This window comes from Pelmatolapia mariae, linkage group LG3_W, assembly GCF_036321145.2.
Source record: "Pelmatolapia mariae isolate MD_Pm_ZW linkage group LG3_W, Pm_UMD_F_2, whole genome shotgun sequence".
NCBI lineage: Eukaryota > Metazoa > Chordata > Actinopteri > Cichliformes > Cichlidae > Pelmatolapia > Pelmatolapia mariae.
In genome coordinates, this window is record NC_086229.1 from 10,199,656 (window position 1) to 10,271,744 (window position 72,089).

Here is a 72,089-nt window from a genome sequence, read left to right on the forward strand (position 1 = left end):
AAACTTTAAAAACCTATGTACAATTTTTTGAAACAACAAATTTATATGGAACTATTTGACTAAAAATGCTGCCAATGCCTCAGGCGTTTTTTGTCCATCTATTTACAAGATGATTAGGTGTCACAAAAAGACTTCATACAAATCATTTGTGCCATTCAAGAAAACAGTTCCTGCCCACCACAAGACACAGGGGAACACCACAGGCTTGACACTTCCAAGGTGTGTCACTCCTCCTGTTGTCTTCCTGGAGACAGCGCTTACATTTGAGTCTGCCTTTAGTGGCTTTCTGGGCAGCATCTGTGTCTGTGAGAATGGGAATCTCTCGTAGCCCAGTGTCCATCTCTATCCTTCACCTTTCTCTTCACCGTCTCCCCTGAAAATGCAGGATGGATGGTGGAGCACACAGACACCTCCCGTGTGTCCATCCACTTCACAAAAACAAGTGGGCCCTCTCTGATCCATCTCACAGATCCCCTTGGGCATTTTCTGTTCAGAGGATTTGCCCTGTCTTTGGGACACCCTTTTCTGTTTTCCCTGTAGGTGCCACATGCACCAAATCTCATGCTTGTCAGGTCCAGGAACAGTCTGGGACTTGTATAAAAATTGTCCATGTAGATATGGTACCCAGTGCCAAGACAGGAAGGCTGAATAAGATTCATCACCACATCATAGGCCAGCCCATGCTCACTTGCAGTTTGATTCTTGCCAGTGTATATGGTAAAGCTGATGGTGTAGCCACTTCTTGATTCAGCCAATATAAACATTTTCATCCCCCATTTAGTCGGTTTGTCTTTCATATATTGTGTCATCCCAGTTTTTGCTTTGGTTGCCACCATCCTTTCATCTACTGACAACTCCCTCCTTGGGTGGTAATAAGCCTGGCAGGCACTGAGGATCTCATCATATAGAGGCCTGATTCTAAAAAGCTTGTCATGGCCTGGTGTTCCCTTCTTTGCATCATTTTTTAGATCCTCCTCAGGATCACTAAGGTGGATGTTCCAAAATATGCTGCGGAACCTGTCTCTCGTCATCACTTTGGATGGAAGGGGAACAGACAAGATATGATTTTGCCTCCAGTAATCTCTGAGACTTGGAAGTGACACAAGTGACATGTAAATCAGGAGGCCAAAAAACTGATAGAGATGTTCTGTCTCTACATCAGTCCATTTGTATTTTTTGCCTAAATGCTGATTTTTTGTAGCATTTTTGTTTGTGTTTGCACAAATTGTACTGACTGTGTCAGTAGCAAAAAACAATATGAAAAGATCTTTGGGGCTTTGGGGGCAAAGTGTCTCTATCTGGACTCCTGGTGTTTTCCGTGGCTGAAACCTGCTACATTCTGGGGTAATGTCAGCATCCCCCTCTGTCTTCCAGGGCTCAGAGCTGAGATGTGGCTCCGCTGCCTGAGGCAGTGGAGATCTGGACCTGGTGGGCGTGTCACGCCTTCCCTGTCTCTCTGCAGACCTCCTACTAACACTCTGTTTAGATGTCAGAGGCTGCTCCTCCTCTCCTTCTCTCTTTACCTCTTCTAGAACAAAAAGTGGATCGTCCACTTCATCGTCACACTCGTCACTCTCCGGCTCAGAGTCTGGCTCCGCATTTTCTTCCAACTCAAAAAAGAGTTTCAGTGCCTGATCCACATTTAGTAGCCGTCTCATTGTTTTGATACGTGACACGTCAAACAACAACAAATAAACAACTACAGAAGACACTAACTACACACTCCAAAACCACTAAATATCCTAAATTTCTCAAATTTTCACAACTCAAAATCAATATCGCTGTCAGTCACTTGCCGCCGTAACTCCCACAATCTTCCCCTCAGCCTCAGCAACCAAATGTCGCGGGGTTGCCATATCTTTTTTGATTGGTTGATGTGGTTAATTTTTCCACCAATAGGAAAGGGGATGCCGTGTTGTTGGGTGGGGTGTGGGTGGAGTGTGGGTGGGTGCGGATTCACTCACAATGCGAGCGTTGTCTTTAGAAAGTCCGGTGTTTATCGGTTCGTTTTGCAGTAAACGTGACAGCAGTGCTCGGGAAAAAGTATGCCGAATATAATTAATCATAACTCGGGTTAATCTTGGCCTATCGACAAAATTTAAAAACTGGTATGTAGTTTGAAGTTTGCACTTTCAACACAAATTGAAACGGAATCTCAGTGAGGCTCCGTCTCGCTGCTACGTCATCTTTAATCGCCGACATCATTTTGACGCACCGCCGCGTCCGTCGACCCCAGAGGGTTAAGGCAGGAGAAATTACCTCCACGAAAAGGAACAGATTCGGCCATCGCACAGTGGAACAAATTCTCTTCTTAAATAAAAATGAAAAAGGGTTACCTTAAATGCATCATGGTTTTAATTTGCAAGTTCATGAGCATTTCCCTTTCTATTTCACAATCAGTTCTACCCCCAGGTCAAAAATATGTATAGGAAGATTTCCCTAATATATTATTTATAAATACACCCGTCTAGCGATTAATTGCATAAGTACATGGAGGCAGGACCTCACAGCAGAAGCATACTCCATAATGTGCATTATTATATGTATGTTATTATATGTAACGTGGTATTTTTCAGTTATTGTATTTACCAACATCAAGAAGTCACAAGCAAAGAAAGACCAAACCATGGTGCATATTTAAACAAGGAAGGTTTACTGGTCAAAATTATTTATTAAACAAATAAACTACATTTTTTAACACCAAAAAATACGCGTTCAAAGCAACACAACAGCAGCCCATTATCAGACAGAAGTCCACTCTGTAGAGTGGGCAATCATTATGAAGCAGTTGGTTTTATTTTGTGGATTCAAGCTGCTCTTCATAATTTTGGCCACCAGATGTCACCAGAGAGGACTGTGTTGAAAAGCTTCGAGTAATGAACCGTTTTTCAATACAAGCTTCAATGCTTCAGAAAGCTTCATTTGGCCATCACTAATATTTACCATTGTTTACACAGGATTAACCTGAGTGACCTGTTCCTGGATCGTTTCTGAAACAACTGTAATAGCTACAGTTTGGCCGGAGGTCATAGGTTCTGTTCAATAATATGACGCGAGACTGGAGTAAAATACATCCATGGATTGGCACTTTATCAAAGAAGGAGCATGATAACAGCACAAAACACTAACCACAACTAAACAAAATGGCTTCCTTTTATACTCTACCTTTTCAGGTGAGCATCCGGAATAGCCCAAGTATGGGGGTTAACTAATCAAAATGAAAACATAACCCTCCACACAAACAGATATACAATAACATTAAAACACGTCACAAACATACATATTTCCAACACGTACTATAACCAAACCAATAACATAAGCTACACCCATTACTATATAAATTAAAACCCTCTTTAACCATACTCCCTAACCTGGCACACTGGTTTGCTCCAGGAGCTCTTAAACAGGTGATTGAGCCGCTTCCACTCTTTTGCTCCTCATCCTGCAAGAAGCAACCCGGACAGGTGAGTACCTTTATAACCTTTATAAGTTCACATTTCCCATAGATTTAGGTTATCGACAAATGATTAACTGTAGTGATGGGTAGATGAGGCCTCGTGAAGCGTTTCAGCACATTCCCCAAACTGTATCGATACTGTATCGACACAGTGTTGCTGTTTTGCTCCATACGGATACCTGCTGGACCTTAAATATCATTGCAGGGAACTTACTTGAGACTCACAACAGACACTGATTCAATGACATAGTCATATGTGTATACACTGTAAGGTATTGTACTTTCCATGGAATCATTTTATGTTTTACATTGCAAATATTGTAGACATCTTTGAAATATATTGTGAATGACATAAAGTAAAAATTAAAATGAAAGTATTGTGAATATAATATTACCCATTTAAATGTAATTGATTCAGAGTTTATTATAAATTTCTATTCAGAAAAATAAGTTTATCCAATGTTTTTGCATTCAGTCTATTGCGGGGGTTTTTTCACACCATTTTCCCAGCTTTGGAAAACTCAAAGGCACAGATGAAGCTGGGGTACACAAAAACTGTAAAGTCAGGTGGAAAAGGTTCTGATAAGATGTCTTCCTCATCCCCCAGTACCTTAAAGGATCCCGATTGTGGAATGTTTCTCTCCGACACTCTCCACAATACTAAGGGGTTGGCAGTCCTTTATAATAAACTTCAGGACTGCCTGGTCCAGAACAGTCTTCCTAGATGCTTGATTTCAAAATAATAAAACACATATTAATAAAAAAAAAGTGTTGATAAAGCTGTTCAGTGTCAATATAGGCCGACCTGTGTTCATTCTGTATAGGAATTTCTTTTACTGATGTACTAATCACATTATTTTATTGCATATTGCCTTGGTGCCACTGGATTTTAACATGTCTGACACCCATACTGTAAGAGGGAAGTTTGGGGGGGTGGGGAGGGAGCAGACCACTCCACAGGAAGAGTCTTTTGTCTCTTCAAGGACTCTGGGAGGTAGCAAGGGAGTGTAAACCTTAAGGTGTGAAACAACAGTGTACTGCCTTTTGTTCATGGAGAAAGTATTTAACTGAGAGCCATGCTACTCTCAGTGAGACTCTGCTGACCGTCCGTCCCGCGGACATGCAGGCTCTCCACAAGCTTGTTTGTATGTGTTCTGTGTGCTTTGGATTAAAGAATGTTAGCTATCACTCACCGCTCATCTGCAGGCTTTATTTAAGTGGAAAAAACTTCCACAACAATTCTCAGTGTGTCTCCTCATTTTCATGTTTGGCTCTGTAATGCCTCTGTAACACTGAGGAGGTGCTTTTGTTTGTAAGAAAGCTCCGCAGAACAGATGTGACATTTATCCTGCACAAAATGAAATAAATAATTTACACTGCAAGTCACATTGCTGTTTAGATTACACTGAAACAAAGACAGACAAACTATTTGCAGTTAAAAGATCAAAATGATCTCACACAGCAGAAACATTTCCATTTTGTTATGGAAAGATGTGTATTTTTATTTATCTTTGCGAGAGTCAATTTGTGGGGGTTTTTTGGTGGCGACTCGTTCCGTTGACAGATGCGGATGCGGTACCTTTTAAACACAGTTTGGTAATGAGCGATCGATCACGTGACTTTTTCTTAAAGCGACGCACTCACCGATACAGGCATTGCTAGGTGAGCTTGATACATGCGCCGGTGCGTCAGTGTTGCTGGACCCATCACTAATTAACTGTAAGCAGCTCTAACTTTGGTTCTTCTTTGACACAGGTAGGACTGCCAGTCCCACTGTCTCTTCACCTTCACAAGCTGTCAATTTAATCGTATGTCAAATAAACTCAATAAAATTATCAATAAGAACCAAAGTGGTTTTTTTTATTACACCATTTTAAATTCCCAATCCAACAATTAATCACTAACAATACCAACCAGGTAATGGAACCCCTGGTCTCCATTACAAATAGATTGCAGGAAGTCTCTGGCAGTGTTGTTGAATCTGCTGGAGCAAGATCAGACATGGATGGGGTGCTGCAACTGAGACCTGCGGTTTGTCTTTTCTGGTCGGTGATTGTAGAATCTCACAGGTTGGTCTGCAAAGAGCTTTAGCATGCTTCCTCCCACTGTCCACTGCATCGTCCATCCACAGGGTTTGCAGGGCTGGCTCACTCCATGGCTGCCACACCACTAAGATGTTTTCAGAAATATGCCAACAGGAGATGGTGGATGCTATATTACTACTAGTATAATACTTGTAACTCTGTAGCAGACAACAGTTTGATAAAGTGCTATGTACAAAAGATGAGATTCTATAAGTTTCAATGACATTTAGTTTATACATTTTATATAATAAATTACATGCGTAATAATGACCGGTGTTGTACTAAAAAATGATCATCTGCCAAAAACTGATTTCCGGTTTTTGCCCAAAACTGATTGCTCGTATTTAAACTGCTAAAAATACCTTGGTGGTATATAATACGTGAAACATATGTCAAATGTATTAATGTCATTAATGATGTCATTAGTGATGACATGTACAGACTTAACTATTTGTTTAACAGTCAGAGTGTTTCTCTAACAGGAGGACTCTTTACACTCAACTCAGCACAGACACACTGAGGAACCTGGAAACAAGAACCTAAATCCAGGATAAAGAGTTTGAGTGAATGTGGTGTTGAAGGTGTGGAGGTGGATCAGAGTGCCAGAGGAGACTATGTAGAAGGACAGAGTGCCAGCAGGACAGTCCACATACACTGCTACTCTGTTAGAGACAGAGGAGGAGGAGGAGGAGGAGGAGATGGATGTTCCTGTGTTATTGTGTCTGACAAATTGAGGACCATCATCAGTGCAATATAGACTCCAGGACTGATCATTAAATCCAAACAGACAGCCATCACCTCCTCCTTTTCTTCTGATGCTTCTGTAACTCACTGATATCTCAACGTTTCCGCTCCACTCGACCTCCCAGTAACAGTGACCAGTCACATCATTTCTACACAGTAGTTGAGTCCAGTAATCAAATCTGTCTGGATGATCAGGATATGACTGAACCTCCTCCACATGTGTCACCTTCCTGTTGTTGTCAGACAGTTGGAGCTTTGTGTTCACTGTGTTTGTGTCGATTGTGAGTTGACAGGAATCTGATGGAGAGAACAAACACAATCCAGCTGCAGTTATTGATCCATCATCTGTTCATTGATTGACACTTTGATCATGACTCCTGACATGATGAAGATGGTTGAATGTGTGCTGCTTTGTTTTCATGAATCCCATTAAAAACACACTTACACTTCCTCAGACCTGGTCTCAACCATCGGACTCCAGCAGGCTCCACCCTGAAAGGAGGAGGGGGGTCAGAGCAGCACAGTCAGCATGCACACATGGACATTACATGGCTCTCATACACATGAACATTCATAGTGTTCATCAAAGTGAAATTCTGTAGAGATGTGTTTGTCCCATTTCCTCATTCCAGACTGTTACAGGTCCTGGATGGAGGAAACACAGCACAGATGAGCCTCTCTAAAGACTTTATTGTCTGGCCCCATCCTGCTTTATGACTGAGGCGAATCAGACAGTGACTGATGTGCACAGGACAGACTGGATGATGGCCATTTCTCTAGAGAGGGTTATCTTTGTATTAGTCCTAAAAGATTAATCAACATGATGTCTTGAGTCAGTGCTGCAGCACAGTAGTTTTACAAAGACTGTGACGCTGGCACTGTTTCAGGTAATCTCCCTAGTTAGCATCCCTAAAGAGATACTGAATGACTGGCCATCTCGTTCATGTCTTGTACGCTGAAAGAACAGTACAAATTACTTGGCATTAGATTTATTTAGACCAGCATCTACCAGCCTCAGAGTGAAAGGTTGGTGGAGCATTTCAATAAGACTTTAAAGGTCATAATTCATAAATTAATTCACAAGAAATGCAATTGACTTTTTCTTTTTTGCAGTTTAGGAAGTGCACCACTCCTCTGCAAGAATTTCTCCTTTTGACCTGCTGTTTGGCAGCAAATCCTGAGGGTGTTGGACCTAATTAATGAAAAGTGAAGAAGGTCCAAACTAAGGAAAAAATGAAATATTTTCTTAGAGCAAAACTACACACATAGGGCTAGTTGTGACGTGAGAATATGCTCCAGGGCAAAATCAGCAGCATTTATAACAAAGAGTGGCTATGCTTAAACAGTTTTCACTAGAAGACAAACACCTTGTATTGCTCCCTTCATCTAGATAAAACTTAGTTGCCAAGATGCAAGGACCCTTGGTTACATGGTGAATAAGGGCCATTTACCACAAGGTGAGGCTTAAAGCTCAAATACAACCCTAAAAAGTCTGCAATTGACTGAGGTGAGTATAGTATCTGAGGTATTAATTGAGAGGCAGGGAGGTTCATCCTCCCTGCATCCAAAGACCAAAAGGGAGGTGAAGTGGTGGCTTGTTACTACTGTTGGTCAATACTGAACTTTGCAAAGCTGACCAGCCCCTTGAATTACCTCAACCAAAAAGGTACCCCAGATCTGGAAAAGTGGAAAGAGCAGTACCAGACAGCCTTTCTGCAGGTGAAGAAGGCTCTTTGTGGAGAACCACTGCTCTCCACTTCTAACTTTTCCCTCCCGTTTATCCTGCAGACTAATGCCAGGAACAGGGTTGATGTAGTAGGGGTCCGTTTGCCAGTCATTTACATTATACACAAACTGTCAGGCCAAGAGTCATGACAGAGTACCATGGAAAAAGAATGGTTGGTGATCTTGTGGCTGGGTACACTGTCTTCACTATTATCTAGTGGGATGCCACAGCTGGAACATGATTTTTTTTTATTTTTTACAATAAATTCACAACACAACATAATTTCCCTGTGGTTGTTAGGTTGTCACACAGTCCACTTAAATACAACTTTACCAATGATTTGTTTTTAACATTTTGGTCAATTTAGGCTTCAGTACCACGTTTCAAGTCCTTGCACTGTCCCTAAACAGAAATTAATCTAATTTGAATCCAGTCGAAAGTGAGGGAGAGGATTTTTCTTTAAAAAGACTATGCCATTAAACATACAGAGATCTATCCAAACAGGGTCATTAATGGTGAGCAAAATCCAGTTATGAATATTGGTCCTGGAAAAGTTCTTTTTGTACACCACCCTGATTAGTATTTCTTTATAATCCCATTTGATTAATATTTGTGTTTCTGAAAATATTCTGGCATGTGTGATTGTTCATGTCACATTTGCATCAATCAAATAGCAAGTGATTGAACGACACAGAAGATATTTCTTGTTCTTCCTCCTCTTCAGACATTCTCTTCATACCTTAGTGTGTCCAGTTTCCAGCGGGGATCCTTTAGTCCAGCCAACAGCAGCTTCATTCCTGAGTCTCCTGGATGATTGTAGCTCAGGTCCAGCTCTCTCAAATGGGAGGGATTAGAGCTCAGAACTGAAGCCAGAGACGTACAGCCTTCTTCTGTGATCAGACAGCATGACAGACTGCAGAGATACAAAACAATCAATCTTTAAATATTTATGTAGCAGTAAACCCTACAACATTACAGAGAATGCCTGAAAAAACAGACATTTTATAGGAGTTCTACTTGGGTATATCGGGCAGAAACAACTGCCTTTTAACAGGAAGAGATGTCCAACAGAACTAGGTTCAGGGACTGTTGATTCAACTGTAACTATATGATTCAATTAAAAAAAAAAATATTTGAGGTGTAATCTTAAAAGCAAAGATTGTCTCTGTCTCCTCAGTGCAAACGGGGCCCTGGTTCACAACGCTGCTGGGTTGACAGTTTTTACTGTGATTTTAATGATATTTCAATACAGAAACTCAGAGATTCATAGATTATAGTGGGGAGTGTTCGTTGTAACATTTTAAAAAAGTTCAACTTTGCAGACTGAGAGTAATGGGCTTTGCTTAGATATGGGTACTATGAGGTCTCAAACATATAATATTGCAAATGGCAAAACTGTATCTGAGAACAAGAATTTACACTTTAATTCTATACTCAACGGGGGACATAGGAAGAGAAGCCAATATGGAAATAACAGTTTTTAACTTTCTATTCATAGTCAGTACTCGCTGGAGCATTTTAGATCAACTAAAACCTTTTCAGTCAGTATGTACATAGTTTTTTCAGCATCAGTCAGAATCAGAAATTTTTAGATTTTATTGGTGTTGATCACAACATTGAGGCGACTGTTGTTGTGATTTGGCGCTATATAAATAAGATTGAATTGAATTTAATCTTCCTTATACACAATAAAAGACATGAGATGGTGAGAAACGAGTCCGAAATTTCTGCTGATGTTTTGGAAATATTTCAGACAATGATTCAGAGTCTACTAATCAAACCAAAGGCAAATAAAATGCACCTGACAATTTTATAAACATTTATTAGAAATTGTCAAATTGATTATACATTATGGAGAGTTGAATCCTGACCTGAGACTTTCCAGTGTACAGTGTGGACTCTCAACTCCAGCACACAGAAGCTTCACTCCTGAATCTTCTAGGTTGTTGTCACTCAGGTCCAACTCTTTCAGACTAGAGGACTGAGAGCTCAGAACTAAGGATAAAGCTTCACAATTTCTCTCTGAAAGGTTACAGACACTCATTCTGGAAAATAAAGAACACAAAAACAGTTTGGGGACTGGTTGGAATAAATTTTGCCTTGTTTTAAACACATCAGAAATGTGGAGATTTCCCATGATTTAGAAGAAATTAAAAAATACTGAGATACAACAAGAAATATGGTAAGTTCAAATTTATTAGCTACTTTAGACTGGTTAATCATGTCATTTAAAGAACAACATAATATTGCTGGATGGGACCTTAGTGTTTCCAGTGCACAATGTGGACTCTGCAGTGCAGCAGACAGAAGCTTCACTCCTGAATTTTGTAGGTCGTTGTTACTCAGGTCCAGCTCCCTCAGATTCGAGGTTTGGCAGGTGAGGACTGAGGACAGTGCTTCACAGCTTTTTTCTGAGAGGAAACAGCTACTCAAACTAGAAATAAAGAACACAAGAATAAAATCAAATATCATGGATTCAAAATACTTTCATGGTGCAATGAGGAGGTTCTAGATTTGGCTACACACACACACACACACACACACACCCATAGAGCGCAGTTCTAGGAACAGCTAAGAAAATCCACAGCACCCTCAAGCTCCCAGGACCCGAGCTTGTCTATACATATAGATATCTATCTATCTATCTATCTATATCTATATCTATATCTATATATATATATATATATATATATATATATATGTGTATGTGTGTGTGTGTGTGTGTGTGTGTACACACATATATATATATATATACACACATATATAACAGGCTGTAAGTACTGTCATTGAACTTTATGAAAATCAAAAAGATATAGCAATTGACTGAGATTTGGAAATAATAAAAAATAGTGAGGCAAAAGAACAAAAGGATGACGCTCACCTTTAGAGGTACGTATTTCTCAGGTGCATTAAATACAGGGAGTGCAGAATTATTAGGCAAATGAGTATTTTGTCCACATCATCCTCTTCATGCATGTTGTCTTACTCCAAGCTGTATAGGCTCGAAAGCCTACTACCAATTAAGCATATTAGGTGATGTGCATCTCTGTAATGAGAAGGGGTGTGGTCTAATGACATCAACACCCTAGATCAGGTGTGCATAATTATTAGGCAACTTCCTTTCCTTTGGCAAAATGGGTCAAAAGAAGGACTTGACAGGCTCAGAAAAGTCAAAAATAGTGAGATATCTTGCAGAGGGATGCAGCAGTCTTAAAACTGCAAAGCTTCTGAAGCGTGATCATCGAACAATGAAATGTTTCATTCAAAATAGTCAACAGGGTCGCAAGAAGTGTGTGGAAAAACCAAGGTGCAAAATAACTGCCCATGAACTGAGAAAAGTCAAGCGTGCAGCTGCCAAGATGCCACTTGCCACCAGTTTGGCCATATTTCAGAGCTGCAACATCACTGGAGTGCCCAAAAGCACAAGGTGTGCAATACTCAGAGACATGGCCAAGGTAAGAAAGGCTGAAAGACGACCACCACTGAACAAGACACACAAGCTGAAACGTCAAGACTGGGCCAAGAAATATCTCAAGACTGATTTTTTCTAAGGTTTTATGGACTGACGAAATGAGAGTGAGTCTTGATGGGCCAGATGGATGGGCCCGTGGCTGGATTGGTAAAGGGCAGAGAGCTCCAGTCCCACTCAGACGCCAGCAAGGTGGATGTGGAGTACTGGTTTGGGCTGGTATCATCAAGGATGAGCTTGTGGGGCCTTTTCGGGTTGAGGATGGAGTCAAGCTCAACTCCCAGTCCTACTGCCAGTTTCTGGAAGACACCTTCTTCAAGCAGTGGTACAGGAAGAAGTCTGCATCCTTCAAGAAAAACATGATTTTCATGCAGGACAATGCTCCATCACACGCGTCCAAGTACTCCACAGCGTGGCTGGCAAGAAAGGGTATAAAAGAAGAAAAACTAATGACATGGCCTCCTTGTTCACCTGATCTGAACCCCATTGAGAACCTGTGGTCCATCATCAAATGTGAGATTTACAAGGAGGGAAAACAGTACACCTCTCTGAACAGTATCTGGGAGGCTGTGGTTGCTGCTGCACGCAATGTTGATGGTGAACAGATCAAAACACTGACAGAATCCATGGATGGCAGGCTTTTGAGTGTCCTTGCAAAGAAAGGTGGCTATATTGGTCGCTGATTTGTTTTTGTTTTGTTTTTGAATGTCAGAAATGTATATTTGTGAATGTGGAGATGTTATATTGGTTTCACTGGTAAAAATAAATAATTGAAATGGGTATATATTTGTTTTTTGTTAAGTTGCCTAATAATTATGCACAGTAATAGTCACCTGCACACACAGATATCCCCCTAAAATAGCTAAAACTAAAAACTACTTCCAAAAACATTCAGCTTTGATATTAATAAGTTTTTGGGGTTCATTGAGAACATGGTTGTTGTTCAATAATAAAATTATTCCTCAAAAATAAAACTTGCCTAATAATTCTGCACTCCCTGTAGATAGAATAAACTGAAGAAAACTAAACAACAGATAGAAGAAGAGAAATAACAATTTTAACATCAACCAGTGGCACACTCCGGGGCCTGATCAACCCTGGCAGGGCCTCCTTGGATGAGCGTGTCTAGTGATAATGGCCGAAGCTCCGATGAATCCAAGGTCCACTACTGACGATGTGTCTCAAATTTTAATTTGATAATTTAGATCAGATATTTAATCCCTAAGCCTAACCAAGGAAAAATGGCAGATTAGACTGGGTAAAAGAACAAAAGTTATACATTTAGCCGACCTCAGACTTTCCAGTTTACAATGTGGACTTTGCAATGCAGCAAACAGAAGTTTCACACCGGAATCCTGAAGGTTGTTGTTACTCAGGTCAAGCTCTCTCAGCCTAGAGGACTGACATCTGAGAACTGAGGACAGAGCTTCATAACTTCTCTTTGAGACGAAACAGCCATTAAGTCTGAAAAAAGAAAATCACTTCTTAAAGCTACATCTATCACCATGTCCTAGACATTTGGGAGAATTGAATGGATTTTTATTATTTTATTATTATTTCAATTGGGCCGCACAATCACAATAAATAGATTAGCAGCAGTTCAGTGTTACTAATATGAAGCATTAAAAAAATCTTGTATTTGACTGTGAATACTATCTAAAATACGTTAAAATTTCAAAAGATAGTGCTTTTCGTTTCTTCTTTTTTACCCTTTAAAATGCACAGGACAGTTTTTTTTTAACTAGAATAGATATTTATAAACTAAAAGTATAGTCACATGTTTACTCACAGAGATTTGTTGGAGGCTTTGACCACTGGCAGCAGCCTCAGAAGAGCCTCCTCTGAAGCAGAGTATTTCTTCAGGTCAAACACATCCAGATCTTTTTCTGATGACAGTAAGATGAAGACCAGAGCTGACCACTGAGCAGGAGACAGTTTATCTGTAGAGAGACTTCTTGATCTCAGGGACTGTTGGATCTCCTCCACTAGAGAACAATCATTCAGTTCATTCAGACAGTGGAACAGATTGATGCTTTTCTCTGCAGACATATTCTCACTGAGCTTCTTTTTAATGTACTGGACTGTTTCCTGATTGGTCTGTGAGCTACTTCCTGTCTGTGTGAAGAAGCCTCGTAGGAGAGTCTGACTGGCCTGCAGTGAAAGACCCAGGAGGAAGCGGAGGAACAAGTCCAGGTGTCCATTTGGACTCTGTAAGGCCTTGTTCACAGCACTCTGGTGGAGAGATTGAAGTTTTGGTTTGTCAAATAATTTAGAGAATTTGAGGGTTGTTTGTTGTTCTTCCAGCAGATTGAGTCCAGAGTTGATGAAGGTCCGATGGACATGAAGAGCAGCCAGAAACTCTTGAACACTCAGATGGATGAAGCAGAACACCTTGTCCTGGTACAGTCCTCTCTCCTCTTTAAAGATCTGTGTGAACACTCCTGAGTACACTGAGGCTGCTCTGATATCGATGCCACACTCTGTCAGGTCTGATTCATAGAAGATCAGGTTTCCTTTCTGCAGCTGATCAAAAGCCAGTTTTCCTAGATATTTAATCATCTTCCTGTTCTCGGGACTCCAGTGTGGATCTGTGTTAGTTCCTCCATCATACTTGACCATTTTCATTTTGACCTGAACCACCAGGAAGTGGGTGTACATCTCAGTCAGGGTCTTGGGCAGCTGTCCTCCCTCTCTGGTTTTCAGCACATCCTCCAGAACTGTAGCAGTGATCCAGCAGAAGACTGGGATGTGGCACATGATGTGGAGGCTTCGTGATGTCTTGATGTGGGAGATGATCCTGCTGGCCTGCTCCTCATCTCTGAATCTCTTCCTTAAGTACTCCTCCTTCTGTGGGTCAGTGAACCCTCTGACCTCTGTCACCATGTCAGCACAATCAGGAGGGATCTGATTAGCTGCTGCTGGTCGTGTGGTTATCCAGAGGTGAGCAGAGGGAAGCAGTTTCCCCCTGATGAGGTTTATCAGCAGCACATCCACTGAGGTGGACTTTCTAGGGTCAGTTAGGATTGTAGTTCTGTGGAAGTCCAGAGGAAGTCGACACTCATCCAGACCATCAAAGATGAACACAACCTGGAAGTCTTCAAAGCTGCAGATTCCTGCTTCTTTGGTTTCAGTAAAGAAGTGATGAACAAGTTCCACCAAGCTGAACTTTTCCTCTTTCAGCACATTCAGCTCTCTGAAAGTGAATGGAAATATGAACTGGATGTCCTGGTTGGCTTTGTCTTCAGCCCAGTCCAGGCTGTATTTCTGTGTTAAGACTGTTTTCCCAATGCCAGCCACGCCCTTTGTCAGCACTGTTCTGATTGGTTCATCTCTTCCAGGTGAGGCTTTAAAGATGTCTTCTTGTCTGATTGTTGTTTCTGGTTTGTCTGATTTCCTGGATGCTGTTTCAATCTGTCTGACCTCATGTTCATCATTGACCTCTGCAGTCCCTCCCTCTGTGATGCAGAGCTGTGTGTAGATCTGATTCAGAAGGGTTGGGTTTCCTGCTTTAGCAATCCCCTCAAACACACACTGGAACTTCTTCTTCAGTGCAGATTTAAGTTTATGCTGACAAACTGCAGCAAAGTGTTCTTGATGGAAAGCAATATATAGAAAATAATTATGTTTTAATAATCACAAATTACATGTTTAATTTCCTAAAGAACCACTGTTTGAATACATTTAATCCTTTAACATCAGTCGGAGCGGGAACGCTCTATTTTGCGTAACTATTTTTAAATGCCTGTAGAACTGCAACCACATCAGCTAGCGTATTTTTTTTTTTTTTTTTTTTTTTTTGCATGTGTAAACGGAGGAGTTGTACATCTTATGCCATCAGCTTGTCCTAGGCCACTGTTTCTTTCCACATATAGCTTTGCAAAACATGCGTAAAAATCACTGGCAGCAACAAAAACACAATATTCCAGAAACACGCTTTGCCGATCCGATCATAGCACTTCCTACATTGGAATAGACATCAGCGTAAACAAAAGGGCTTTGGAGAGTTATGTCACAAGAGGGGGCGTGGCCAGGATTTTTGGTTGAGGTGCCATCTTCCTGGGCCAAACAAAGTTCAAGCGAAAGAGGAGCGAAAGCACACACATCAGCCATGGTTCGCACTTGCTGTGTGGTCAGCTGTAATGTTCGATCGCACGACCAGCAAGGGAATAAGCTTGAGAATGGTATATCTTTTTATTCTTTCCCAACCTGGAAGCAACATGAGGGAGCTCATGTATCGGATGTTACCAAAAGAAGACGTCTAGCCTGGATAGCTGCTGTGAGACAAGCTGATATCCAGTTCTCTTCCATCTCCAAATATCTGTTGGTGCTCCAGACATTTTCATTCCGGTAAGTTCTAAATATGTTCATATCACTCTTTATAGCTTAGTTAGTTTTATTTTCGATGCACTCTGAGGTCATAGCAAATTACAACAAACATCCTACTGAGTAATTTTGCAGAACTACTCTCTATTTATAGAGTTGCTAATTATTTGGCAATATTGCAGGCAAACCAGCCAATGAAATGGATGAAACACATCATGACTGGGTTCCAACGCTACACAAGAGACCTGCGTCAAACATACCACCATGCCAATAAGATTACTTCTTCCATGTGAAGGTGAAGAGGTGACCCTTCTCGATAAGATGGTGAACAGTGTGGTAGTAAAACCAGGTAAAAATGAAACTTGCTCCTGTTAAATATTCTTAAGTCTTGTGCTGTATAAATAGCAGTAATGTTTCAGAAGATACAGTAAATTAAGTAGTGTTAGTAGTGGGTGCTATCATGTAAACGCTGTCATGATTTTATGTGAACATTTTGTCATTTGTAAACTATAAATGACATGGATTCTACATTGTAACTGATTTGATGATCTATAAAGTGTTTTTTTGTTTTTTTTAAAAAAGGCAAAAATTAGTTTGTTTCTTTATTCAACGTTTGAACAGTGATACTCAGTCAGTACATATTCAGTAAATGCAAATTATTTACATGGCAGTGCACTTCAGGCACGTAGATAAAACATTATGGTTCATTTCCACAACCCACAGCTTTACTGTGTTCCAGCAAAGTATCCAATAGCGGTGACAAATCCTCCACAGTAGGAGGTGGGATTTTTCTTTTTTGAAGACGGCTCCTTTTACCTGTCACTACGGATGGTCTGTTTATGTTTTGATCAAGAGCCTTTTTTGGGGCAGCTGAAGAGGAGCAGTCCATCTTAGGGCCGGCCTCTGGCTGCATCTTGGTCATATTCCCCAGCAAAACCCAGTATACAGGTTCATCTGTAACAGTCCTTGTGCCACAGATCCGCACTGTTGGTTTTACATTAAACAGAAGAGCAGCGACAGGGGTGCAGGTCTCCGTGACTCCAGCCATACAGGTGTAGTGGGCGACCCACTACACCTACCCAATCTTTGGTGAATTGGATGTGTCCCTCCCAAGGTTATTATCGTTTACGAAAACTAACAAAATAACGAATAAAAAACATTTTCGTTAACGGAAATAAAAATAAAAACGAGACTTTGCAATAAAAGGAAAACTAACTAAAACTGAAATGACCGTTCACAAAACTAACTAAAATTAACTGAATTTATAGAGAAAATGTGTTTAGTTTTCGTTGATGTGTATGTGTCATACGTTAGTCTAGGGTGAGAATGAAGTGTATTTTCCAGGTTATGTTCTTGCTGTGCCTTATTATGCCTGCAGGTGGCAAGTACCTCAGTCGGGTCGTCTGTGTTGCCGCTCCGTCCACGAGTCCAATTTGGGATTACTTTGAATATGACTGTGTTTTGGATAAAGCAAGTGTCTTGTAGTGGAACGAGACAAATTATGAGGGACATTTCTAAAGGGAAAAAAATCCCACAAACCTTAAAGTGCACTTGAAAAGTTCACACAAGAAGGCTAACCTAGCTTACCTGGAGAAGGTAAGGGAGCACGCCCAACCCTCATCCCCAGAAACAGAAGCTAACACCAGGCAAGGCAGCGTGATGCATCCCGAGACAACAGGACTGGGATATCTACATAACTGTGTGAGTCAAACACCTTAACACCCGGTGCTGCAAGAGTTAATAGTCTCATTGGGGCCAAGATATACATTTTATAGTTGCCTGGTATCAATGGTTGTTCATCTGCCTTTATTTATTTATTTAAAGAACCCATAGGTGGGAATGTGAGTTGTCTTTCTCTGCGTGTTAGCCCTGCGACAGACAGGCGACCTGTCCAGGGTGCAGGGTATGGTAGCTGGAATAGCAACATACCCAAGGATAAGCAGAAGAGAATGACTGATATGATGAAACTGGGATTTTGTTACACTTAATTATTGCAAACACAACTAAAACTATAACTGAAACTAATCAAAACTAAACTGAAACTAAGGATTTTCAAAAAAATAAAAACTAAACTAAACTAGCAAACAATTGGTAAAAACTAATTAAAACTAATATAAAATTGAAAATCTGAAGTCAAAACGAAATTAAAATAAAAACTAATTAAAATTGCAAAACTATTAAAACCCTGGTCCCTCCAGAAATTTACGATAATATATCAGGCTACGGCAATAGCGGTAGGTCTTCAGGGTTTCTTCTCCACGGGTCCACATTTCCAGTGCACGATATTTTATGCAAGTACCGCCTCTTTGCATCCAGATGCAATCTGTCTCTGTACCGTCCTTTATGTTGTAAACTGCTTTAAGAATGTTTCTAGCAACCGTCCTTCCAAAATAGTGTGTTTGTTTTGATTAGTGGCCCAGGAAGATGGCGCCGCGCTACCACAATGCATTGCGGCGTGACGTCAACTCCAAAGCCCTATCGTATGTCTGACATTACGTGCCCGGAACCTGAAGTGACATAATTTTCATGGAAAATGTAGTTTTTACCTTTGCGGCCTTATAAGCCTACACTTGTGTTTTTAAAAGTCATGTTTGACTTTATGCCTTTTTGTATAGTACTGGGATGATTAGAAGTCGAGCTACACTGTTGGAAATTGTTTATTTTGATGCACATGCTGTTTTGTTTGTTTTGTTTGTTTGTTTTGTTTTTTTTGCAAATTTGCATTATAATATGTATTTTTGTTTATATAAAATTGGTGTATCTCAAAAATAAAACTATGAAGACACTCAAATTTCCTGTGGTTGGGAATTATTTAGTGCAACTTTTTGTATTAACAGTTTTGAGGAATAAATCTCTTAAATTTCTCTAACTACAAATATATGTAATACAAACAAAAACATTTTTCTTTTTTTGTAGTTTATTGCATTTTTTGCTATTTATGTAGTTACTATGGACTGAATACATACATATTATTAAAATTTGGGCTCTAACGATTGTATTGATGTATAGTAACTTGAAATGCTTCCAAGAATGGCACTACAGCATGTAAAAATATAAAGATAAGCTCTGGCGGACTTGGTTCTATGGTATGTCTTAAACGGTTAAATGAGTTAATCCCCTCATTTATTCATAATTTCATGTATTGCTTTGTGGTAAGCAGTGGTACGACTTAAATGCAGGACTCAAAATGAAAGTGATAACTAAACAAGGCACCTTTATTGTTGTAAGAAAAATGTGGCTTTACAATCCCAGAACTCCTAAAATTAGAATAGACAGCTAAAGCTAGAAAAGAAGAAGCAAGGGATGAATAGAATGTGGGAAAACAGCCAACTGGACAACAAGAAAAGGGAGACTGAAGACTTAAAGCCACACATAGGAAAACTAGGGGATGGGAAACATGAAGAGGCTATCAAAATAAAACAGGAATTATGCCAATTACGGAAAACGACTTACACACCAGGCTTTCCACAGGGACCGAGAGGGGAAAAAAAACAGACATGAGAAGAAAACTATCATGTAAGACAGAAAGGGAAAACCAAATGTGAAGAAAATGCTGACTAAACCCAAGAGAAGAATAGCTCCTTATGGAGGAAAATGCTAAGATAACCAAGAGCAGAACTAACTAACTAATGTAGAATTAAAGAAATTAGTTTACTGCTGAACTGTATATAGCCATCATCCTTATCGTTGCATTAATTATCATTTCATCAAAGCATTTATTGAAGTTGTTGGCATTATGTTATAATTTGTATTACAGGGGTTATCATAATCACATATTAACATGTTTATTACGGGTGCGGTTATAACCACTTTAAATCGTTGAGTTAAATCTATCATCTTAAAAGCTTATATGCTGAGTATATTGTTGCAGTAAAATAGTAGCTGAGCAAAGGCCTGAATGTATTCATGTTGCACTTGAGTTTGCCTAGTAACAGGTGACACGTGGAGAGGACCAGTCCATGGTGACCTCAAAGGCCTGAGATCATCACCATATTCGGAAGAGGATGCCAGAAAGGGGAACTTCTGTGTCTGCATTTATCTCTTAGAATTGATCATTATCTGTAGAGGAGGCAAATAATGTTCTTAAGATGCAAATTATGTGTCTGTAAACGCAAGAGGGGGCGTTACAATACCCTGATGTTATAAAAGCAATCTGAAGTGTATTTTGGGGGGGGGGGATGTACAACTGATGTCTTGCAGTTTACACCTCCCCACGCGGCGTGCATTCATTAAAATCAATTGTTTGACCGACCTCTTCTGGACCATCATTGTTTTACTCTCGTCCTCAATTTCGGACCCGTAACACTAACAACTAACCGAAGCACACTTTATACATAAGGTAAACACAACCATGAAACTAGTGGTATAGGATATTCCAATAACCCAGAATCCAGAAACATAGACCAAGTACCATGACACAGAAGGTTAAATCTTTAGATAAATCCTCTTACTGCTCTGCAAACGGTCAGCCAGCTCCTCCTGCTTCATTCTCCTCAGGAAGTCCACTGTGATCTTCACAAATGCCTCTCTGCTGCTGCTCCTGTGACTCTCTAAGCATTCTGGGTAATCTGGACTCAGAACCTTCTGGATCTTCTTCAGCTCGTTCTTCACAAAAGTGATGATGTTGTCCTCCAGCAGCTAGAACAGAATATTTATGAATGAGCCGATCAGACTGAAATCATGGAGCCAAACATCAGATCCATGTTGGACACACTGACCATCCACTGGTCTACAAAGAGCAGCATGGAGATGACTGTGAACAGACTAAATGTAAAAGTAGTTGTTGTACTTGTACACACCATAAATATGGAGTCCAGCTGTGTTTGATGCTGCTGGGCAGACTGACCACTGGGAACCTCTGAGCTCTCCTGGTCCACTCTGTGGCGGAATGAAGGAGAATTACCGAATTTCCCAGAGGAACACACCTGAGGGATTAATAAAGTTTTATCTAATCTAATCTAATTAGTTCAAGGACACGGCACAGATGAGTAGGTTTTCTTCTCTGTGTTAGCTCTCTCAGAGAGTGCAATCCCAATCAAGTTTGGAAAGCTTTAAATTGTATCTCAGATATATTTGTCATGTTTCGGCTGTGTGGCAGGCAGGGAGAGGACCCAAACGCAAACTCGTAGACACAAGGGATGAACTCAAAACCACAGCTTTATTTGCTGGCTGGGAAAAGCATACAAAAGCAACCTAAACTAAACTGGAAAATCACAAACTAAACTCACAGAGAGACACAGGGAGATCCACACAGCATGAGGGAGAACGCGACACAGAACGGAGGGAGACGCAGACATAAATACACGGAGGGTTAACGAGGGAAGTGGGCATACACGGGGAACACAGGTGACACTGATAATCATAACGAGACAGGGCAGGAGTGAACACAACGTGACGCATACTGACGAGGGACTGTCAAAGTAAAACAGGAAGTGCACAGAGGTTCAGACAGGCAGAGAGAGAGAGAGAGAGAACAGACATAAGGGGCTGGGGAAAAACATTGAATGAAACACAAGGAGGGGAAACGAGGGCTCAGATACACAGAGGGGCACACAGGGGATAATCAAATAAGAAACATCTTAACAGAACCTAGAAACCAAGGCATAAATAGAGAACAAATCCCAAAACACACGAAAAACTAAGAATGCTGGGCCAACATGGCCCAGGATCATGACAATATTAGGCCAGGGGTGGGGAACTCTGGAGTTCTGCAGGTTTTAGATATCACCCTGGGTCAACAGACCTGAATCAAATGATTAGTTCATTACCAGGCCTCTGGAGAATTTCAAGACATGTTGAGGAGGTAATGTAGCCATTTGAATAACCTTTGTTGGATGAAAGACACATCTAAAGCCTGGAGGACACCGGAAGTTCCCCACCCCTGTATTAGGCAATTTCATTTATTTTTCCAGATGCATTCTCGCACCTACCCAGTCACAGCAATCTCATATTGCACAATTTTGAGATATGACTCCTAAACAATAGCTTAGAAATGTGAAAAAATATCAAACAGGCTTATGTTGCTGCCACTCAGTTCAGCTCACAGATCTGGCTGCTGAACTGCACTCACTGTAGGTTCAGGCTTCAGCCTCCATTATAATAGTTGCCGACAAGTGAACATTCATTTCTGCATGTGCAGTTTTCCATTTGCCTCACTCCAGTTGAGTACCCTAATATTTGCCATAGTGTTTTCTTACTAAAGATCCTCAAAGGCATCTCAGACATCTTCTAAGTAGTTTTTTTGTTATTCTCTTCTGAGGGGACCAAATTAGACATTTTCAGTGTACTACGCACTGCATTAGTTCACATTAGAATAAAATACTTCAATGCAGAGTGTGTTTTTAATGTCTTTATTTTGTGCATTAAACATGGGGATGTTTTCTGTTGTTGGCAGGTGGTGGGACAGCCCTACTCTGAAAATTTTGTCACTTGTTGTCACTGATCACTTCCTGTTTGCTGAAGTGGATTCTAGTCGTTTAGAAACCTAAGCCTTGTTATTAAGAGACAATTTAAATGGGATTGAGGGAATGACATGTTTGCACTGCAGCAACAACAACACCAAGCAGTTAAATCAACTCTCAAAGAGTTCATGTTCCTAACAACACACCTCTCCACAGTAGTCGCCTGATGGACTTTAAAATCAATGGGCCGGTCTTCAGACCAGTCACTCTGTAAGGACACAGAGCTGGGTGGAGGTCCAGGTGGGTTCCTGTGAATAATGATGGAGCAGTGATGTGAGTGCTGAGCTGTGACATGGAGAAGAGTCATGGACAGTTAGAGATGGTCATCTCACCTCTGAGCTTTGGTCTGGCTCTCATGTTCCCCACACAGAGTGCTTTTAGAGGGAGGGACTCCCTCCTCTCTGTCCTCACACTGATCCATGCTGCTCAATTCAGCTCACACACACTTTCTACCTTCACCTGCAGAGGAAACACTAATCATTCATGTGCACATTGTTAATCTATTGAACCTGCATCCCAATACTGTTGTTGTCCCAATGTCTCCCCGTCTTCTCTCCTGTTCGCTGCTCTATTGTTGTCTCTTTCTCTTTCTCTCTTGACCCTCATCTGCCGTGGCAGAATTCTTTGCGGGTTCCTGGCTCTGTCCAACACAACTGCAATCAATCTGTTGTGCATCATCCTGACTCACCAGTGACTATTTAAGATGGCTGTTCAGTGTTTCTCATCGCTGGATCATTGCAAAGGAATTAACTAGAGAGAGCTGGAATTGCAAAGACGAGTGTCATTTTTGCAATGCCAGCTCTCTCTAGTTAATTCCTTGTCTCTTGTGATTTTCCTGGCTACTAACCATGTTCTCCGTGTCAATAGAACCTGCCTTGTCCCCTGGAGTGTGTTCGTGAGTGTTTTCTCGAGTGGCTAGAGGACGTTTTCTTTGTGTGACCGAACAAGAGTGTGGTTTTCCCTTCCTGTCCCAGGTTTCCTTATAGGTGTTGTCTTCCCTTGCACATTTTTATATAGCACTTGGTTTTTTGGTAAATAAACTGTTCAATCTCTTTTTTTAATGGAGTCCAGCACTTGAGTCCGCTAAGTGACTGTGACAAATACAGGAAGTCTAAATTAGCTTTGTGTTTAAAAAGTCCAGTATCTAATCCTCTGAGTATAGGTGTTTTAGAGCTCGGATGGAGCTGATGAATGAGAGAATATCCCAGTTCTAACTGCCTCTACGCTCTCTGGATGTCTACCCTGCCTAATCTGTTAAAATCTAGCCTTGCATGCCTGGTACTTGCCTACCACATTTGTTGCGGCAGCTCCCCTCTAGATCAGTCCTCTTGGAATATAGCAGTTTAGCAATGTGAACAACAGGCCCCAGGAGTTCCTTTTCAAGCCTACAGTAAGTTGTAATAAGTTGTAACCAAATTAAAGGATTATTCTAATAGCTTTTGATACTACTGTAGATTAATCCTCAGTTTTCTCACTTTCACTGTTTCACAAAGTAAGAAGGTAATATTTACAGTTTAGCCTTTTTTTTAAGATGTAGATGTATGACTGTCTGGACCCTACACTCTTCCTGAATTTGTAGTGTGTGTGTGTGTGTGTGTGTGGGGGGGGGGGGGGGGGGGGGGGGACATTTTTAACACATTTCTAAAATTGGAAGAGAAAACACAACAACAAAAGAACAATTTAAAAATCAATTTTGTATCTGAGTGAGAGAGTATATCCATGTATGTGTTTATTCTTCTCCCGTTTTCATTTGCCTTGTCTGCTCAGTGTATGGAGCTTTGAGAAACTACCTAGTTGTGACTGTAATCACTACACAAACTCACAGCAAGAAAGTCCCGTATTCAATTCCACCAGCAGCCCTCGGTCGTTGAGTTTGGAGTTTGGATGTGTGCAACCCAGTGCAAAAGTCTTTTGCACCGGGTTGGACACATCCAAACTTTTGGTTATCTCTTCTGCAAGGTTATCTTTTCTCCAACCTTCCTTTGCCAATACAGCAGCCAGTTAGTGCCCTACTATCCTTTGTTAAGGGTTCAAATATTAAGGTGGGATATAGGAGGAAATCCAAATTACAACACTGGTCCAGGAGGATAAGGTCGAAAGGATGATTTTAATGAACACACGCGTGGGGAGATGTACACTGCAAAACATCAGCTGTAGATCTCCGCCCAAAAATACACCAGGAGTTGTCTTTATAGCATCAGGGTATTATTTATGACGCCCCCTCATGCGTCAAACAGATACCAGACATGGAGAAGTTTCAAAACCACAAATGTTCTGTTGACAACTTTTGACACAGTTTGAAAAGGACATGATCTCCATCTTCACGACAAGCACTTCCTGTTCATCTTCTGACTCTCGCTTATTTCTACAAATGAGTCTATGATAGGTGTAATATTTAAAGAAATTAGGTCACTGCTGAACTGTATATAACCACCATCCTTAACATTCTATCATTTCATCAAAGTGTTTATTGAAGCTGCTGGCATTATGTTATAATTTATATTATAGGGGTTATCATAATCAAATATTAACATGTTTATTACAGGTGCAGTTATAACTACTTTAAAATGATTGAGTTAAATATATATGTATCATAACTCATATGCTGAGTATATTGGTACAGTAAAATAGTAGCTGAGCAAAGGCCTGAATGTATTCAGCTTCTTGTGGGATTTGAGTTTGCCTAGTTACAGGTGACGGAAGGATGTCCAGCCCAGGGTGACCTCAAGGCCTTAGGTCATCACCATATTTGGAAGAGTATGCCACGAGGAGGAACCTCTATGTTGCATTTAATTCTTAAAATACCTGAATGTTCTGTACATGCAAATTATGTGCTTGTAAACGCAAGAAGGGGCGTCACAATACCCTGATGTTATAAAAGCAATCTAGAGTGTATTTTGGGTAGAGATGTACAACTGTTTTGCAGTTTGCACCTCTCCACGCAGCGTGCATTCATTAAAATCAATTGTTTGAACGACCTCTTCTGGACCATCATTGTTTTACTCTCATCCTCAATTTCTGAACCCGTAACATTTGGTGCATTGGCCCGGGGTTGAGGGAGAAAGTTGGAGGTTGAGACTGAGAGGGTCCAAGGTGCTCAAACAGGCAGACACGAGTCAGTGGTCGAAGTGAGTGGACATAAGCCGGCTTATTTAAAGGTAAGGCACTACCTGTTGAATTATTTCCAAACAGTGCTGAATTGGATCTGAAAACAAATTGAAAGTCTACTCACTGAAAATTACTGGTAAAGGTCTGTTTTGATTTTGGTGAAAATCTCATGAGAATTGAAGTTGAAGTAATGATAATGTAAGGTTAAGTGACAGTACTGAGTAAAGGACAAGCAGTTGGACTGCTACGAGGATTTAAATGCAGTTGGACTGCTAAGGAAAGAGAATTTAAAGTAGTTGGACTACTGAATTTAGGATTATAGGTAATTTGGAAACTGTGTATGGTAATACAGTCATAATTGAATATAAAGCTGGGCTTGGACATCAATAAAGTCGGTTTGGTGGTTGCATAGGATGTCTTTAAAAACATAATTAAATTTTTAGAACGGAACTGTGGGAAGTTCTAAGAAAGTGCATCGTTCGGAGGTGACGCTCCCAATTCCCTGGTGACGACCAGGGTCTTCCGTTGGACGGGATAGTTCGATTGGCAATCGTGGACAACTGAGGACGGTCCAAAATAGCTACTGATTGGATCAGTTGACCGTTTGGAACGGTGTTTGCACTTTGTTTGGGCGATAAAGCTTGGAGCTGGGCGTTGGACGCTTTTAAATTTACTTAGGATATTTAGGGATTAGAGCAGATACAGTTTGGAACTGAGACTGTCATTGATTATCAAAAACTCAGGGAGTTTGTCCCTTGGAGGGTTAAGTTAAAATTTTGTCTAAATTCTGTAGGTTGTGCAATTTAAGGCCTTGTAAATATAAGTTAATCTATCAGACGTCTCTGTGTTATAATTTCTATGTTTGTATATAGGCTCTGTCTGCCACGGGCACTGCAGCAGGCTGGTTATTTTGAGAGTGTGTCTGTGTCTATGTAAATGAGGTGCCTGTGACTTATTTAGAGTGACATTTCCTGTTTACTAATGAGTGGCTAATGACTGACTGCAGAGCCTGGGTGAAGGACGACTTATATTGGTGTTTTAAGGGAAGAATTGCTTTTATTTCTACTTTGTTGGTATTACGGTTGTTAAATACGATGACTACTTTATGATACATGTCTGTCTCATTTTGCATGTGTGCGATTGGCTTTCAAATGTAGTTTTGTAATGTAACCTGTACACTCCATGGAGGAAACAGACCATGGAGTTTTGGAAGACGATAGCAGAGATATGACTGGCTTTACGTTTAGTCTTGTGTTGACTCCAATAACGGATGGTCAGACAGGGCTGGTTGAAACAGAGGTGCGTGTTTGCTGTGAAATAGGGGCCACTGACCATGACTCAAAACACAAAGGCTGTGAGATTAAAAATTACTGTGAGTAACGGTTTGACTTTTGACTAGGGAAATAATATGCTTACTTTGGGGTCTATGAAGATATTTGACTTTGAGTGATGTTATGAGAGGTTGAGTTTATTTTTCTGTTTAAAAAAAAAAAAAAAACACATAAGTATATGCACTTAGTAAACCCACTCAAGAAATGATTGTGTGACTGATGCTACAAAACTGACCTAAAGAAGCGTGATGTGTGTGAGTGAAAGAGCGCTATTTAAATGTGTGTGAGTGAAATGAAGGCATATTGTTTTTAGATAAAGTATCAGTAGAATTACTGATTATTTGTAGACTGATTATTAAAAGGAAGTCTCTGCAGAAGCTGTAGAAACAGGAAACCGTGTGTGTGTGTCTGGGACAGGAAATGCATGCCCATAAAAGGGAAGCTCACGGTGACAAGTGTGCACCCAGAGTAGAGAGAGAGATTTAACTCTGGGCAGATGAAGCAAAAGGGAGGTTTTAAGATAAAATGAAGATGATACTAATTATATGCTTTAGTGTGCCAATACAGGTGGACTCTCTCAACTTTGCAACCTTGAGTTCAGCAGAAGAAAAGTAGAATAAAAGAATTGGGAGAAAATAAGCCAGTCTTTGGCTTGAAATTGTGCAGCTTGACCTCTCACTTGGTCCTTGACCCCGAGAAGAAACGCAAAGGACAGTTAATTTCCTGATGAAGACCGATAGAACATCGTGGACGTGAAGAAGTAACGGAAGCTAAAAGACAGTGCAGGCGAAAGCAGTAACATTGACAACGACTGATGAGTCCAGCAGCATGGAAGACAGCACGAAATGCAACATGCATGCTGGTGAAGAACAGCGTGATATGTCTGCTTGAAGGCACTGACTGTCATATTTGCCAAGCTTGGAGCAATCTTGGAAGAAAAGACAGAAAAAATGAATGGAGAAGAAAACAGAGCAAATGAAAATAAGACTGAAGGAAGAGGAAATACTGAAAGATCAAAACAGAGAAGAAACACACTGTGTTTGCTGGAGCTCTGAAGCCCGAACAGGACACTGTGAATGAAAAAGGACCAGTGAGAGATGAAGCTGGACGAGTTTGACTGCGAGAAGATAGGAGATGATTGGATTGAAATTGAACCCTGAACTCGGGATCGTTTAGGGATGTCCACCCCATCACAACAAAGAGGTAAACAATACAAAAGGTAAAGATAATCAAAATAACTGACAATTATATTAATGAATAGAAAACACACATATACAAATTGTTACATGTGAGATTATTTTTGAAACGAATCAGAAGTGAGATAGTTTGAATCTAGAGCTCAGTGAAAAGATGCATAAATTAAATATGAATACATGAAAATGCAATGAATACATAAGGATGCAATGAAGAAGCAGCTTACACTCATGCAATGAAGAAACTGCTTACACTTAATTAAGATGATCACCTGGCATGCAATTAAGAAACAGCTTACACTTAGTGTATATTGACATGAATACAGGAGAATGTAATGAAGAACGCAATGAAGGCATGCAATGAAGAAAACAGCTTACACTGCATTTACATGACCACATAACGCAAGGAAGAACACGCTTACATACATGACATAATTGGTATTTTTGAATAGAAAATGAGAAATGGGTCGTTTAGGCGTCCGTGATAATAATGAAAATGTTTTAGTTTGTTATTTTCAGGAGTACAGCAGACCCGCACCAATTCTCCAGATCCAGGAGTCTGAAGAAATTACAGGTTAACATGAATGGATATGTTAAGGCAAGTTTCTGGTTGAATTGTTTACAGTGTCCAGGAACCTGACAGCAAGCCCTAACTGGTGGTGGAAGACCAGCAGGGCTGTGATTTAAGGTGGGGAAGTAAAATTTGGGTTAGTGATTCGGGGACGGAGAAAACTGACTCTTTAACTGGAGAATGGGAAAGTGTCTGTGAGACTGTGAAGCCATATATGCAAAATAGCACACACAAACATACGCAATGAAGATCGGCTTGCTACTTGTATGAGTGATAGAATGGTGTGAATGTTGAATAAACTGATTAAACTAGTTTAAAAGTGTGACTTAGGAGTGCTTTGCACTGACTGATGAAAACAAGGGATTAGTATAGAAAGAAAATGAAAATAATTGAATAATGGCATGAGGTTTAAAAAAAAAAAAAAAAGTATTTCTCTTGCCAAGTTAAATTGTGGAGATATGGCTGAGTATGCAAAAAGTTTGAGAGCTCGTGTGACTGATGACAGAGGAGGTTGCTGTGTGTGTGATTGAGGCCTTAAAGGAGGGGTAGATTGTTAGGAGGTGCAACTTTGATTAAGAGGTGTATAAGTTAGTGTTGACATATTGTGAGAACGTGCTTATATGTTAAGGTTGAAGGTGAGTTTGGTAAAATGCTTAAAGGGGGATATTGTGTACGAAACGGTGTAGTTTTTTACGTTTTGGGTGTGTTCTATGGGTGAAATTTAAGAGTGTTGAAGATTTTGAGGTTGTTGTTTTATTTTTAAAGAGGGAGTTTTAATAATCCTGGACATGTTTAAGGGGTTTTGTAACAGTGCACTTATAAAGAAAAAAAACCTGTCAGGTGATTTTGTTTGGTACTTTGATGAGCTAATACTCAGCTCTCTTTTTTTTTCTCATTTTTGTTCTAAGCAGGCCTGCAAAAGAAAACAATCTGAATATAAATGATAACAAATAAAGAACAATACAGAATCCAAATCTGAACCAAAGAACAAAATAGTGAAATGTGGATTATTGGGTTTTTCTCTGTATATATGAAGCATTTGTAATGTGTATCTGCTATGAAGGCTTGTAGAGGCCAGTTTATAATCACAAACAAGTGCTCAGCCAGACTGAAAAACAGGAAGCTTTAGTGCACAAGGCATATTAATAAATATAGACACAAAAAGAGGAACTCCCCATATAAACAACGTTCAAAAATGTGTGAAGTATAAAGTACCGAAATAACACTATATAAGCCACAGTTGATGATTCTAATGTTAGAGAGCTCTTGCAACTGGCGTCTGAGCTGTGCAGAGGTCTCTCTTAAGACAGGTATTTATGTAGGTTAGCATGAGGTTGAGTCCAACAGAAGCAAGGCACCCTAAATGTGCACAGCATGCAGCAGGGCTTGCCAAAATAATATAGGAAACAGTACATGTAGGGAGAGAACACTCACTAAAAGTTCTGACTACACATAGTGTGGTGGCTTATGTGAACTTGCAGGCGTTCACTATGACATCATTAGCACAACAGAGACTGAGTAAAGTTTTAGATGCTCGAAATCTGACACTTACACATGAAGGAATCAATATGGCAGATGTAAAGATAAATAGGAGGACCTAATTATTGTACTAAGAAAGCAGAACTTGAAGGGAAAGTCAGGGAAGATTTAAAAGCAGGACTTGTTGGGATTTGGGATTTGGAGATTCTTTTAATGCTATCATATAATCTGCCTTAGGATGACTGTATTAATAACGTGTTGTACAGTATTATTTTATGTTTGACATAACAGTGATGTCTCTATTTACAGGTTGAGTTCATTTTATACACAAAGCATAACTGTGCTTGTTTAGAGTTGATGTTCCGTCCAAAAGGGTTTTAAGCTTCACTGGTGAGAGTGTCCAGGTGATACATGTTGAGGGAAGATGAGAACATAGCAGGTTAATTGCATGCACACTTACAAACACACATGATTTAAATATAGGCCAGGCCAAAGGCCTGGGCTTGATACAGCTTCTAACTTGCAGGAATGAATGCAAAACATGCTTACAGACACAAACATGACAGGGGTTTATTTTACAGGGTAAAGGTGGATCATAGGTTGCTTTGTTTCTGCTTAGCAACTACTGAGGTAAAAGGTGTTAAAGATAAATATGCAATAAGCGAACAGGAAACGTGTGAGGGTGAGCCGGGTGAAACAAAATGTTGTAGATAATGGAAACTTGTCTAACGGGCATTAACAGTAACCTTTGCATGTTATGTATATGCTTGAAGCCAAAAGAGGCGTAAAACCTGATAGAAAACTTTGAAGTGTGTTTTTTAGTGGAGAGTCAGGCTGACATGGGGATGGTGTGTATTTTACTCTGTGTTTAATAAAACTAAAAGCGTTGCTCACACACATAAAGAGTATTGAGATTGAATAAAGTTAATATAATGGATAGAGCCCAGGACATGATAATACATAAATGAAATCAAATGCAATGTTTGATTTCACTTTTATTGGGAAAATAATTAGCCAAGAAATGTGTATTGAACTCTCCACATACATTGACACTGCGCAACTATGAGTGGGCCATGGAATCAAGAAACTGTTATATATCTGTATTAAACTAGCCAACATAGACTCACCACAAAATGATGTAGGATGTTGCCCTGCAGTGGGGGCAGAAAATCATTTGCAAACCAGGGATCTTATGTTGATTATCATATCCTTACTTATGTACACACACACACACAGAAGGGGAAATTTCAAAACAAAACAAAAACAACTTGGCTTATCCTGTCAAGCACAGGAGCAAAATAAAAATCTCTTTGGGCTCTATTAAAAATTTCTTTAGTAAAAGTGTAAAAGGCCAAAAACCCAAGAGGTTGGGCAAACAGGAAAGTCCCTCCAGTATCAGGAGTTAATAGTCAGGAAACATTTTACACACTAATGCCTTCTTTCTTAAAAACTACTGACTCATAAATGCCGATAGACATACAAGTCCACATACATCCAAATGTACATTTAGACATTAAACGTCGAGACGCATGTACACACACATTGGCACACAGGCACAGAGTCTAACTGAAGAGCTTAACAAAGCAGACGTGGCAGTAGGATTTATCATTTTGTCTGATATGATATTGTGAACCAACTTTGAATAATGACAGGAACCTTAGATGAACACAGTAGGTTAGTAAGGGGTAGCAGAGAGAGGGTCAAAGCGAAGGTAGTGGACCTGGGAATGGTGTAGTGACGTCTTTGGAAGACGTCAAAAGAGGGAATTGTAATATTTAAAGAAATTAGGTCACTGCTGAACTGTATATAACCACCATCCTTAACATTCTATCATTTCATCAAAGTGTTTATTGAAGCTGCTGGCATTATGTTATAATTTATATTATAGGGGTTATCATAATCAAATATTAACATGTTTATTACAGGTGCAGTTATAACTACTTTAAAATGATTGAGTTAAATATATATGTATCATAACTCATATGCTGAGTATATTGTTACAGTAAAATAGTAGCTGAGCAAAGGCCTGAATGTATTCAGCTTCTTGTGGGATTTGAGTTTGCCTAGTTACAGGTGACGGAAGGATGTCCAGCCCAGGGTGACCTCAAGGCCTTAGGTCATCACCATATTTGGAAGAGTATGCCACAAGGAGGAACCTCTATGTTACATTTAATTCTTAAAATACCTGAATGTTCTGTACATGCAAATTATGTGCTTGTAAACGCAAGAAGGGGCGTTACAATACCCTGATGTTATAAAAGCAATCTAGAGTGTATTTTGGGCAGAGATGTACAACTGTTTTGCAGTTTGCACCTCTCCACGCAGCGTGCATTCATTAAAATCAATTGTTTGAACGACCTCTTCTGGACCATCATTGTTTTACTCTCATCCTCAATTTCTGAACCCGTAACATAGGTTAATAGCTTAACCCTATTTGCTGGAACATTGAAGGCAATGTAATTACACAGCAAGCAAGACACGAGTAGGCAAGTTCTTTATGTTTCACGTGCACGGGAGAGAACTGGACAGGCGCCGTTCCTTCGCTTGACCCCAGTTGCTCTCGTCCGCTCCCCCGTAACACTGCTCTTTTATTGTGGTAACATGAATATGCATAGGGTCATTAACATATGACCTCTTACATGGGTGTACATGTGGACAAAGAATACCTTGTGTGTGTGTGTATGTGTGTGTGTGTGTGTATCTGTGTGTGGGGGTCAAACTGTGACCCCAGGAAGACTCCCCAGAGCCGTCCATCTAAACAAAAGGCACTTAGCCTAAAACAGATATAGATACGTTTATCCTACCATAAAACAATAAGACAAGGTACGACCTCTCCCATGCTCCTAAAATGTGGGTGTGAAAGTCAGAGAGCTGTGGAATGCACACAAAGCTTGCAGACTATTAAGGATCAAACCTCTACCAATCTACACCTAATTATAAAACTCTAAGAATATCTAAGTAGATATTTCTAAGCATAAATGACAATCACAATACAAATCTAACAGTCTATCTACTGTGTGTGTGTGGTCGACCTCAAATGCACTTTGCCTCACCCCGCCGATCGACTCCTGACCTCTCAACAGACAGAGAGACAGAAGCCATTCTCATATGTGTAATAACCTAACTAAAACTATGTATATGTAATCCATTGAATAAATGTTTTAATCAAGACCCACTACTAAAAGCTTAATCAAAAGATATAAATGAATAAAAGATAATAATGAATAACCTGGTTATTCAAATAGCATAACCCAATATAATCAGCATATAAGCATTTAAGATTATAAATTTAACTCAACAGTTTAAAGTGGTTATCACTGCACCTGTAATAAAGGCTAATTGGCTGCCAATATATTTAAACATCTGAATGCAATATCATTACTGTAGATTATGTTATTAATGCAATGGTAATGATGGTGATTATGAATAGCAGTAAAATATTTCCCTGATCTCCACACCTTCCAGGGCCAAATACTGTCCTCAATCACTCCTTTTAAGACTTCCGAACTCTGCTGTGCACATAATTTCTCCCTCACTTTCACCAACATCACTAAACCTTCTCTCCTTGACACAGTCATTCGAGACAGGGCTCCAACAAGATGACTACTGCCTATAAAGCCTTGTCATCTCCTATGAGGTTAGTTGTCCTGACTGCAGTATTCTACTTGGCTCTGCCGGTTTTGGGGGGTTACCATCATTGAGGACAGTTCTCCTCTAATCAGTCTTTCAAGTCAAGCAACCCTTCCAAAACTGCTCAGCGTTACCTCTCTTCATTTCAGAAATCTGCACAGTAGTTATTGCTACCCTACCCAAAGTAAATTAACCAGGCAGGCATCCCTTCTCAATCGTCTACGTCTAAGATAAGCACACGTAAGCATTTACGAGCCGTCAAGCCATTAACTCGAGTTGCAAAATCGCGGCAGGCATCACTGTCAGTACTTCAGTTCACAGTCAAGCCTCGTCGCTACCTGACCAAGGGTTCCCCTTATTCGTCGATCTTTCAATGTCCAAAAAGGAACACGCCTCCTCCAGGTCTTATTTATATAAACATATTTCGTTTTAAACATATTTCTAGTTAAATCTCTGGGGTCGACGCGTCAAAATCACATGACCAAATCAAGACAACACAGCTACAAGATGCAGCGACTCAGAGTCTCCATTTCAAATTGGGTCGAAAGTGTGGACTTCAAACTATATACCACTCTTCGCTTGCAAGTGAAAAAAGAAAATACACCCCTTCCTTATTGGTGTTAAAGTTTACCATGTCAGCCAATCAAAAAAAAAAATGATATAGCAACATGTGGCACTTGGTTGTTTAGGGAGAAAGCGAAGTTTTAGGAGTGACACCGGCGACGGAAAGCGGGCGAGCGAAGGAAAGAGAGAGAGAGAGTTTTCATATGTGAGACATTAGTGACGTTTAGTGTGTTTGGAGGCCACAGTTAGAAATTTAAATTTAAAGAAATTTCAGAGGGATGTCCCTCAATAGTGTAAATGCAAAAAAGTTGCATAACATAACTTCCAACCACTTGAAATTTATTTTGATTGTCTTCATAGTTTTATATTTGAGATACACCAATTTTTATGTACTGCAGGAAAAACGAAAATAAATATTAAAATGCAAATTTGCAAAAAAAAAAAAACAACCTCAAAACAAACTATTTCCAAGAGTGTAATTTGAGTTCTAAGCATCCCAGAAACTATACAGATAGACATGAAGTCTAATATAAAAAAAAAACCAAAAAGCAAAAAACACCAGGATATCTGTAAATCTGTAAATACGCTATAGGAAAAAAAAATAAAATTTCCGCGAAATGACGTCACTTCCGGTTCTGGGCAAGTAATGGCGGACACGCTGACATATGTTGCAACGTGGGAAGTGTTATGAACGGCTGATCGAATCAGCAAAGCGTGGCCTGTCACTACCCGATCCGTACCGGAAACCTGATCAGTACCACGCATGTGCGAAAGGTGTCTACTTCCAGTCGAAGTATTTTACGATAGTTACGGGTCAGAGTATCTAAGATGTTAAGAATAATAAGTATCTCTTAAAATTTTTGCAATAATGAAACATTTCAATATAATGTAGGCAAAAACGAAAAATAAAAAGATTGTTACAGATCAGGACTCTCCGATCCGTACCGCGCATGTGCAGATGTTCTCTTCTTCTGTTTCGTTTAATGGCAGTTTACTCCCCAGTGTACGAGGATACCGCCACCTGCTGACCGAGCGAATAAACCCTATTGTAAACTGAACTAGTGTCATTACAAATGCGTGTTAAATTTGATTTAGTGATACTCGAGTGTGCTTGTCTGTGTGGAGAGGATTGTTGGAATAATGATGATGATGTCTGCTATCAATGTCAATTGTCAGTAAACTGTCATGGTCCGCGGCCCGGTGTCCGAGGAGCTGATGCTCGGGTGTGGCTGTCAACTCCACACCTGCATCCCATCCCATCCCAGACGATCTTCAGGTGGACTATTTAGGTGGACACAGTTATCGATGAGACACAATCAGGCTTTATGAGAAATAGACACATTTCTAATAACATTATGCTGGTTTTGGATCTACTTGATTACTCTGATTTGGTATGTGACAATAGCTTAATTCTCTTCCTGGATTTTTATAAGGCTTTTGATACAATTGAACATCAATTTATTTTCCACTCTATGGAAAAATTTGGCTTTGGAGAGTTTTTCTGTAAAGCTGTCAAAACCTTATACACAAATGACAATAGTTCTATTAAAATGATTAACGGCTCCACCCCGAGATTTGACCTGAAACGTGGTATTCACCAAGGATATCCTATTTCACTATATTTATTTTTACTTTGGTGGTTACAATTCTACCGGTGTTCTAGATTAACTGGCGTCGCAGTTCAACTGGTGTTGGTCATGCAGATGTGTGGTAGACTTGCTTTACAGTATCTGCTATCTCCTTACAAATGTTTATTATATTAACTGCACTTATACAGACTGTACATAACAACCAACTCTCCAGCCATGTTAATGAATTATCTATATTGGCTGGAAATGGTAATTTCCAGAGAAAAGACACAGGCAGACTATGCTTACAGGATGTGATGTTATAACACTAATGAAATATTGATGTGTCAAGACGTATGTCTTTGTTATGGGATGAAATATTGAAATCATCAGGTTCAACGGGAGAGGTGATTTCTATAACTCTGTGTATATAATTTGGCATTTCTTACTGATTTAGGCAAAAAATAAATACATAATACCATTTCATTTATTTTAAAGTTTTATTTGCAAGACACAAAAACAGACAAAATAGAAAGTTCCAAATGTATTGTGCATGAAACGAATTCATACATAGCGATAGAGCCAGGTGCAGATGTGTGTCACAAGTTAATTTGGCTGTAGACTATGGCAGTTGGCCACAGGTGGTTGTAATTGACTCCACTCTATTCGAGTGCACACAAACTAAAAGAACGACAACGACAACAAGATTTTCGCGATTGTTTATTCTTGCTGTCTTGTGAACAGTATCGGTGTGGTGACGTTTATTTGTTTGCTGTTTTCACCTTCGCCTCATACATGAGGATATCACCAGGTAAACTCACGACATTTTTTTACATTTTGTTGTTGAACATTAACAAGACTGACTTAGTGTGTTTGAGGTAACCTCACAAATGTCACAGATGAAATATTTGCTGTTTATTTGCTGTTTTGTCAGTAGCGGTTCCTGAAAAGCAAATCTACCACACATCTGTTCAACCAACACGTGTTGATCTGCAATGCCAGTTAATCTGGAACACCGGGGTTTAAAAGTAGTTACGCAAAACAAAGCGTTTTCGCTCCGACCAGTCATTAAGGGTTAAGCCATTCGCCTTTATCTATTGAAAACGCTGCCAAACCTAAAAATTCAATCACATGAATGAATTTTTCCTTTATCAAAATGCAGCTGTGTGTGTGTGTGTATGTGTGTGTGTGTGTGTATGTGTGTGTGTGTGTGTGTGTGTGTGTGTGTGTATGTATGTGTGTGTGTGTGTATGTATGTAGGCTACACCTTCAGATTTTCACTCCAAAAATACTGTGTTTGACTGAACTGTCAGAGTAAAGTTGACTGACGTGTGAGGACATGAAACCTTGTTGTAGCGTCAGTGTAAAACACTTATTGCTGTGACAGAGCTGACTTAATTACATAATCTCTCCTTAGAAGTCCTGAGTGAACTCACACATAACAGCAAACGTCCAAGTCCAAACTTGCTGTACTTGATATTTAGAAAAAAGACAGCCGTTACCTTGAATGAGTCAGGGCTCCACCTCTAATAGAACAAAGATAGTAGAAAGATTTCCCAACAAGAGACAAGCTCCAGAAGATCTTTGATTTATTGACCCACAGAAAGACAAGATGCACTGATGCTACGTCACTCAAGGCCCAGTCTAACAGTATTTTGTAAAACCGTCACATAAATGGAATCTATGTTTTGTGCTCATGGTCCATTTTTATGCCAATGAGCCTGGATTTTTAAGAAATTACTTTTGACAGGAGGGTGTTGACAAAACAGAGCTTGCCTACTGTAAATACAGGTTAACCACTGTATTTTAGTCCAAACTATGATTGTCTTTCTAAACCTAACCCAGTAGCTTCTTTGAAACTTAACCCCTCAACATGTTTTAATTAGAGATAATTTAACTGAGTTAAGGACACACCTCGTATGCTACCTGTCCTTTATATGCCTTTCTCATTTCTGTTCTCATTCTCATGCAGTCTCAGCCCAAGATCTATTCTTATTCAATCTGCAGTAAATATTCTCTAATCTAATTGAGGATGAGGTCCCTATGATTGAAATTAACACTGGGACTCAAATTTGTGGCAAGAAATATGAATAGATTAAAGATTGCAAGCAATTCATGGGTTGTCTGGGAGTCGCTCTATCTGCAGCACCCGTGTAGTAAATTGGTTAATGGTACTCCATCTACAGATTTTTTCACTGTATTTGTTTCAGCACCAAATTCAAACTGCAGTAAAGTCAACTTCACTTTCAAATAAAATCATTGATTTATTAAAATTAGTAATGACCGCTACAACCGTTTTCTATTACTACAGACAAACTATAGAAGAGTGATTTGCGAGCCACAGCTTCAGAAGGCTAATACTGCCCTGAAGATAAAGGCAGCGTGTACATGAGTGTAAGGAAGCACACCCGTTTTAATTAGTGAAATTTATATAATAGCCTCAGAGAGTCGATGGTTTCATTGAACTGTGTGGGTCAGCATGCAGCGGCCAGCTGCCTAAACTAATTAAAGATTAGATTTGCCTTTGTGTCACTGTGCGCATTCTGCAAGTTCTTTAAACACTTCACTTTAAACTCATCATGTGATATAATCGCAGAAAATAAATAAAATGCTAACCCAACATCTGGAACATTCAGACTGGAATATGAAAACAAATCTAAACCTGTTAACATAAAAAAAACAGTCAACCTAGAACTGTATTCCTGGACTGTGCTCATCTACAAACATATACAGTATCTATTTCCCAGTTTCAGCTGTGAGTCTGTTACCGTGAACTACGGAGCGGAAGATTTGTGCTGCTTGTGCTAGAAATAAGCTGCACACAGGTGATGTTAGCCAGGAAAACATTACACACTGACTTTAATGGAGAAACCGGAAATATAAACACACACAGTTTGTTGTGTGAAGACATCAAACATGAGCTGAACAATCAGTAAAGTTCCTAAAGACAAACTGTTAAAGGAGGAAACAAAGCAAACTTACAGTTTCTTCAAACACACACCAACAACCAGCTCCACTCCACACCTGGACACTAAACACAGACACGCAGGTGAGCTGCTTCCTGGAAGGAGGCGGGACTCCACTTGTCCTACATCAGGACAGGTGTGGGAGGGAGAGAAGGAAGATTTTCACAAAAACAGCATGTTGTTTTTGAATGAATATAGAATGAAAGCTCTGATTTGGACACACACACTCCAACTAACAAGGAAACAAAAAGCAGGCAGGAATGGTGCTTCAACTCACTATTGTGCTACAGAATAAAGCTGATTATTGGTCAGCTTTATAAACACACTTTGAAATATGTCACGGGCAGAATAATCTGTTCCAAAGTGACTGCTGTAAGCCAGAAACCAAAGTACTTGCGCTGATGATACAAAACGTAAGAGAAATAATGAAAAGCTTATTTAACTCTGTTTTAACACATGAAAAATGCAGAAATGATAAATCATCGACATAAGGGTCTTCTGAATCGCTCTTTATCTGGACCCTCACCCAGGACCAATTTGCCATGGGAGACCCTACCAGGGGGCAAAGGCTCCCGGACAACATAGCCCCTTGGATCCCTGGGAAACACAAACCCCTCCACCACGATAAGGTATTAATTCATGGAGTTGTAGGGCTGTCCTGGTTGACACGCCTCTACAATGATGCGTGGAGATCAGGGGCAGTACCCCTGGACTGGCAGACCGGGGTGGTAATCCCCATCTTTAAGAAGGGAGACCGGAGGGTGTGTTCCAACTACAGGGGGATCACACTTCTCAGCCTCCCTGGGAAAGTCTATGCCAGGGTGCTGGAAAGGAGAGTTCGTCTGCTAGTCGAACCTCAGATACAGGAGGAACAATGCGGTTTTCGTCCTGGTTGCGGAACACTTGACCAGCTCTTTATCCTTTCAAGGATACTTGAGGATGCATGGGAGTTTGCCCAACTAGTCTACATATGTTTTGTGGACTTGGAGAAGGCATTCGACCGTGTCCCTCGTGGTGTCTTGTGGGAGGTGCTGCGGGAGTATGTGGTATCTGGCCCATTGGTACCGGCCATTCGATCCCTATACAACCGTTGCAAGAGCTTGGGTCGCATTGCCGGCAATAAGTCGGACTAGTTCCCAGTGGGTGATGGACTCCGCTAGGGCTGCCCTTTGTCACCGATTCTGTTCACGATTTTATGGACAGGATTTCTAAGCGCAGCTCACCGTGACATCCACACGTTTCTTCTTCAGGTCAAACATTCATTTATCGTGGTGGATTTCCACCCTTCCATCTTAGGTGTGCTTCTGATTTGACTTTGAGCCTGTTCATGTGAACAAAACATCACATCACAGTCACACTTCCTCTGTTAAGGAGGATCAAACAGTGGCAGATGTTTGAGGAACGTTTCATGTTGTAATGTTGGTACCGACCTGCAGCACAGTCTGATGAAGACATGAGGAGAACAAATCTCTACCTGCACACTCTGTTTGAAAGGCTCTGAGCTGGATGTTAGAGACTTTGTTGTTGCTTTGGAGTCTTTATCCAACACGTCATGACGTCAGAGATGAAACAAGTCTTCGTGTGTTCTCTGCAGAAACAAGTCCAACCAGTCCCATCACCTAAAAGGAGTCATGTGACCTCAGCAGCAGCTCTCAGAGACTTTCCTCCTTCACCTGTACAGAACACACTAAGAGCAGAGCTTCAATATTTCCTCTGATTCTGAACTTGTCCATAACGTGCAACATGCGGCCGTGCAGTCAGCTGTTTGCCCAAGGACGCCTTTCCACCTGCCACATTTCTAAATGCAACAAGCTCTTTTAAGTTTGCCATGTTTAGTTTGTGTTTGTCGATGCTGATGCTGTCACACCCGTGATGTGTCAGCTCCATTTCTTTTGGACCCAAACAATGATTTTCTACCTCAATTCACAATTTTCCATTTAAATGGAGGCTCGAGGCGCAAGCAGCAGACCCGAAATGAGCCAGCTCCCGTATACGACTCACGCCACCGTCAGACATCAGCAGCATCAGGTTTCCTTTCTGACTGCAGTGTCGTAGCTGAGGAAGGCCGAGGTTCATGCTCAGTCGGTGCTCCTCTATGGGGGTCCCCAGTTCAAGAGCTGCTGGGAGCACTGGTTTGATACCAGGCTGTTCGACAGCAGGACCACCTCCAGGAGACTTCCTCTGAGACTGGGACTGTTCAACACCCTCATCATCACTCCCATGACAGCGGCTGAAGCTCAGAGGTGTTTCTCCACCTTAAAGAGAAGCAGACGTTCCTGTGAGATGCAGAACGGGAACGTCTGACTGGCCTTGCCATGCTTTCATGGAAAGGAGACACCTCCTTCCTACCTCCTTATACCTTTATTTTCCTTTACACCTTCATCGACTCATCTGTCCTCACTTTCTCATTTTTTTAACTTCCTGTTCTCTCCTTTCCTTCCTCCTTCTATCTCACCTCCTCATTTTCCCTTGTCCCCATTGTTTCCATCTTTTGGTCCTTTCCTTGTGTACTGATTAACTTTATTAAAGTTGTTTCATTCATTAAGATGTAAATTTGGGATTTCTTTGTTTTGACAAACTAAATTTGACTCTGGGAACTTTTTGATTTGACAGATCAGATGAAAAAGTGAAACATATAAAAAGTTCTTTAATTCTGCTCATTTTACTGTGAAACAAATGTTCAGAATATTGATAAATATGGTTCTGGCCTTTAATGATAATGTGATGATAAACATGAATCTGAGGAATGAAGGATGCTTGTCAGCTGGATGAAGAAGGTTATTAAATGGCAAACGTTCACATTGAAGTCAAATTGTTGTGGTGTTGAACAGATTCATGGACTGATTGTCTCCAGAATGTTAGAAGAGCTTCAATGAATCATTAGAAACAACTTACAGCTGCACAGTTGTGTCAAACACATCTTTGTGGCATTTTTGTGTTTCTACATGTGACACACGTCTAAAACATGCACACAATTTGAAGACAAACAGGGATCATTTGTTCCCACAGCCAGATGCTGAGAGCCATTTCCTTGTAGTCCTGTGTCTATATATATGTAGCATTAGATGTTATTGGAATGATTGTCAGCTTTGATAGTTTCATGTATGTTTAGCTGGATGGCTGTTTGATCCTCCACATGTTTAAAGGTGTCCAGTCCTGAGACACTGGGGGTGGAAACAGCTGTGATGTCATTGGACTGTCACAAAGACAGAAGTGCATGAAGTGAGCAGCCAAGGAGCCGCTGATGTTTTGGATTCAACAGCATTTGAAAGGTTGACACAGACACATTTGCACATAGAAAGCTGAATTTGTCATATGCCACAGTGAACTCACTGTTCAGTGTTTTTCAGGAAGCTTCTTAACTGCCTCTGCTGCCAAACAAGCAGCTGATGTCCTTGAGAAGAAGCTGAAGAAGTCTTCAACAACAAATACAGGAAGTGGACTTTCAAATACTAGATTCACTTTAGACTCACACAAGAAATGACTCAACTAGCTGTGTTTGATTGACTCCTTTGACTCTATGAAAGCTCAGTGTGTGTCTGTACACAGACTGTTGTGTTGGACTATTATTCAGTTGTTTTCAAATGTCTGCATCTCAGTGTAGATGAGGCTGGGGGTCATGGGAGGCCACCATAGCAGTCTCTTCAACATCATGACATCATCATAAATGCTGCTGGACTGTCTGATGGGCTGACGGTGAAAAAGCCGTCGGGAAGGAAACAGAAGACATTTCAGAGGCTGCAGCAGATTTCTTTGATTTGGGGCCTTTTTCAGCTTTATTGGACAGAGCAGTGAAGATAAGTGACAGCAAAGCAGAGGGAGAGAGAAAGGGGGCGTGGTCAGAATCAAAGCCAGGCCAGCTGCTCTCCACCTCGTGGCACATGGTCACCTGCTCATCCTAGTGAGCTCCACCAGCAGCCCTTTCACACAGTTTACACTGTCAAACACTGTGTGTGGACCTCAGCTAACAATAGGCTACATTTAAGTCTGGACTACATGCTTTTATATTGAGGCAGATTTTTACCTGTTTTTATTCCATCAGCAGCTCAACATCATGAGCAGCTTTGACATAAAGACATCAAACTCAAGCTGACTTTAAACTGGATCTACTTTTAATACAGGGGCTCAAAAACAACCAACATCTTTATTATATATCAGGACAGAAAGTCATCTCAAATGGAAAACAGCTTTATTTGGAATAATCAGCACTATCAACTGGTTTGGGATCAGTTTCATGTCTTTACAGCTTCTCCAACACAGTTCCTGTAAAATCAGCATCTTTATTGGTTTGATAGTGATTGATTATTCAGTCCCAATCTGCTGTCATCTAAAGAACAAAATGATGTTTCTATGAGTCAAAAAGCTCCAGATGTTGTTCACAAAGAAAACAAAGATTAGGAAGTTAAACACAAAGTGTTTGGAGCCAAAATGTTCCCAAGCTGCTCTTTTTGAAATGGCAGAGGTACAGTGGTGTCTAACAGCACACTGTGGAAGGCAAACATGTTCTTGTTGGATGAAACTTCATGAATCCTTTGTAGATTTGAGCTTTTGGAGCCTTTCTTTTCTCTTCAGGTGTACAGAGGCTGAGGAGGCAGGTGAAGCAGGTGGAGCTGTTGTAATGCTGGCAGAGGGTGTGTCTTAGTAACTCTGTGAGGTAGAACTGGATCCAACATTGTGGATGTGTTGATGTTGGAGCCATTAAGATTCTCTGCACACTGTAGGATTTCCCTTTGATTCACTGCGGGGGCATTTTGGAGTCTGTCAATGAAACTCTTCATATTTGTGTTTGACACCAGTTTATAGAAACAGACAAATGTGTCATGCTTTTGTTCGGCCTCCACAAATATACACATTTGTTCATTGGTTGGACTTTTTGGAAGGAGACACATTGAAAACCATGTTAATAAGATCTTGTTGTTTCCTGTGGATCCGACACAGAGAGTGGACTTCAGACAGAAAGCGTGGAAGAGATTTTAGAGGCCGTGTGTGGCAACAGGAAGTTTCTGTATGTTTGCTGATCTTCCATGTGGAAAACAACACGTGATGTTTGTGAAGTTCTACAATGATCATTGTTCTGACAGCATTTTGAGTGGGAACAGTTCAAACTGGGAGTAGTGGGAGTTATTTACTGATTGAAACAAGCTGAATGTTTCTGTGCACGATGAAGATCAGCAGCTCAGCTGATCAATGAATTGACATCTATCAGTCATTTCATGAGATGAAGTCATCAGCAGACATTTGTTCTAACTGTGTGATAAATGTCAGAACGTCAGGGCTCTGCTTTAGTCACTACTTGATGATCATTGGCTCATTGTTGAATCACGTGGCCCAGTCTGACCTCTGACCCTTTGCTGCAGGTCTTCTGTGTTATCTCCACTTTCATGTCTGATCTTCTGCTGTATCGTCCAAAATAAACATCTGAATCATTTCCAACACTTCAGCAGATCTTTAGTTTGGGCAGCACAGTACAAAATAACACATATTGTACTATACTGCCCACTTCCTGATCTTATTGGATCTGTGTGTGAGGTTGGTGAAGGAAACACATGTTTACTGAGTGAATCGCTGCCATTAGGAACTAGTTTTTATATCACAGCCTAGAAATCACACAGGACCATTTCTGCAAGTGAAACGTCCTAATTGGAGGAAAATCATTGTGTAGTTTGTGCGACTGTTGTTTGTAAATGAAGAATTGTCCCAACTACATGTGCTGCTGACCTTTGACCTTTTCTTTAGGTGCACAGAGGAGGAAACATCCTGAGGCAGTGCTACAGATGTCTTCAAATAAAGTGGTGTATTATCCATGTTTTCTATGGATCACATCAATATCCTGATCTAACAAGCCCCCTTTTTGTGGATTTTAGAGCCTCTGACTTTTGCTGTGTCTTCGTCTCATTTCAAGCACAAGAGCAAGAAGTGGATGAAGAAATGGGGCGAGTGGGGTCAGTGTGGTGCATGTCAGCTGTGCTCATGCTTTCACAAAGAACATGTGTATTCATCGGCAGCATTAAGGTGCACTTTAGTCTTCATAATAATAAAGTATTGTGACTTTATTATTGTGAATCCTCACAGTCATGTTGCAGCTCTGCTTTGCTTTAAGAAAATGTTCTACCAGGATGTTACTTTCCTAAACGTGTTCTCCAAATGTTCCCAAAGACTTTGTTCTAAGTAGTTCTACATGATGAAACATTCACACTAAGTTTAAGAAGGACACACAAACACCATCTGTCCTTTCATCATGTGTACAAACGTGTTCAGATGTCAAATGTACCGTGAATGGATGCAAATGTGGATCGTTCCAATAAAATGAGACAGTTTTGTAAGTGGATCCCAGTTTGAAGTTCATTGAAACCTATAAGAACATGTTATTCAAAGCAACTTTATCCAACAGGAAGAAGCATCAGGGGAACAGGAAACATTCAAACATGTTTACTGTAAGAACTGCACAAAGGAAGGAAACACAATCCTACACACGAGCACTTTAAAATGGACATTTAGCTTTTCAAACATCAGGGAGTGCTGCAATAACAACACTGTGCCCATTCTGATCAGACTGAAAGATTTATAGAGATTTATCCATGTGCTGGAAAAGGATTTGATATCAACATATATGCAGATTAGTAGGAGCATTTTCTTCATATTGATTTAGAGTTCAGTACTAGGAATATGTAGAATTAACATCTGTGTACATGACGAGTGATGAAAACTTTCAAAGGACGTCAGAATTGGTGTCTCTATCTGTGACTGTCCCAGAGGAACCTACCTGAGGGATTATTAAAGATCTGTCTATCTAGAAAGACTTGCATTGATTCACAGTGTACAATTCTTTCTAATCTATTAACATCTTCCTCCAAATCCTGTTTCTGCTGCATCAGAAGGGCTCAAACCTCCTGCTGTTGTCTGCTGGACCATCAATTCTACTTTATGATGATCTTCAAAGATAAAAACGTGAGTTTATTTGTGAACTCTGTGAAATGATGTTTAGTTTGAACCAATCCTGTGTCAGCTGCAGCCACATCATTGCCACGCATACAAATGGCTGCGTTCCTGTTTAGACCTGCTGGCTGTCAATGGGCTTCATTCCATTTCAGACTGCCGGTGGTCGCTGTGATCTAAACTCAACATGGCTCCTGTGTTAGAAGAGCCTCTGATTTTAAATTTGCACATTGAATAGTTTCTTTGCAACACTATGGAGCTACCAGCCCAGTATATGTAGCCCACAGTAGATGGAGTTATCAAGCTGCACTGACAAACATCAGGACTCATGTGATCCCTACATGTGGACCTTTCACACATGGATCCAAGTGCAGATTCAACTCTGCATTACATTTGACTTCAGCTGTTACACACTTTCATTTTCTAGCTGTGTCACTTCCTGCTTTTTGGATCAGAGAGTTTATCCATGTCCACAAATGTTTGGCTGCATGTTTGTATCATCTATATTTTCCAGTCTTCATACAGCCGATATTTCATGTGGACTCCAATCTGCCACCTGCCATCACGTTTTCAGGGTTCATTCAGTGTTGAAATGTAGGACAAACAGCAGCACATGTTCTCTAAATGTTTGCAGTCATTTTAAATGAAGCTGATACTACATGAGACATTTTCCACATTTATTGTCTTTGAACAGAGAATAATAAAGCCATCAAACATATACAGGCTGTGCAAATACAAACTTCTGTGGTGCATTTGATGACCTGCAGAGGAGAACAAGTCGGGCTTTTCAGCCCTAACACAACCTCTTTGTTCTCAATACTACAAAACCTTCAAAGGCTGATATGCAAGTTTGCATGAATCACCAACACAGTTGTGTTTGTTTCTAGTATAGTTATAAATAAGCTGATCAAATATCTGCTGACTGATTAGATCCAGTATCTATTACAGATGAACTGGATATCACAGCATGTTGTTAATCCGTCATATCAAACTAAACAGTGTTGCTGCTGTAAATATCCTCCAATAAAGTCAGATTAGGGCTGCTGTTGCCAGGTAACGATGATGTCGCACTGGATCTTCTGATCTTTAGCATCGTAGCGCTCGGAGTCTGATGTTGGCTCATGTGTTGTCAGACACCAACATGACGTTCTACTAGTCAAGGCCTCACCTTAACCCACTGATGCTGATCACACAGACCCACTAATAGAACTGTTTGATCAGGTTTATGCAGCGTCACCATTAATGTCACATTTAATCACATTTACATTACAAGCCCACTGCAACCATTATCAACATGTTACATTACATTATACATCTGCACTGATTTAAAGTATTTTAACCTGGTTCATTGTTTCCATCTTAACAGTTCATTCCTCAAATCAAACAAGATATTTGACCCTCAAAATATGTACCAACAAATAATTTTACAATAAAATATTTTTCAGCTTTTCCAAGTGAAATCCAACAAGTGTGTTTAACAGTGAAACCAGAGTGGAAGCTGCTCATATAAAGTCCAACCCAGGCTAAAAGTAAGTTGAGTAGAGCAGCATCATCAAAGTGTCGGCTCTCTGAACACGGTGCAAGATCGCCATCTGCAGGACAAAACTAGTTTTTCTCGCCCTCCTCGTCAACATCAAGATGATGTCATCGTACAGCAAAACATGCAGATCAGGTGACATGACTGTCTGAGAGGCGGAGTTAAACTGTGGCAGGTAAGCATGTGGAGGAGGAGCAACAACATGACGCAGGAACATCATCATTACATGATACAGTTTCCTCTCTAACTGGATGCTGCTGTGAACAGGAACAGCTGTGGAACCAGCGTCCTGAGAGTCATCTATTGATGAATGCAGGTCAGTGTGTTGCTGGTGGAGGTGATGAATCACAGTGTCCAACTCACGGTGGAGTCACAGCTTTTCTTCAGTGCTCTGCTCTTCAAATGTAAGGCATCGACAGCTCTCCTTTTCAGCTGTGTTGGAATATCACCTTCTTCCGTCTGACAAATATTCATGAAACAAACCTGACAAAACACACATAAGAGAAATAATATTTTAGGGAAACATTTGGTGACATTTTTGACTGTAGGTTAATGACTTAAGCATTGATTAACAACTCAGCATTCTCTGTGAGTCATGTTCAAAACCATGAAGGGAATTTCATGACAACAGGAGGCTCCAAATATGCCAGTAATACCAGTTACATCTAATTTTTCTGCTGGTTTTGTGACCAAAGTAAATTTAAAATGGTTTATTTATCAAACACTGAGGTACATTTACAAGTGAAATCCAAGCAACTTAGCAGGAGACTGTTTAAGAGCATTTTCCATCTTATCAGCTTCATACTTGTGTTTAATGTGTATTAATGATGGAGATCAATAGATAACACCTCACAGACTGATCACCAACCCACTCCAGTGGACAGAAGAGTAGAAAATATGATCTAGTGTCAACATTGAAGGACTGTTCAGTCTGAAACATGTTTACAGGGTCTGTTCCTCTTCAAAGTAAAGGTTGTGCCTTTTTTAAACATTAATAAATCTGCTGCTTAAATACAGAGCACAGGCCACAGACTATGATGTATGTAGCATCCCAGGTTGAATGACGGTTTCTTAAACTGTTGCTTTATAGCTATGACCAAAAAATATGGCTATGACTATATCATCCACTTCACAGATTATAAAACTTTATTTTGTCTCCTTAATATATCTGCTACAGTCTTTCCATGGACTGACATTGTTTTAATTTTGTAATACAGTAAGCCAGGGGCGATTCTAGGATCAGAGCTTTGGGGGTGCTGAGCACCCAGAGAGCTGCCCAGCCAGGCAAGATAAACTTTACTCGTCACGATGAGACTTCTTCCCCATCTCTGTTAGTCCCTGCATCCTTAAATGTCTCCAGTTGTCCCGAGTTCCCTCTGACTGTCTCCTTGTTGCATTTAAACCCTGTTCCTCCCTGTCCTCATCGTCTGTTCTCTTCATCTGCGCTATCAGTCATCTCTGTGCAAGTCTGCAAATCTCTTTATTAAATCATAAGATTCCCAAATTCATGAAGTCTCTCTGTGCCTGGGTCCTCGTCACAAAACATGACATCACTGTTTTGTGCATTTTAACACAATTTAATCCCACATTTGTGAAAGAAAAGCAAAACAAAACCATCAAATCTGATAAAGGTTATTTAAATGCTGCAAAAGAATGGATTGGAATAAAAAAAAACATATCCTAACCTTAATTACTGGGGGGAAATGATGAAGGTTGCTCACAGTCAGTAAAAAGTAAACTCAGTGCATTTTTTGGACAGAGATACACTTCAAATGTGTATGTATAATATAATACAGATACATAAAAATACACTCCAAAAATAGAAGAGTCCTTGAAATGTACAAAATATTATTACAAAATTAAAAAAATTGAGACACCTTGGTCTATGGTACAATGTATACAATGTATGAAAAGGTCTTTACTGCAGATGCTACTATGGCTCTGCAGAGTTTTTCTTTTCTTATAACCTATGTCGCCTCACCTTGAGGTTGGCAAATCTGTCACTGTTTGGTGGTCAAGTCTCTCAAGCATCTCTTTCTCAACTGACATCACAGCCAGGTGCTGGTGTCTGCTTTGACCCATGGTCCTTCTCAGCCAGGTATGGAGCTGATGAAAGACTCTTAAAGACTCTCTCACAGCTACAGCTGCTAACTGGGTTTGTTAGATCAACCTGAATAACAGTTTTCAGTGTGGGGAAGATCTGATTATCCAGAAGATATTACACTGTTAACATATCTGGAATGGCACCAGCCTCACTCTTGAGCTTCAAACGTTTTTGGCAACCATGACTTCCTCTGACTGAAGCTCAAAATGGTAATGCAGTGCCAGGGCTGACAACCCAGTTTGTTTTGCAGATTCTGTATAGCAGCTTTAATATAGGGACAACACAACTTCCAGACTGTACGAGTAAAATTAGTTGTTGTTTTTTTCTTTGCCAGTTCTTTCCTGTGTGCCTGTCACTGTTCCCTGTCTGTTTTCTTACCTGGTTCTTCCTGACATTGTACTTTCTCCTCATGTTCCCCTCTTTCCTCTCTCCCTCTTTGGACTGACAATCATACACAAATAGATTGTATTCAATTAGATTAAAAAATACTATTAAGATCACTAATAATAAAAGTCCTCTCTCAGTGTACTTTCAACCAAAAGGCAAATAACCAAACCACATGTACATCTAATAAAGGATATAAATATTGAAACACTGATCCAACATTATCTTTTATTGATGGATCATTTCATTTTACACTTTTACCTGAATGTGGCTTCTGGTTTTGAAAAAACTTCCTCATATCCAACATGAACCTGGCTGTCTCTCTGCACACACACACACACACACACACACACACACACACACACACACACACACACACACAACAGCTGTCATAAGGTTAATGGGAACCCAGTCAGTTAGCTAGTTAGTGCCTTGGGTTCAATATGCACATATGATAAAATAACAACAGCAGGCTACGGATAATGTTCAGTTTTAGATTTTAAATAGGCTGTATACATTTCAGTGGGAGCAACAGGACGGTCAAATATCGATGAATTTACTACAGAGCAGGACAGATTGTAGGGTAGCAAACATCGTCGGAAAACACGTTTTCAACACTGCAGGTTACCTGGTGTAAGGTTTTTCAGCTAAAAAGAAACATGGTCTGACTCCTACCTAACTATATAAAGAATAACTGAAAGTTAAATGCAGCTAATATGTCCTGTTTTTAGCATGCCTTCCTATCTCTCCCTCCACTTTTCTGGTAGTCTGCTGAACACTGCATTGATTTAATGAAGCCCGAAAAAGGCAACAAAACAGGAACTGCCAAAGCCACACATTCACATAATGTTATTTTATGTTTTTAATTAATATATAAGATCTTGAATCATCACTGCTTGTTGCATCAGACATTTCAGCTATAGATAGATTTTTTTTCATATTTTATAAGCTAATTTTCACTGGAGAAGCTGAATAGCGCACTAAGCAGATGGTTGAGTGTGCTGAATTATAAAGCTTGTCTTCATCCAAAGAAACAATAAGACAGGAAACATCATCTTATCATTAAGACACTATTGATATTTCATGAATGAACTAACGGATGTTAACTTACATTTGGATCAGTACAAGAAGGAAAATAACAGTAGGAAATAAACCATAGGTGGCACTTCTCATTATAAAATGTTAACAATCAACTACAAGTCAAACTTAGACCAAAAAAAAAAAGAATTTCTGAACCTCACACCTGAGATGCAGTTAGAGACCAGGAAACAACATCAAGCACTTAAAATCAGACACCGAACTGACATAAAGGAGTTCATATTACTAACAGCTCACCTCTCTGCAGCAGAGACTTTAAAACCAAAGATGACATCTTTAGACATGTCACTCTTACAGGACACAGAGCTGGGTGGAGGTCCAGGTGGGTTCCTGTGAATAATGATGGAGCAGTGATGTGAGTGCTGAGCTGTGACATGGAGAAGAGTCATGGACAGTTAGAGATGGTCATCTCACCTCTGAGCTTTGGTCTGGCTCTCATGTTCCCCACACAGAGTGCTTTTAGAGGGAGGGACTCCCTCCTCTCTGTCCTCACACTGATCCATGCTGCTCAATTCAGCTCACACACACTTTCTACCTGCAGAGGAAACACAAATCATTCATGTGCACATCAACTGAAATCCTCCTTTCCATCCTGTGTGGTGTCTACTGTGCAATTTCTGCTGTAAATATTAATCACAGTGACAGTAAAGGGACTAAAGGCAATAAAAACACTGCAGCTGAGCTGTGACGTCATCACATACACTCTGTCCTTGGAGTCTGTGGACTTACAAAGTACAAACTGTAAGTACACAAACACAAAGGTAGCTCAGACACACAGTATCTGTGCAGATTTGGAGACAAATCTTGAACGGTGATTTCATGTGTGAGCTGTCAGTTTCAGCAGTCTCCCTCTGTGTGGTTAAAGAGTTTGACTGCTGTGATTGCAATGTCTACTGCTGATGGCTTCCATTTGAATCCATCTGAAACTGACGAAGAAACGTTGCTGCACAGACAACACTGAGCTGAAAATGAACAGTCTAAGTGTAGTTGAGTTGCTGTGAGGGACTAACTACAGTAGGGGTTTCCAACTCCAGTCCTCGAGAGCTATGTTCCTGCACCTTTTAGATGCACCCCTACACCAGAACAGCTGAATCAAATGGTTGGATTACCTCTTCAGCATGCCATCAAGTTTGGTAAAGGCCTGGTACCAAGCCGTTCATTTGATTCACGTGTTTATCTAAAAGTTGCAGGAAGATAGCTCTCGAGGACTGGAGTTAGACACCCCTAGTCTACAAGATCATTGGAGACTCAGAGGGAACCAGCAGGGGGCGCTCACTGAGTCCTGGTAAATAATCTCCATGAATTCTGGAGAATATTTAACAGACAAATATGAACTATGATCCTTCATAAAACAACGTCTGAAGCAGGTTCTCATATCAGGACTCCAGTTCTTCTAATTGACTGTGAGCCTGTTGAGAGTCCACATGAACACTGAGTGTGACTAAACATCACAACACAGTCACACTTCCTCTGCTAAAGAGGATCAAACAGTGGCAGATGTGTAGAGAACGTTTCATGATGGTGGTACGGAACTGCAGCTCAGTCTGATGAGGACACACAATCTGCTTGAAAGGCAGATGGCAGCAAAGAGTTCCTCAATCTTAATTAAGATTGAGGAACTGACCTCCCAGCCCATTGTTCCTTCAGTGGGCTATTATGCAAATGTACTGTTTATAAGGTTTGGGGAAATCTGCAGTCAGCTGAGACTGAAGAAGTCACTTGGATGAGTGACGAAACGTTTCTCCCACAAAACGCTACGTCCAGATGAACAGAATCAACTTTTGGAGATATCCTTGGAAAGGTAAAATGATTGGCTAGAATCCAAACTGTATGACCAAAATGTGCGCTGCTTTTTGGTCTGATTACGTTATGCCATAATGGCACCGGATACCTGTACCCATCCCTAATCTTAAGTTCATGGGGTGCCGGCTATCTGGGGAGTCATTCTCACCAGGGCTCTAGACTAACTTGTTGCCATGGTTCCTAACTTTTTTTCTTAGGCGCACCAGCATAAAAGTTCAGCCCACCCAAATTTTTCAACCACATTTCTCAACACCGCAGTTTTACATGTTCACTTTTTTTTTTGAGGGGGTGGGGGTGGGGGGGATTGCTGTCTATACAGACAATATTAATATGTAAATGATTAACTAACAACCTTCTCAACAAAGAATTCTTTATTTGGAGCACATTTCTACAAGAAAGATACGTTACTGAAAAAGTGCTTGTGCTTAAAGTGCGTTAGCACTCTTTGGTAATATTGTAGAAAATGTTAAACTTAATTATCACATCGGCCTCCTCTGACGACCTGTTTGCTGCTGCCTGCTGCTGAAAGGCAGTGGGGAGAGGGGACACTTGGGCAGTGCATTTATAACGGCATATAATGTGTTTCTGGATACACTGCTGCTTTTTCAGCATTCAAAGATTCATGGCTCCGTGTCAGAGCTGGCTATGAATTTCAGACGGATCAGGCCTTAACTTAACACAAAAGTTATCAATAGTTCTTTTCATCTTTTCTTATTACCCACAGCTACATCCACTTCTGTCGGGCCTAGGCTGCTCACTAGGGCTGGGTATCATCACTGATTTCTATAATCCATTCGATTCCGGTTCTCAAAGTCCTGATTCGATTCAATTTAGCCTCAGACAGTCAGAAATATTATAATTCTGATCATTTATCAGTACTGACACTTGTGAGACTTCATCAGAATTGTGAACATCACAGCAGATGCCTTTGTGTGAAAGTAACTGAGAATAAAACACAGAAAAACATGAAGGAGATTTTCCTGGTCTGGCTTTTTATAGCAGATAACCTTAAAAATATTCTGCAGTATTGCATAATTTTAAAAGTATAAATTTCTTCAGCATTGAACAGAGAAATTAGGCTTTCTGGTCCGAAGACATTTAAAAAAATAAATAAATTAATTTAAAAAAAAGACAGCGGCTGACAGCGCTGTAAACAACGGTAGACTGGTGGGTAATTGTCATGGTTGACACTGGCCAACCGTGGGGATGTGAGGAAAAGGAGGACCCAGGCGCAAAGCTCTGAATATAAGCAGTGCGTTTATTTACAGTGAAGTAAATAACCAGTACACAATAAATCCCCACAGCTCCCTAGACCCCTGTGTTGTGTCTCTCATGTTCGTGCTCTCCGTTCCCGTGTTACCGCACACCCTGTGCGCGCTGTCCTGTTCTGTGCCAAGCTCTTCTTGGAGTGGGACTCAATGATCCCACATTGGTGGAAGCTCCATCAGTCCCTTAAATTGCTCCCCCAACGAGTCCTGACCAGCAGTAGGTGTGTGGCAGGGACTTCAGGTGCGGCCAGTCCTCCAGCAAAGCCACATCCATCAGCCTGAAGGTGCTACAGAAAGCAGCTGTACATACACACACATACCTGCCTACATACAAATGTGGACACAGAACTGTAGCACAGTATCACATATAACACATACTTCATAACTGCTCAGGGACCCTGGGTCTCTCAGAAAGAATATGCATTAAACATAAACAGTTTTTTTCCCATGTCCATCATAAAGACAAAAACTGGCTGAGTTTGAAATGACATTCAGAGCGAGGTTTATCTCTGCTCTTATTTTCTCTTTTTATGCAAACTTGGTGTACCACAAGGATCTGTTCGAGGAACTGTGCTTTTTATTATCTGTGCTGAATTAAAAGAAAGTCAGTCTGTATGCAGGTAATCCTGTGATTTATGTTGGTATCGTGCTGGAAGTCCTTTATTATTAATTCAGTAATTAACTGCAGTTAACCTGTGTTTCATTCAGCTGCTGCAAACACATCAGTAGTTCCAGGACAAATTTACAGCTCATGAATGCTGAAGATTTTACCAATTCACCTGGAAAATATCAGCCTTCAGCTGCAGGAGAGGAAATTCATGACTTCCAAAATTTCATGGAGCTTCAAATTCTTTGGTTTGTTCATAGTCTGAGCTACTTCAGGTGGAGCTCTTTAGCTCTGTGGCTGTGATCAGTGATTACTGTACTGACTGAAAGAAAGTCCGTATGAAGAACAGAGCTACATGGCAAGAGTCAGAAACAGCTCAGTTCAGTTTCAGAGTGTGGTGGAACTTGGTGAGGATTTCATCAAAGGAGTCGTCTTTGGCCACCTGCTCCACAACCTGACGGACTCCGCTCTCTAACATGTGGTAATACCTCCTCAACTCTTCCAGCTCAGACTGCATCCGTTCCTCCACCTGCTGTTTCTCCTCCTGAGCCTCCATCAGCTTCTTCTTGTACTCTGACTCCACAGCTTTAACTTCCTCCTCCAGCTTCTTCTTGAAGAACTTTCTGAGCTCTGACTCTCTCCGTTTCAGCATTTCCTCAACTTCCAGGTAGGTGTAGTTGGAGTAAAACTCTCCTCCATTGTCGGCCACCATCTTGTCCACCTTCTCCAGCAGATTCAGGACTTGGCGTCGATCGTTGGTTTTGAGATTGTTGAAGAGGTGGTATCTGTTTCCAGCCTTCTTCAGGACCTCCTTCAGCTCAGGTCCTGCCTCCTCCAAGGTCTCATCAAAGTCTGACTCAACTACATCTCCGTGAGTGAAGAGGATGATGGCGTACCTCCAGGCATCCTCTCCAAAGATCTCCTCCACCTTCTTCACAGCGTCTCTTTCCTCTGCTGTGAAGCGTCCAACCTTGATGACCAGCAGGATGGCGTGGGGCCCCGGGGCCGACATGTTGATGCATTTGGAGATCTCCCTCTTCACAACGTCTTCAGGCAGGAACGTGTCAAAGAGGCCGGGAGTGTCGACCACAGAGACCATCTTCTTAAACACCCTTTCCTGCTGCTTGGAGCATTCAGCGGTCACTGAAAATGAGGAAACATATCATTTCATCTGAATTTAGATCAAATATGAACTGCACAGAAATGGTGTCCTGTTTTACACACCTACAGAGTCCTCGTTAAAATAAGAAACAGGTAAGGAATTCCTACTGCTGCTCCCCATTAAAAACTCTGTGTGTCTCTTACCTGATGAGTGACTGGAGATTTCTCTGAAGGCATCTCTTCCCAGGATGGTGTTTCCACTGGAACTCTTTCCTTCTCCAGTCTTCCCAACCAGAACCAGCCTGAGATCAGACACTAAGGACAGACACACAGAGGTCAGGTGATAACTGCCCTGTGAACAAAACAGGAACATTTGTGTTTTACCTGCATTATTATAACCTTTATATTCTAGACAAATAAATACATGTTTATCATTCTCCAACATCCTGAGGAAAGCTCTCTGAGCTCTGCTTCATTATTGTTTTAACACTGATGCAGAAGCAGGACTGTGGTGCTGACAGGAAGCTCTGTGTTCATGTTTGCACACATTCCTGTATGATACTGATCACTGCAGAGACAGAACAAATCTTAACTGTTTGATTTGGGCCACCTGAACGTTTGATGATTCAGCCATGATGGAAGCCTGCTCTAAACACTCAGTTTATCTCCTTCAAATGAAGAAGCACTGACTTTCTGTTATTTTATCAGATTAACATGGCACTTTATTAAAGGTGTATGTTCAACAGTCTGTGAAGCTCACGTCTGGCTTTGACCTGTGATTATATGACCTTGTGTCTCTGTAATTTGATGCCTCCTTTATACACCTCATCAGAAACTCAACCACGTTCACTCAGTGTAGCTTCAGCCTTCAAAAAACCTGCAGCACATCATTTTTATCCTGAGCTCAAATGTGTCGCCTCGTTTACTCTCAGCTCGTCTTTAGTTCAGTTATTAAACTTGAATTATGTTAATCGTAAGTTTATCACAGGTTATTCATGTTTGTGGTCCAGAATATATTTCATGTTTCCTCAGTTTTGCTGTAAATGGGACATTAGCAGTTAAATAAACTTTAATGACTCATTAAAGTCACCACACCGGATGGAGGTTCCTCCCTGCTACGTCTCCTCTGCCTCCCTCCTGTTGCTCCTGCACACACAAAGTAATCCATTACATGAAAGTGAAAGGAACTGCAGTAAAAACCCACGCGGACACTCATCAGTTTTATCAGCTTAAACATGACTCTGTCATTAAAATGAGATTTTCCACACAGACTCACCGAGCTGTTCCTCTGAGGCCATCACACCGGCGCTCACAAATTAACCTCTTTATGAATGATTGCGCTCAACTCTCCGAACTGTGTGTGCCCCTGCACTGTTCCCACAGAGCCGCCCGTTTCCGGTTTTACCTTCAAAATAAAACGTCAGTGATGAGGAAACAGTTGAGTCAGCACCTCTGTAAGGTCCTCGGGTAAAGAGCCAGGCTTTATGTTATTATATTTTGTTAATGACTGAACTAAGGAGCTTAGAGATGGGAATTAAAACAAACTGACTTAGATATTTTAAAGGTTTTCTACTGAAAGATTCGTAACTTCGGTGCTCTTATTTTGAATTTACCTTGAAGAACTGTCTTTTTCCGGTGGTCTAACTGGATCGATTTGATCCTTCCCGATCCAAAAGAGCCAAAACGACACAGTGAAGGTAACGGCCTGAAATGTTGTTCCAGATATTTACCTGGACAGGTGAGTCCAGCTGTCAGCGGACCAGAACCGGAAGTTACCGGGACCGGAAGTTACCAGCAGGACCAGACGTGCAGGGTGCGATCAGGTTCAGCAGATCCAGAGTGAGTGTGGAAGAAGAAGTAACCACAGAGAGAAGCGGCAGATGTTTGCTGGGTCGCGTTCAGGTCTCTGATACACATCTATACCGGAGTCTGCGCGAGGCGCGCGTGCAAACGTGGTAAGTGACGTGTTATCGTCAGCGCGATATCAAAGATTATGAAAGATCGTTTTCAGACAGATGTTCACACCAGGCTGGGGAGATTTAGACCCGTTATTGGTTATTAAACTTTTTAAAAGTGAAAGGTTGGACCGGAAAAAACTATGTTTAAGTCACAGAGGCTTTCTGTATTATAACACATTTTAACAATGATACATTTTATTTCTGGGCGCCTTTAAGATCCTCTAGGTCAGTGGTTCCCAAACTTTTTTGCTAGGCCTCCCTTTGTTTTACAACAAAAATGTTCGCGCGTGCGCACGCACGCACGCACACACACGTGCGCAGTAAACAATTAAGCAAATACAAGTAATCTGCAATAAATTACATTATTTTTACGCTACCTCTGCACCTACATAAATGTCCTTATGAATAGTAAGACCTGTTTTTCAAACAGCCCCTCATGATGTCCTTCTGCACCTCAGTTGACTGACTAACATCCTTCCAGGCTTCCCTGATTTAGGTTTCCGCCTTCATCTCCATGTGGGACTTTCCCCACCTGCATCCTTGATCTTATACCCACGTCCTTCTAGGATTACTGTGTAGCATAACATTCAGCCTGAGTGGATATTTTTGTTAAATGAGTAGAATAGATTTAGATTTTTCTATTATCATAACTGTTATATTATCCTGATAGAATAAAAACAAAGGCCACTTACACACCATCATAAACTAAATCACCTCTGCACTCAGACCAGCAGGTTTCTGGTGTTCAGTCATGGAACATGATGATCATCTCTTCATTGTCCTTCTGGGAAAGTCTGGAGTGGGTAAAAGTTCTTCAGGAAACACCATCTTAGGACAAGCAGCCTTTGAGTCCAAAGCCGGCTTCGGACCAGGGACTAAGCTCATCTCTGTGGAAACAGGAACTGTGTTTGGGAAGCAGATTCTAGTGATGGACACTCCAGACATATTAGAATCAGAGCAGAAGGTTCAGGCCTTCTGTCAGTGTGTCCTGCAGGACTCCAGCCCTGTTCTGTTCCTGCTGGTGATCAGAGCCGGAGGTCGGTTCACGGAGGAGGACTACAGGGCCGTGAATGCAGCAAGCAGAGTGATCGGGCTTCACAGGCTGGAGAAATGTTACCTGCTCTTCACAGGTGGAGATGAACTGAAGACGTCAGTGGACAATTATATTTCAAAGGATAAAAAAAGTTCACTTCCAGGTGTTGTCGAAAAGTTTTCATGGAGAATTCACCTGTTCAACAACAAAGATGGAGGACATGAACAAGTCAGAGAGCTGCTGATGAAGACGGGAGCCTTCTCAGCAGGTAAGAGCTGAACTCTGTCACATTCAGTGTTTCTGTGAAGTCAGCAGCAGATCAGCCACAGTTTACCTGAAATAACAGAGGAGAGCCAAAGCTGTGCTCCATGAAAGCTTTAAATCTCAGAGCTTAACTCTGACAGATGATGCTGTGTTTACATCTGTACTGAGTGTTGTCTCTGATCATGTTTACTCTGTGGGTTTTCCCATTCAGTTCAGTTCATTTTTATTTCAAACATATACATTCACCAACATTTCATAAAATAATTCCATGCAGTTGTTTGAAAAGGAGTAGGCAGAAGTATATACTTATTTAGCCCTACCCCCTCAGGTTTACATCCTCATCATGTAAATTTGAACAACAAAAACATTTGCGCAACATCTCTAAAGTTAGAAATATCCTGTCTCAGAGTGATGCTGAAAAACTAGTTCATGCATTTATTACTTCCAGGCTGGACTACTGTAATTCATTATTATCAGGATGTCCTAAAAACTCGCTGAAAAGTCTTCAATTAATCCAAAATGCTGCAGCAAGAGTCCTGACAGGGACTAGAAAGAGAGAGCAGATTTCTCCTGTTTTGGCTTCTCTTCATTGGCTTCCTGTTAAATCCAGAATTCAAAATCCTGCTCCTCACATACAAGGTCTTAAATAATCAGGCTCCATCTTATCTTAATGACCTTGTAGTACCATATCACCCTATTACACTATTACACCCGGTCAAGCCACCAATCCAGCGCCTGGGGAGCACTGTGTAGAGACGGTACCTTGCTCAGGGTTGCTGTTGAGTGGATTTGAACCCCAGCCTTCCAATAATAGAGCGACCACTCTACCTACTGAGCTATCCCTGCCCTTATTTTTAATTAGCTGTTTTCATTGCTTTAAGATGCTGTAGACCTGCTTATTTTTGTTTAATCTCAGTGAGTACATTACGGGTGTTAAAGAATAAATATATGTTCTTAGTGCTTATTTTCTGATTATATTGTTTTATGTATTTTTACAATAAGGGCCTGTATTAAGAAAGGCCAGCTTTGACGCACAAACCAAGTGCTCAGCCAGACTGAGAAACAGGAAGTTTAGTGCAGAGATGCAGAGGCATATTAATAAAATACAGGAAACCAGTACAGTAACACACACACATCAAGTCAGGCCAGAAGGAGTTGTTTTAATCGGAAATATGTGTGATGTGTAAAGGACCAAAGTAACACCTTCATGATACAAATTTTTGGTTTCTAATGCTAGAGATTTGCAACTGGCTTTGGGCTGCGCATGTCTCTCTCTTCCGGAAGACGATTAAATAAAAGAATTATAAATGTTTTGACCACTCCTGAGTCGGTTTTTTCTCTGCCAGAAAAGAATGAAAAAGAATCAGATTTAATACATTTAATACAATATTACAAGGTAATAAAATGTGCTATATAGATAAAATTGACATGATGCATTAAAGTCTGCGTGGGAAGAAAGTTTAACACTTTGTTCTTTACATGTTTGTACAGATGTGAAGTCTCCTCTACCCATCACACATTACAGAGAGAGGCTTCAGTCAAACCTTCAGGTCAGGTTTAAGTACAAGCAAGAAGGATGGACATCAAAGAAAGATGAGAAGTACCTGGATGACATTTACACTAAACTCTACATCACAGCTGGAGGAGAAGACAGCACCACTAATCAGTTCAGGCATATTGAAATGGCCTCTGGAAGGCCTGCAGAAACTGAAATCAGTAACATCTTCACACACCCTTTTGGCATTAAAAAGAGTATAAGAACTGTGCTGACTGCTGGGCAGGCAGGAATCGGTAAAACCTTCCTGGTGCACAAGTTTGTGCTAGATTGGCTTGAAAAAAGAACCAATCAGGATGTAGATCTGGTGCTTCCCTTCATGTTTAGTGAGCTAAATTTGCAAAGTGATGAAGAGTACAGCTTTCCCAAACTCATCCACAGATGTATTCCTGAAAGTGTGCACATAAAAGAGGAGGAGCTAAATAACATCCTCACAAAACTGCAGACATCAGGAAACTCAAACTTTGAAAAGAGTGAATATAAACTTATGTTTGTGTTGGACGGACTGGATGAGAGTTGCCTTCAGCTGGACTTTACTGTCAGAGAAAAAGTACCTGTTGATGTCACAGAGTCCACCTCAGTGGATGTGCTGCTGACAAACCTCATCAGGGGGAAACTGCTTCCCTCTGCTCATCTCTGGATAACCACACGACCTGCAGCAGCCAATCAGATCCCTCCTGATTTTATAGATATAGTGACAGAGGTCAGAGGGTTCACTGACCCACAGAAGGAGGAATACTTCAGGAAGAGATTCAGAGATGAGGAGCAGGCCAGCAGGATCATCTCCCACATCAAGACATCACGAAGCCTCCACATCATGTGCCACATCCCAGTCTTCTGCTGGATCACTGCTACAGTTCTGGAGGATGTGCTGGAAACCAGAGAGGGAGGACAGCTGCCCAAGACCCTGACTGAGGTTTACATGAAACTCCTGAATGTCCAGATGAAACATTTAAAACCAAGGTACGGTTTAGAAAAAAGCATCCAGTTCACTAAGATGATTATAAAACTGGCTTTTAACCAGCTGCAGAAAGACAGCCTGATGTTCAGTGAAGAAGAAATAACAGACGACAAAAACACTTTCACTGGAGTCTCTGTGTATCCAAAGATGTTCTCATGCCTCTTTAAAGAGGAACATCAGTGCAGGAAGGATGGGAACAAAGTGTTCAGCTTTGTCCATCGGAGTGTAGTGGAGTTTTTGGCTGCACTTTTTATGGTCCTAGACTCTCACATCAAAAACATGGAGGCTAAATCACAGGATTGTGTGAGGAGAACTGGAAATCCTTTTAGCCAAACACGTCTACCAGAGATCTACATCAACATTGTTGACAAAGCTGTACAGAGTCTGGATGGACACTTTGACTTGTTCCTCCACTTCCTTCTGGGCCTTTCACTGCAGACCAACAAACCTCCATTACAAGACCTGCTGACACAGACAGGAAGTAACTCACGGACCATTAAGCTAACAGTAGACTATGTGAGGAAGAAGGTCAGAGAAAATCCATCTCCTGAGAGAAGAATCAGCTTGTTCCTGTGTCTGAATGAGCTGAAAGATGGTTCTCTAGTGGAGGAGATCCAGCAGTTCCTGAAATCAGGAACAGTCTTAGATGATCTTTCTCCTGCTCAGTGGTCAGCCCTGGCCTTCATCATACTGTCATCACAAAAAGATCTGAATGTGTTTGACTTGAAGAAATACTCTGCTTCAGAAAAGGCTTTTCTAGGGCTGCTACCAGTGGTTGAAGCCTCCAACAAAGCTCTGTGAGTGGAATTATTATACTGTTGTTTCTTTCAGGAAAGAAAAATAAATCGGTTTTACAGTTTGTCTTTTTTATTCCCAGGCTGAATGGCTGTAATCTCTCAGAGAGAAGCTTTGAAGCTCTGTGTTCACTTCTTGGCTCAAAGTCCTCCAGTGTGACAGAGCTGGACCTGAGTAACAACAAGCTGCCGGATTCAGAAGTGAAGCTGATTTCTTCTCTACTGAATAATCCACACTGTAAACTGCAAACTGTCAGGTTAGGACTAGAGCAGGGGGATATGACCCCAAATATTTATCACGATATACATTTGAAAATTTGATATAACGATATAACTGACAATATAATTGACACTAGACAAAATACTTTACAACTCCACAACTTTATTAGTGCAAAAAAATCAGTGTATTTTCACTTAAACAAACATCTTTTTTTTATGTGCATTAAAGTTATATAAAAATTTAACAGTGCAAATGCAAATTCCTTGCTGACAGTTTAAAAAAAAGGCATTTCCAGTGGAAATTGGCCGACATATCCTCAGCATAACCGTGTATAATATCCACAAAACTTAAAAAGAGGTTAAACACACACATTACGGTAATATTATGTTGAAGCACAGTACATATCACTCCGCGAGGCTCCTGCCTACGATAGCCGTAATGCTCCGACAATCCATCAAGCGGTCCGGCTTCGTAGCTTAGCAAAGTCGGACTAACACATTTGACAGATTTTCGAGCGCCGTGTACCACATAAAATCGTTTCGAGGTCAGTAAACACAACCAGAATTCATACATAAGGCACACGGGATTATAAGGGGCACTGTTGAGTTTCAGAAAAATCAAAGGATTGATTTTAAGTGTACCGTATTTTCCAAAAAAACACGGTAATAACGACGGCCTGCTAGCACGCTCTACCAAAAATAGTGCTTTGTCGTGTATCTGACGGATGAAAGCTAAACCAGTTCCACACCAGTGAAGTTGCAGCATTTTTACAAACCAGTTCTGGTTCATCTGTTTCATTCAACGATCCACTTTCGCCCTTCTCATTCTCCGTCGCTGGCACGCTCTTTCCGCCATGTGCATATGAAAACAAAGGCACTGCCCATGCGCGTTTTACCCATAATCTATCGCGATATTTCATTTTCTTTCGTTGCCCGACATTATACCGGTATTATCATGAACAGTATGATATGGCCCAGCCCTAGTTAGGACTCATTCAGAGGTTTTACTACAATGGAATGTTTTTTTAAAATCCACAAAATAGAAAACATATTTAATGGTTAGAGTTAATTTTATTATAAATAATGTTAATGTTTTTATATATTTAAGCCATAAAAAATTTCCCCACATTCTTTACACCTTCCACACGTTGTTATATAAATGCTATTATAACCCATCCATCCATCTTCTTCTGCTTATCCGGTGCAGCAGCCCAAGCAGAGAAGCCCAGACCTCCCTCTCCCCAGCCACCTCCTGTAGCTTGTCCAGGAAAACACTAAGGCGTTCGCTGGCCAGCCAAGAGATATCTTTACTGACTCTGCTTTGCATCAGCCCAAACACCATTACCAGCTACTAACTGAGATAGTTACCAGTGTTGCACAGGTTAAAAACATGAGCTTGTGAGTAGGGCTGCCACGATTAGTCTACTAGTCATGATTACATTAACTATCAAAATCATTGACGACTTATTTAATAGTTGTTGCGTCGTTTAAAGCTTTGTAAGATCCCGAAAGACAAATTGTGTCCAAAATCCGGTGACTACTTCCTTCGGAGGCCGCATTTGTAGGCCGATTGCATTACAGCAATTTGAGAAAGGCTGTCATAATTCGAAGACTCCTCCAAATGCGGCCAACAAATGCACTCTTCATTTCCCCAGATTTAAAGGATCGGTTGGGTGTAAACCTTGGTCGCCTAACCTATCCCAGAATTCATAGCATTACCCAGCCAATTCCAGTTTCCAACAATGGCAGCAGCTACTTAGTTTTAATGTCACTCTAATTATTCTTTCTGGGTCACAAAATACACTTTTAACATATTTTCAGGCGAGAATGTAGCTGTTTAAACTTGAAATATCTGCTCGGTTTATCAAGACATCAAATATTTGTAAACATGCTCCAACATTTTCAGAGACATCTTTTACCCACCAGCTCGATAGCTAGCCGGGGCGAGAACTCTCGGCACATCATTTTCAAACCCACCGCGGTCTTTCGCTAATCAGGTTTAACATGATATATAAGTCACTTAGATAACTTAAAAATGTTATTGTTTGGCTTTTATCAGTGTTTTATTTGTTCCTGAGTAAATCGGTTATAATTAAAGTTATAGTTTTTACACAGCTGAATAAACGTCAAACAGAAAATCGATTAAACTGAAATGTGAGCTCATTGTGAAACCTGGCCCCACCCTATCATATGATTTCCTGAGGTCAGATGGCCCAGGCTGATTGGGACCCACACCCGCTTTCACACCTTGGCTCATGTGATTAGGTAGAGGATCATCAGGGGGTTCTTTTTCCCTCTTTGGGGGGAAACTCCCACTGGGTTTAAATCTGGGACTCTCCACCATTTGACGTTAGAAATGAAGAAGCTTCTCGGATGAGAGGTGAAAAGTCCAAACGCTCCCTTTTTTTCCCAAGCTCCTTAGATTAAATATATCACATTTACATTCCATCTATGCTGATGTGTGATGAGGATCGGAACATCTTTAAGTCCTCAGTCTGCTCTGTGTGTGTGTGTCTGTGTGTGCGTGTGATTACTGTGGTGTTATTACATTTCTTCTTCTGTTTCTCTATTAAAGACTGAGTGGCTGTAACCTGTCAGAGAAAAGCTGTGGTTACCTGTCCTCAGTTCTCAGCTCCCCATCCTGCCATCTGACAGAGCTCGACCTGAGACACAACAATCTGGGAGAGTCAGGAAAGAAGCTGTGTGAAAGCTCTACAAAGACCACTGTCAGGTAAGATATAGATCCGTTGAAGGTTTTTGTAAATCATCCTGCAGTCTCCATCAAAGTCACAGGAGACACTTTGAACACTTTCCATTATTTTCTCCTCAGCCAACACTTAGCATGCCTGAAGAAACCTGCCACAGTTACCCAGTAATTCTTTTTCCATTTTTGTTGCACAGTCAACCTTTCATTCAGATGTCAGTGTCTCCTGACACAGAGCTGCTCACTGTTAAATGGAGACTCTTTGACTTGCCGAAGAAATTTACCACTTATCATCATGGCTGTCCACATCCCCTCAGGCAAACACAACAGGGGCCTTGAGCGTTCTTTATCAGACCATCACTGAATTCTAAGCCACACATCCATAGAGTGTTTTCATTGCACCAGGGAACTTCAATCTGTTCAGAATCAGAATCAGAAAGGGTTTTATTGCCAAATGTTGAGCAGGTTTACAACATTAGGAAATTGCTGCGGTACTTAGTGCAAACATACTGTAAGAGAACACTTAAATAAACATAAAAATTAAAATTAAATGTGCTAAGCAGATAGATATATACTTGAATGCAGGTGATGATCAGTGCAAAAATGGAACAGATGCAGTGAACACAGTGTAGGGTCATGTGTTTGTGGTGGGAACAGTCATATGGTTATTGTTCATGAGTCCAACAGTAGAGGGGAAGAAACTGTTCTTATGGGGAGAGGTTCTGGTGCGAATGGACCGGAGCCTCCTGCCTGAGGGGAGCAGGTCAAACAGACAGTGTCCAGGGTGAGAAGAGTCAGCTGTGGTCCGAGCTGCACGCCCCAGTGTCCTGGAGGTGTACAGGTCCTGCAGAGATGGGAGTCTGCAGCCAATCACCTTCTCAGCAGAGCGCACAACACGCTGTAGTCTCTGTTTGTCCCTGATGGAGGAGGTGAGGATGGATTCGATGACTGCAGTGTAGAGGTGATGGTGGGCTCCCACTTCAGGTCCTGGGTGATGGTGGTACCCAGGAAGCGGAATGAGTCCACAGTGGTGATGAGGATGTCAGTCAGGATGATTGGGGGAAGTGGGGCTGTGTGCTTCCTGAAGTCCACAATAATCTTGACTAGAGATGGCACGATACCACTTTATTATGTCCGACACCAATATTATAAATTTAGATTACTGCAATTACTGATATGAATCCGATATTATGTATTTTATAATCAATAAAACTGTTGTTTTTTAAATATCTTGCTGCATTTTGTATAAGTTCATACCGAAGTTTAAAAAAAAAACACTAAAGCTATTCTGTTATACCTGTATGCAAAAAATCACTGCACCAAAAATATTTCTTAGTTAAGCAACAGAAAATTTTGTTTTCTTGAGTTAATATGTATTATTTTAGTTTTACATCATGAACATCATGGTGAAAAGATGTTCATTGGTGTTAAAAGTAATAAATCAATGTTTGAATATTAGTTTCTCTTTGAATGAGTAGACAGTGAAGCTGATTGATCTCTGACTCACTTTCCTGTGAAACAAAGGTGTGACCTAAAATTAATTAATTATTGATTTCTAACAGACGGAGAAAATGACCTCATCTAATTTCTGCATTTTGATCACATAAATGTTCAGTTTTTGTCACCGTGTTTGTGTCTGCAGGTTTATTTCATTTATAACGTCACAGTGTTTGTAAAAAGTCTGAGCTGTACAGCAGCTGCATCACTACAGATATCAGTACTCATAAAGAGTTCTGTACTCACTCTGCCCTCTGATTGAAACTCTCCTTTTTCTCCAGGACAAGTAATATCTCACTGAAAGACATCATCTCCACAAGTGTGCTGATCAGTTCAGGACCTCCTGCTGTCTACCAGCTCAGACCAAAGAAACAGAAGTTTGGAACTCTGACGAGAATGACTGTTGGAGAAAAAAATCCAGGGAAGACAAATAAAACCATCTTACTTGTGGGAGAAACAGGAGCAGGAAAATCTACACTGATCAACGCTCTGCTCAACTACACCATGGGAGTGAAGTGGGAGGATGGAGTCTGGTTTCAGATCATAGAGGAGGAGGACAGAAGTCAGACAGAAAGTCAGACATCAGATGTGATCGTGTACGAGATCTTTGGTTTTGAAGATAAAACTCTGCCCTACTCTCTGACCATCATCGATACTCCTGGTTATGGAAATACCAGAGGGATCGAACATGATGACATCATCAGTGAAAGATTATTGGACTTGTTTGGATCAGATGATGGAGTCCATGAAGTTCATGCAGCGGGTTTGGTCATGAAGGCGAGTGATAATCGACTGAGTGACCGACTGATGTACGTCTTTGATTCAGTGATGTCTCTGTTTGGAAAAATCATGGAGAAAAACACTGTAGCTCTGATCACACACTCAGATGGAAGCAGACCTGAAAATGCTTTTAAAGCTCTTGAAGATGCAAAAATTAAATGTGCCAAAAATGAGAAGAATCAGCCAGTTTACTTCCTATTTAATAACTCACAGTATGAAGACCGAACAGAAGAAAATAAGTTTTCAAAACATTTATGGGAACTCACACAGGAAAACATGAATCAATTGACAGACTTCATGGGAAAATCTAATCCTCAAAAACTAATGAAAACAGGTGAAGTGTTAAATGAACGAATCAGACTGAAAGCCTGCATCCAAAACCTAAAAGAGAGAATGGAGTTTATTGAAATGAAACAGACAGAAGTTGCTGAGATCAGAGAAGCTCTAAAGATCCAAGAAGCAAAAAAGATAGAAGCAGAAAAACAGATTGAAATGGCAAAAAAGAGACAAGAAACTCTGAATAGAGATGGAGAAGAAGCTCTAAAACTCCAAGAAATTATAAAAAAACTTGAGGAAGAGATGAAGAAGGATGAGAAGTTCACTGTAGAAGTTGATGAGGCATATAAAGTTAAAGAAGATATTGATGGTGGGATGTGGGGTTTAGTTTTTTATGAAGCAGCTGTCTGCTGTACAGTCTGTGAGGAGAACTGTCACTATCCTGGATGCACAATGGCCTGGAAACCTGAACGCTGTGAGGTCATGAAAGGAGGTCGCTGCACTGTTTGTACCAACAAGTGTCCTGCATCAAATCATGTGAAAGAAAAGTGGAAATATGTGACCAAGACAAGGAGAGTAACAAAGACTGATGAACAAATGAAAAAGCAGTATGAAAAGAATGTGTCAGAACGTGAGATTAAAGCCAGACAGTTAAAAACTCGTACAGGGGAAGTGAATGAAACAAAGAAAACAGCAGCTGATTCATCACTGAACAAACAAGGAATGCAGCAGAAATATGAAAAGTATCAAAAAGAAAAAGAGAAGGAGTGTACCCTGTTAGAAAATCTCGAAAAGGAAATGAAACAGCTGACAGCAGAGAAGTCCCAGTTCCTGGATGAGTCCTACCAACATGTTGTCAGACTGGAGCAGATCGCTCCTGATTCAGCGTCCACTATTGTCCACTTGGACTTCCTGATTGAGAAGATGAAGCAGAAAGGAGACACAGAAAAGGTCCAGAAACTGGAGGAGATGAGAAGCAGAGTGGATGAAAAAACCAAAAAAGCAGCACATTGGTACAAGTTTACTCAAACAGCATCACTGATCAAATAAATTGGGAGATCTTGGTATAAATGAAACATGTAAAGAAGCATCAGGAAGCTGTGTAGATGGCTTTTCCACCTTGATACTGCTCTATGCTACATATTCAGATGTACACCACGTGGGTTTTTGTTTTTGCTTACAGATGGCATATTACTTTAAAAAAAAAGCCTATTAGAAATGAATTACTTATTGATTATTGATCAGCACTGACATCTCTACTTAGAGAGCAGACAGTTTGGAATTTTTTGGTCCTCAGTGTTTTATGCATCTGACATCAAATCAGTACCAAATACAACATGTGGCTCCATCTGCTTTGGTGATGCCTGCAGAAAAAAGTTCATTACTTCCAAAATTATTTTCATCTCAGGAAAATTTTTTTTTTTTTTTTAAATCCCCCAAATATGTGAGAAATGAATTTATATAATTTAAACATAACATGAAAATGATTGATCAGTGAAACACGATGACCTTTCCTTCAAAGGTCTCATGTACAGAGCTTTTAATCATGTGGTAATATTATTTTGTATTTTTATGGCAGCTGATAGTTAACTGATTTTTCATGTGGACATGAGGGCCTCCTTCTTAGACGAGAACATTATGTATGCTTTCATATTTTATCCAGTTATGGAAACAAATATATAACTTCTCATTTGTAAAAAATACTTTGAATTATTGCTTTTTCTTTATTAATATGCATGTATTTCACACAGATATTTGTACTTATGTAACAGCTCATGACAAATATTACTACATAAACCCCACAGTGAGTTATTATGCAGAGCAGAGTTGGTCTGAGCTGCCAGCTGTGCTGTAAATGTAGTGAGGACGCCCCCTGCTGTTTAGTGATCAGTACAACAGTGTGTGAGAACAGCTCCAAAACACTCTGTTCTCCACAAATACATGTGTTTCTGTCACGTTGTTCTAATGTTGTCAGTGTGAGCTTTATTCTGCTGCTCCTCTCATTATGACTCAGCTGATTTTATCTGTTTCTCTTTGTTCTTCAAACACTTTCAATTTATTGCGAGCAGCTCTCACACACACACTCAGCAAATCTGGAGCTTTTTGACTCATAGAAACATCATTTTGTTCTTTAGATGACAGCAGATTGGGACTGAATAATCAATCACTATCAAACCAATAAAGATGCTGATTTTACAGGAACTTTGTTGGAGAAGCTGGAAAGACATGAAACTGGTCCCAAACCAGTTGATAGTGCTGATTATTCCAAATAAAGCTGTTTTCCATTTGAGATGACTTTCTGTCCTGATATATAATAAAGATGTTGGTTGTTTTTGAGCCCCTGTATTAAAAGTAGATCCAGTTTAAAGTCAGCTTGAGTTTGATGTCTTTATGTCAAAGCTGCTCATGATGTTGAGCTGCTGATGGAATAAAAACAGGTAAAAATCTGCCTCAATATAAAAGCATGTAGTCCAGACTTAAATGTAGCCTATTGTTAGCTGAGGTCCACACACAGTGTTTGACAGTGTAAACTGTGTGAAAGGGCTGCTGGTGGAGCTCACTAGGATGAGCAGGTGACCATGTGCCACGAGGTGGAGAGCAGCTGGCCTGGCTTTGATTCTGACCACGCCCCCTTTCTCTCTCCCTCTGCTTTGCTGTCACTTATCTTCACTGCTCTGTCCAATAAAGCTGAAAAAGGCCCCAAATCAAAGAAATCTGCTGCAGCCTCTGAAATGTCTTCTGTTTCCTTCCCGACGGCTTTTTCACCGTCAGCCCATCAGACAGTCCAGCAGCATTTATGATGATGTCATGATGTTGAAGAGACTGCTATGGTGGCCTCCCATGACCCCCAGCCTCATCTACACCGAGATGCAGACATTTGAAAACAACTGAATAATAGTCCAAGACAACAGTCTGTGTACAGACACACACTGAGCTTTCATAGAGTCAAAGGAGTCAATCAAACACAGCTAGTTGAGTCATTTCTTGTGTGAGTCTAAAGTGAATCTAGTATTTGAAAGTCCACTTCCTGTATTTGTTGTTGAAGACTTCTTCAGCTTCTTCTCAAGGACATCAGCTGCTTGTTTGGCAGCAGAGGCAGTTAAGAAGCTTCCTGAAAAACACTGAACAGTGAGTTCACTGTGGCATATGACAAATTCAGCTTTCTATGTGCAAATGTGTCTGTGTCAACCTTTCAAATGCTGTTGAATCCAAAACATCAGCGGCTCCTTGGCTGCTCACTTCATGCACTTCTGTCTTTGTGACAGTCCAATGACATCACAGCTGTTTCCACCCCCAGTGTCTCAGGACTGGACACCTTTAAACATGTGGAGGATCAAACAGCCGTCCAGCTAAACATACATGAAACTATCAAAGCTGACAATCATTCCAATAACATCTAATGCTACATATATATAGACACAGGACTACAAGGAAATGGCTCTCAGCATCTGGCTGTGGGAACAAATGATCCCTGTTTGTGTTCAAATTGTGTGCATGTTTTAGACGTGTGTCACATGTAGAAACACAAAAATGACACAAAGATGTGTTTGACACAACTGTGCAGCTGTAAGTTGTTTCTAATGATTCATTGAAGCTCTTCTAACATTCTGGAGACAATCAGTCCGTGAATCTGTTCAACACCACAACAATTTGACTTCAATGTGAACGTTTGCCATTAAATAACCTTCTTCATCCAGCTGACAGCATCCTTCATTCTATGATATGAACAGTTCCTCCTGTTGATGACAAACCTCTGACATGATCTGCTTGAGGAGCTTTTTCATGTGAAGCTCTCTGAGCTCAGGGCTAAGTTGCTGTGTTTCATCTTTAAGAGCTGCTGCCTCCTCGCCGTTCTTCTTCTCCTAATGACACCATTTCTGCTTCAGATCTTTCACTGGGCCTAAAACAGATGAAGAGTAGATCTACTGCTGTTCACTGTTTGTGTCAATATGGAGAAATATGAAAGACAAACACAGCACATACAGAGAAATGTAGACAGAATGTGCAGCCAGTGCAGTAAATGGTCTAAATATCAGCTCTTTAGAAAATGATCCTGATGAACATGAAACTATCATCAGCAGCATCTTCAGGTCTCTGATGGTCCAGGCTTGTTGTTGGGAAACAGCCCTGCTGGGATGATGGTGTCCTCACAGAAACAGTCAGTGATGCTGTTGATCTCCATCACAGAGCACGTCCCAGTCTGCAGTCTCAGTCCTGCAGGGCCTCGCTGGCTTCCTGACTCCACCCAGTCAACAACAGGAAGTGTTTGCAGGAACAAAGTGAGGCTGTGGTCAAACAGGAGTTTTTATCTCCTGGCTCTGACTCTCACTGCGGCCCCGCTGCTGTGTCAACATGTGTTTGTGCTAAACAATGATGGAAAGTGTTATAAATGACTTGTTGGCCTCTGATCTGTCACAAACAGCTGAAACGTGTCTCTCATGAGTCACATGAAGGTTTCTGACAGAAAGGACAAAAAGTAGCTGCAGTCAGTTTGTGTCATTTTTATATTTATTCATCTGGGAGAAAAATCTGAGG

At 40.7% G+C, this 72,089-nt stretch overlaps 3 protein-coding genes across 3 annotated transcripts; 1 reads left to right on the forward strand and 2 right to left on the reverse strand.

Annotated features, from left to right (window-relative positions):
- Positions 1–8,731: 8,731 nt before the first annotated feature.
- On the reverse strand, positions 8,732–48,587 carry LOC134620494 (NLR family CARD domain-containing protein 3-like). The gene is made up of 7 exons (XM_065470105.1): positions 48,455–48,587; positions 40,644–40,929; positions 20,593–20,681; positions 13,270–15,070; positions 12,771–12,944; positions 9,883–10,056; positions 8,732–8,924 (listed from the first exon to the last, which is right to left on the reverse strand). The coding sequence occupies exons 1-7, from the start codon at positions 48,585–48,587 to the stop codon at positions 8,732–8,734; spliced, it is 2,850 nt and encodes a 949-aa protein (XP_065326177.1).
- Positions 48,588–54,787: 6,200 nt separating this feature from the next.
- Positions 54,788–56,810, reverse strand: LOC134620500 (GTPase IMAP family member 7-like). The gene is made up of 3 exons (XM_065470106.1): positions 56,789–56,810; positions 55,717–55,827; positions 54,788–55,554 (listed from the first exon to the last, which is right to left on the reverse strand). The coding sequence occupies exons 1-3, from the start codon at positions 56,808–56,810 to the stop codon at positions 54,788–54,790; spliced, it is 900 nt and encodes a 299-aa protein (XP_065326178.1).
- Positions 56,811–61,319: 4,509 nt separating this feature from the next.
- Positions 61,320–68,795, forward strand: LOC134620509 (uncharacterized). The gene is made up of 4 exons (XM_063466706.1): positions 61,320–62,080; positions 62,161–62,334; positions 64,872–65,027; positions 66,779–68,795. Exons 1-4 carry the CDS (start codon positions 61,320–61,322, stop codon positions 68,601–68,603), a joined length of 2,916 nt encoding a protein of 971 aa, XP_063322776.1. The 3' UTR covers positions 68,604–68,795.
- Positions 68,796–72,089: the final 3,294 nt, after the last annotated feature.

What these genes read in the sequence shown, in the direction of transcription:
- LOC134620509 (XM_063466706.1), top strand. Translation starts at nt 61,320, where the DNA reads ATGATTATAAAACTGGCTTTTAACCAGCTGCAGAAAGACAGCCTGATG. An exon ending in TGTAAACTGCAAACTGTCAG is followed by an intron (nt 62,335 to 64,871) that starts GTTAGGACTAGA and finishes TCTCTATTAAAG; the next exon opens with ACTGAGTGGCTGTAACCTGT. An exon ending in TCTACAAAGACCACTGTCAG is followed by an intron (nt 65,028 to 66,778) that starts GTAAGATATAGA and finishes CTTTTTCTCCAG; the next exon opens with GACAAGTAATATCTCACTGA.
- LOC134620494 (XM_065470105.1), bottom strand. Translation starts at nt 48,587, where the DNA reads ATGAAGAGAACAGACGATGAGGACAGGGAGGAACAGGGTTTAAATGCA. An exon ending in TGTAAACTGGAAAGTCTGAG is followed by an intron (nt 10,057 to 12,770) that starts GTCGGCTAAATG and finishes TTTATTTTCCAG; the next exon opens with AATGAGTGTCTGTAACCTTT. An exon ending in TGTACACTGGAAAGTCTCAG is followed by an intron (nt 8,925 to 9,882) that starts GTCAGGATTCAA and finishes GTATCTCTGCAG; the next exon opens with TCTGTCATGCTGTCTGATCA.
- LOC134620500 (XM_065470106.1), bottom strand. Translation starts at nt 56,810, where the DNA reads ATGGCCTCAGAGGAACAGCTCG. An exon ending in GGCCTCAGAGGAACAGCTCG is followed by an intron (nt 55,828 to 56,788) that starts GTGAGTCTGTGT and finishes GTCTGTCCTTAG; the next exon opens with TGTCTGATCTCAGGCTGGTT. An exon ending in AATCTCCAGTCACTCATCAG is followed by an intron (nt 55,555 to 55,716) that starts GTAAGAGACACA and finishes CCTCATTTTCAG; the next exon opens with TGACCGCTGAATGCTCCAAG.